We start from the raw sequence: 71432 nt of genomic DNA on the forward strand, positions 1-71432 counted from the left end.
TGATTTTCATACCTGCACCGCTAGCGGTGTGAATCTGATCATGTCCCTTGTACACCTCCCGTATGTTGAGTTTCTCCAGTTGACTAGTGATGTGATCGGTAGCACCCGTATCAACATACCAGTTCGAGTTAGCGCCATGGCTGTATGTAGCTGCGGCGACGAGTTTGTCATCTGGGACGTAGTCTTCGTCAAAGCGATGCCAGCAATCTGCAGCAACGTGGCCACGTTTGTAGCACACCTGGCATAAGGGGCGGCCGTCGTTGCCGCGCTGTTGACTTGAGCCACGCCCACGGCCGGAGCCGCGGCCGCGGTTGCTGTTGGTGTTCCGGCCTCTTCCTGCGCCACCACGTGAGGAGAAGCCCCCACGGTTTCTGCTGGCTGCATTCGCGGAGCCTTGCGTGACGAAGCGCCAATCTGCTCTCGAAGCTCAGGAGCTGCGAGACAGCCTCTGCTACTGTGACCGATTCAGTTTTGGCCACCAGCGCAGAGACGACTGGATCAAAGTCTTCATCCAGTCCATTCAGGATATATGCGATCAGTTCATCGCTATCCATGGACTTGCCTGCTGTTGCTATCTCATCTGCAAACGATTTCATTTTACCAACATAATCAGAAACTGAAAGATTACCCTTCTTCATGGTGATGAGGGCCAGCCGCACGTTCATGGTTTGAGCATGCGTTTTTGCTGTGAACATCTGCTGGATCGTCTTCCAGGCTTCGCCCGTCGTTGCGGCAGTAGCGACTTGCGCCAGCGTTTCCCTCGTCATGGAGGAAAACAGGAACCCGAGGATCTGCTGATCCGCTGCAATCCATTCGTCATGCGCTGGATTGGAGAATTTGACCTCCTTTCCTTCCACCGTCTTGCTGAGTTGTGCGGCATGTACTGCCGTTTCGCCGGTGATGTGACCCTCCAGGCGTGCGCCACGAATCACTATGAGAACCTGTGCTCTCCAGAGCGCATGATTCTGCTTGCTCAATTTCTCGGAGACTTGAACCCCGAACAGCGGATTGGAAACTGCGGTAGAGGAGGAGCTGGCCATCTAGATTGAATTGGTTTTCTCTCGCTCTGATACCATGTAAAACAGCGAAAGTGAGATGGGTTGAACGTCGCCCTTTGTTTCGGTGCGACAGCTGCGTGTTATATTGGCGCACCAATCGGCGCTGAGATTACAGGATTATATAGCCTCTAATCTAGCCGAGATTTGATCTAAAGGATATACATCTTATCTAAACTAACAATCTAAATCTCAGCTAGATCAGTTAGGCAAGATATACATTAATACATGCATGTTGTTTAACATGCCGCTAACCACCTCACCTCATGCCGCGGCAACCTCGACGACGCCCTCGCCCTCTACTTCGCCGCCGCCGACGAGCCCGCCATCCGCCCACCCATCTCGACCCGCACCGAGAGGCTCTACGGCGACGACGACGACGACGACCACGGGTATCTCACGGCCACGCCACCGCCACCGGCGCCGGTGCCCGTTGTCCTCCCGCCAATGCCGGTCCCTGCACGCACGGAGAGCTTCTTTCAAGACACCGGGTATCTCAGGGCCGTTCTCGGCAACAGCAACGTGGTGGAGGAGGAAGACAGCGACGCGGCGTCGGACTACGGCGAGGCGGCGGAGGGGGAGGAGGCGTGCAGCGTGCGCGTCAGGTTCTCGGACAGGCGGGTGGTGCAGAAGGACTTCGGCGCGGCACGACCGGTGGAGGGGCTCTTCCGATACTGCCACCGCCACTCGGTCTCGGCGGCCGGCGGCGAGAGGCGGGCGTTCCGGCTGGTGCGGTTCGCCGGCGCGGCGTCGGAGGAGATTCGCCGGGGCGACGCCACGTTCCAGCAGCTGGGCCTCCACTGCTGGACCCTGCACCTCCTCTTCGGGTTCGGCCCACGGGCCCATGGTGTCGGACACTGACTGAGCAACTCCCGAGTCCGACCGAGACGACGATTTCACCCTATTGTGGATTATCGAAGTAGTTGTTAGGAGTAGTATTATTATTGTCTTTCGTCCACGGCGTTCCTGCTGTATTCGCCAATTCTTTGGACATGGCTAGATCGTGCGCGCTAGCGGCATATCGCTAACCAACGACGTCCTTCTCTTCCAAAAAAACAGTTACTAGTACACTCAACAGTACACGCCTTTTTTTTTCTTCCTAGAGAGTTTTCTCCTAAATTACTTATCCAATCTATAATCCGATTACACCATTATGATCGTTGCAATTAAATCTTTACAACAAGATCTTATACGATTATATTCTGATAAAAAATATCTATGTTGTAAATACTTTTATTATATATGTAAGTTACTTTTGTTCTATACATAAATTACTTTTAGATTTAAGCTTTTTAATAACTTATATCTTTTAAATCACGTATTATTTTCATGATCTATTTACATCATTGTACTCTACATAAAATATGAGACAAAACAAGATCCATGTTAAATATATTCAAATATTTCATTAATTTAAAAGTAATTTATTTAAATTGTAGTAGTAACTTAGCTATGCAATAGATGTAACTTAGCTATGCAATAGAAGTAAGTTAGCACAAAATAAAAGTAAGTTGTTACAACATTAGAAGTAAATTCGAGAGAAAAATATTTTGTATCTAAAAATTAAATTTAAAGTCCATAAATTATACAATTGACTAAAAACTATAATAAACATAATTGACTTAAAGCATTATGAATATATAAAAAGTAATTTAGTCAAATCTAAAAGTAATTTATATATATGATAAAAGTAACTTAAGTATATAATAAAAGTAATTTACAAGTATAAATATTTTTTATCGTAGTATAATCATGTAAGATCTAGTTTTGAAGATTTAATTGTAACGAACACAATAGTGTAATCGGATTATAGATCGGATAAGTAATTTGAGAGAAAACTTTGTAAGAAGGGGAAAAATACATGCATGTGTAATAGAAAAAAAGGCATGCATGTGCGCTGGCTTCTCCACGGCTTTTATGGTTGGCGTCGCGCGATAAGACAATATCGAGAGGCCTCGCCGATTAGTTTTTGCGCAATTCTTTTGTTTCTCTCTCGTTGTGAGAGCAAATTTCGAATTCAATTTGTGTCAGATTCTTACTTCGATTTGAATTTGTGTTAACCGCTTAGAAGGTTCTTAAGAGAACAAGGCATCAAGGGAAGCCTTGATGAACATGCACCAAGTGGACTTGACACCATGTGCCAAATTGATAGGACTAGGGGTTATTTATTTGGTTGCCACACTTTACCACACCACACTTTAGTCATGCCATAGTTTTTTAGGCATCTGTTTGGTTCGCTGTCGCAATTGTGTTATGCCACACTTTCTTAACTTTGGGACCCACATGTCATGCTCTCAAATTTAGAGTTAAGCATGTCACACTTGTGGCAAACTATTTATAAGCCACACTTATGCCACCATATCACAACTAACCTAAACTTAGTTATGGTAAGGTTAGGCATCAATCAAACATCCCCTAATATTTATAATTATTTAGCATATACTTTATAAGTTCAATTTTGTTTGAATCTGTTACATGTTGCAATGCAGCCATTGGCCTATATTTGCATAACATCAAATGCTTAGATTCAGATGTAATACTACCAAACGAGGACAGCAATTAATCCAACAAAAGTTGGATTAAATTTTGGATACTCGTGGCATGCTTTTTAAACTGCTCAACGGTGCGTTTCGTGCGAAAACTTTCTATATAAAAGTTGTTCTAAAATATCATATTAATATATTTTTCAAGTTTGTAATAATTAAAACTCAATTAATCACACGTTATTACAACCTTATTTTACGTGAAACACTTAATTTTTATCTTCATCTCATATTCAGGACATTCAAACACCACCTTAGTTTGGTGCGAGGGGGCAATGGGCATGGTCTATGAGGACAGGCATCAATACTATATACTCCTTTCATAAAAAAAACTAAATTCTAAAGATGAATCTAAACACATATGTGTCTAAATTTATTCTTATAATAAATCTTTTTAGGACAGAGGGAATAGAGATGTAGATTTTCATATGCAGGAGGAGGACGGGGCGGGCATTCCGGTTGGTGCAGTTCACCGCCGCGGCATCGGAGGAGATTTGCCGAGGGGACGCGATGTTCGAGGAGCTGGACCTTGCATCTCCTCTTTGAACTCGGCCCACGGGCCAACAATGTTGGACAGTGAAATCATATTTTCTTAAAATAAGTTCATATGAGGTCCCTGTTCAACAAAAAGTGATTTTCATCCTACAACCGAAAAACCAGATACAACGGATTCCTTAACTGTCAAAACTAGTGCAAAATAAGACCAAAGGCGGTTTGGACGGCGGTTTCAGCTAACGTGATGCCTGCGTGGCTAATTTGGCTTGGTCTTCATCTGACGTGACATTGACGTGGCGCTTACGTCGTTGTTTGATTTGGGAAATAAGAAAAACCGTAGATCTATGTGTCAGTTACGAAAAAATAATTAAGAAATGATGGGCATACGTGGCCCCCAAATGTCATTCTCATCCCATCCTTTCTTCCTCCTCTCTCCCCATCTCCCTTCTCTTCATCTCTCCCCTCTCTCTTCTCCTTTCTCCAGGCGAGCCCCGCCGGCGGCAACGACCCAACGGTGGCCCAGGACGTGGTCACCCTGCACGCACTCGACAAACAGTTCTACAAGAACGTGCTCCACGCCGAGTGCTGTTCACGTCGGACGCCGCGCTACTGTCGTTCTTGGCGACGGCGAGGCTGGTGCACGCCAACGTGCGGCACCCGGTGTCGTGGGCAAAGAAGTTCGCAAGGACGATGGTGAAGAATGGCGAGGATTGGGCTCATGGCCGCATATATCACAATGTTACTACTCCCTCCGTTTCAGGTTATAATACGTTTTGACTTTGGTTAAAGTTAAACTACTCTAAATTTGACTAACTTTATAGAAAACAATAGTAATATTTACAACACCGGCATAGTTTCATTAAATCTATAATTGAATAATTTTTCATAATATATTAATCTTGGGTTAAAAATATTTCTAACTTTTTCTACAAAATTAGTCAAACTTAGAGTAGTTTGACTTTAACTAAAGTTAAAACGTCTTATAACCTGAAACGAAGGAGTATATGTCAAACTCTTGTAACATTTTTGCGAGTAACAACAAATGAATAGCAATACAAATCTGATATAAATCAATTCATGCGCTGATGTATAAATTCAGTTCATAATCAGTTCATTTTTGCGTGCACCGCCACCTTCGTCTCCAGCTTAGCCACGTGGGCAGCGTGTCTGCTGAAACCGCCGTCTAAACTGTTTTCAGACTTATTTTGTACCGATTTTAACAGTTGAGGGACCCATTATTACTGGTTTTTGGGTTGAAGAATGAAAATCGGATTCACTAACCGTTAAGGGACCTCAGATGAACTTATTCCTATTTTCTTCGATAACATGATAGACACATAAATAGCCACTGCACATGTAACACCACCCTCGCATCTATACGGTGAAGTTAGTTAAGCTGTTTGTATATTCGATTTCTTTCGTCTGCAATTTGCAACGGCTTTGCCATGTGCGTTATGGTCACGAGATCGACGTTGTCCACTTGTGGAGGCAATCAGGCAAAGGTAGCTTAAGCTTGGTGGGTTAACTGTGAAATGGAAGAGTACTATAGCTAGTACTAGCAATAATGTTTAGATGATTTTTCTTTTTTGCTGATTAGAATTTGGTACTGTTTTTGTCTACGCAATTTAGGGTTGATCTCCACAAATTTTCGCTCCGATCTCGTGCGCCGCGTGCATCACATTATTCTCCCGTGTATACATTTTATATACCTTTATGACCAAGTAACCATACCCTATATCTTTATGGACGAAATAGCATTCCAAAATGCAGAAATTTCAGTGATCAATTCAATACTTTTACAAACTACGAAGGCTATGTTTGGATCCAAAGTTTAGATCTAAACTTCAGTATTTTTCCATCATATCAACTTATCATACACACGTAACTTTTCAGTCACATCATCTCTAATTTTAACCAAAATCTAAACTTTGGATCCAACTAAACACAGCCAAATTTGTTTTCTGCGTTCCAAATAGGTAAAATGAAGGCAAGCAAATGCAAGCGTCCACATGTCTTCAAGCCCAATTAATGCCACTTCCGCATAGTAAAAAGGTCTGCCCAAACGACCAACGCCTCCTAGCTTTCTTTCCTCCTCAATCCTGGTTTCCTTGCTCAGAGCTTTAGGCCTGGTTTAGTTCCCAATATTTTCTTCAAACTTTTAACTTTTTCATCACATCAAAATTTTTCTACACACATAAACTTCCAACTTTTCCATCGCATCGTTCTAATTTCAACCAAACTTTTAATTTTGACGTGAACTAAACACACCCTCAGTAATGTTCAGACTTAAAAGAGACAAAATGCTTATGTCGGTTTGGACTTCGGAGACATTTTAATTGGAGAATGAACCACTTGTTGACTTTAAAAGTGAAAAAAAATATTTAGAGAATAAACAAAACACAATACACTCATGGATGATTGGATGCTTAACATGTAGTGTTAATAAGAAATTAATCTACCACTTGCGGATCTACGTACAACGTCGTTGCCTGGAGGAACGAAGAGCGGCTGCAATTTACCGTGCTGACAGCACTGTCAAACAAAACGAAATTACGCTACCCAAGTCATGTGAATGTGTTCTAGCTTGCGTGTTAATTTAAACGGGTATAATTAAAAAGCAGCGCACTGATACATACATGTTGCCCATACACAAGCAGATCAGTCGAGTGTGCAGGAAATTCCCAGTAAATTTCCATAGCACTTATTTTAATAATATATAGTCAACCAATCAATGAACACTGTGAATGCACTGCAGTTATTGTGTGCTACTACAAAAACTGTTGCCGACATTGTTCAGCTTGATGGTGACGTTCCTTTTTTTTATTTTGTTTGAAGGTGAAAAGGATCTGTATACGTGGTGGTAGAGACATTTACTGATAGGAAAATGCATATATTAGCAGTTTAGCGCTAAGTCCTCTTAATTAATTTGTGTTACACATCACTGACTTGATGAAGTGTGTGTGTCTGGCTGGAGGTCTCCCGTACTTCACTAGGAGTTCAAACAGTGCAGAAAATTAAAGAGATAATAAAACAAGAATTCTTTGCAGTTGAATTCACTTGAGACGTATATGTATCATTCTTTTCCAAGGGAAAGGCGCTGATTATTGAATATCGATGACAGTTTAAGCAAACAGTTATCCCAAACAGAAAAGTTACAGATATCTGAACAAAAGAAAAATTGGTTGCTGCTAAACATTCGTAAATTCACCTGGATTTTCTGGACTGTACGTGTGCCGGCCAGATAATGTGAAACAGGATCAAACAGCTTGAATTTCTCACTCACAAATAGAATATTTAGACGAAATTCAATGAAGACGTACGTCAGTACATTAGGCTTCTCTCCAAGTAGTTTCCCCCCTCCTTCCCGGGAATTATTAACAGTACAATTAACACTTAATCATTATCAGTACGATGTCATGTCCATGTTCCTGAACATTTCCAACGACACTCTCGTCCTTCCACTCTAAGCTTTCGTCCTTCTCCAAAACCCTACAAATACCACCAGATCGAGCTGCCATGCCATGCATCTCCACATGTTCATTCATTCATCCGCCACATTAATTTCTATCGTCACTTCTTGTTTTGAGTTATTTCTTTCTTCCGATTTCAGTTGTAAGTCGCTTTAACCTTCTCAACTTTTTTCTTCCAATTTTTTGCACTATTCAGATAAATGAATGTTAATTCTCATTAAGTTACACTATTTCATACTCCCTCTATCCCTAAATATAAGGGTTTTAGTTGGATGTGTCCAGATTTCTTGTATTAAGATACGTCACATCCAACCAAAACCCCTTATATCTAGAGACGGAGTGAGTATTATAAGTCGTTTTGATTTTCTTTAGTCAAATTTATTCAAGTTTGATCAAATTTATGAAAAAAATAGTAATATCCGCAACACGAAATTAAACGTTTAATATATTTTGATTATATGTTTGTTTTATATCAAAAATATTTGACTAGGAAAAAGAGTCGAAACGACTTAGAGTATGAGTATTTTTCTTAATCCTCCTGCACAAATCTAAAATAATACATGGTTCATATTTTGAAAAAGAATAAAAAAAACAGAGAGACAGTAGTCCGTCCATGAAGCGACGAGATCAGGAGCAAGCGATCGCGAAGCTGACGAGCAGCGGCGGCGGCGGCGGCGGCGGCGGGAGAGACGACCTCCTGATCATCTTCATGTGGACCAAGAAGGCCATGCTCGCCGCCGTCGTGGTGGTCGTGGCCAAGTGCAGGGAGCTCTGGGAAGGGGTGCTCACGGCGGGCTCCGGCTGCGGCTGCGTGTCGCGTTCCGCCGCCGCCGCCGACGACGACGACGGCTACTACTTCGGCCGGAGCTACGAGTTCTCGTGCTCCGCCACCCCGGTCGCCTTCGCTCCGGCGAAAGGGCGGCGGCGCCGGCGGCGCTGCCTGCTGCTGCCACCCTGCGTGGGAGCCAAGCAGGCGAGGGAGATGCTGCGGGAGGCGGCGATGATGTCCCCGGCGCCGCCTGTCGGTGCCGGCGGCGGTCGACGCTCGCCGCCGGAGCGGTCGCCGCAGTGGTGGAGGGAGCAGGAGATCGACGGCCTCGCGGAGGAGTTCATCAGCCGGTTCTACGAGCAGCTGAGGTCGCAGGTGGCGGATGAGGAGCGGCGGCGGGCGCCGGAGTGCAAGAGCAGGGCGTCGTCGTCGCCGCCGTCCCCGTCTCCGCCATAGGCGATGGCTTAATTACGTGCGTGCAGGTTGTGTGCATTAAATACGTACGCTGGTGTTTGCGATTAATGTCATGTGGATGTGTGTGTGTTTTCGATGATGAGAGGGAGTTCGTTCGTTAGTGCAGTTTTGAACTTTTTGATATCTTTCCTTACGGCTTTCACGCGGTTTGGAATTGCTTGTCTAATTATCTTTGTCCCGTGCAGTTTTGCGCGAAGCTAAATAATTTACGTAAAGTTAGATTAAATATGTAATAACTCTGAAATTTTAATTTTTTTATGAACTATTATATGGCTCTTACCTTTTATATATATATATATATATATATATATATATATATATATATATATATATATATATATATATATATATATATATATATATATATAGCTAAACCGCATCCAGGGTGTGCTATAACTAAAACGCTCCCCTCACGTACGGGGCACCCCCACCCACCCACCCCCCACCCCATGCAGCCCGCACAAACACTCACCCATTAGCCCACACAAAAAATTCTTTCGTTAAGTAAATCAGTTACTATCTGTAGTTTTAGTTCGATAAGTAAACGAGAGTTACTATCAAGTTCTCCACACCATCAATCCCGCAGAACTAGACCGCACCTTTTTTTCTTTCCTCTTTTTTTTCTATTTCCTCCCGCACTTTTTTCGTGATTATCCCATCAGTAACAAGATTACTAAGTTTATCAGTCACTCAGAAAATGAGTTACTAACACTCCAACGCTCCCAAATTGATTCCTTCCCTCAGTAAATGGATTACTCCGAGGTTATTTTTGGCCCTTCTCAATTTGGTTCCGAGGTTATTTTTGGCCCTTCTCAATTTGGTTCCTCCTCTCAGTAAATGAATCACTCTCAGAGTCTAATTTGGTTCCTCCTCTCAGTAAATGAATCACTCTTAGAGTCTCAGGTCGTTCTCAACTCTTCACTTAGTAAATAAATTACTTACGATAGTAGTATTCCTAATTGGTTCATATACCTTCTCTTAGTAAATAAATTACTTAGAATTAACTTATTGGTATCGCCACGAGATTTCTCTTAGTAAATAAATTACTCTTACACCGATGGTTCTCAACATAACATATTGATCTTGCCACAAAGTTTCTCATAGTAACCAAGTTACTATTACACTGATAGTTCAACAACATATTGTCTCTTAGTAACTAAATTACTATTAAATCGATGCTTCTCAACATTCCGTTTGAAACATGCGCAAACTTTGGCTTGCTGTGCCAAGTCTCCCCAGAATCTGTGCTTTGCCTCATTATCGTCGTCACCACCGTGAAGCCATCCTTGCCGTCACTCCTCCCTGGACTTGACATGCACCAACGCAGTTGACAGGAGGACACCACTTTCTGCATCTCCGGATGAGGAAAAAATTCAGAGAGCCTCCTAATCATGTTATGCTTTTGCTCAAGAATAATGTGTAGTTATAAAACTGAAATATCAGGTACGCTCCTAATTCATCATGTTGTTGCTAGGAAATTGAAATCACAGAGCATGAAAACACAAACAGAAAGATTAGTCTGAATGGCACATCAACAGCTAGAGGGAGCACATAAAAGAAAGGAGTATAATTTCTCACAGTAAGTTTGTTTCCCACTTAAATATCTGAACAAAAACAGATCCAGAATTACAGGTAGAATGAAACAAAATTGAAAATTGCATTTGATTTCCTCAATAATTGCAGATGCTATGTATTAAAAATGCACAAGGATATGAACGGAAACAAAATGATTATGGAACTGGAAGCAAAACAGCCAGCAACTATATGTTTTCAACAGGCCTGACTCAACAAATTTGTGAAATTATTATGTTCAGCTCAGTCACACAATAAAAATAGGAAAAGGTGTTTCCAGATGCTAAAACATCACTGCACAGGTGCTAAAACATCACTGGGTTGAACTTTGGGTTAATTGAAGTGTATAGCTTAATTTAACCCAGTGCAAATTAAAGCGCAGCAAGGAAGATGCAACTAGCCAAACAGGAACAAATTGATCCACGATGGATCAATGGGACATGCATGTACATTATACAAACTCACGAAGGAACACAAGCAATCAACACATATCTGGCGCCGGCAAATAAGCTGCAATTAGTTGACCAAACACAGCAGCTGTGCTTCCTCCAAAAAAAGGCAGAAGCTATAGCCTATAGAGATCAATCGAGCAGACAGATCATGTAGCAAAATAAAACACCAACTAATTGCACAATCTAACACTCGATCGAGGGCACGTATGTGTACGTGCAGACGGGTGGATTCAGATCGATTCAACGATAGTATCAAGATTAGATTAGAGTGAGTAAAAAGCCAAGCGATCGAACAAACATGCACCATTCAACTGCTCTACCGAGCGCCATGACCGTCGCCTCTCCTCCTCGCCGCCGCTGCAAACTGGATGTCAGCACTTCAGTCCCGGACCGCAGGCCGCCGTGGAGGATTGGGACAAGGGGCTGCACGGTGGAAGAGACGACGAAGGCGTAGAACTGCTATGGAGGAGGCGGCGGCGTGGATACTGCTCTCCTCCATGCATTGTCGATCTCGAGATCCATAAAAAACGGAAAATTGAAAAGAGAGAGGATAGTGGGGGTAAAAAAAATAGATAGGCAGACGTGCGGGAGGGAGGGAGGGTGGAGGGTGTTGGGGGGGGGTGGGGGAGGGGGTGTGGGTGTGTTTTAGCTATACTACACCTTTATATATATATATATATATATATATATATATATATATATATATATATATATATATATATATATATATATATATATATATATATATATATATATATATATATATATATATATATATATATATATATATATATATATATATATATATATATATATATATATATATATATATATATATATATATATCTATATATAGGACACTCATATGGGGCACCATGGTGCCCGGGCACCATGGTATCTAATGCACAAAATCACTCAAATTTTTCAAAATTTTCAAATTGTGAGTATATACCTAGTTATAATAATTTGATTCATACCTATACTTATCAACAAAACAACTCAAATTTAACTTTATTTCACAATCCATAATTACATACCTAACTAATTATATGTATGGATGCTATATACCTAGAATCAAAATCTAACAAAAACAAGTTCAAATTCAGTTCAAACTTGCTTTAAACTAGTTAGTAAAGTAGTTAATGTTAATACCTAAGTAATTGAAAAAGTTTCATACTCATTTGAATTGGGTATATACTCAATTTCAACAATGGTGCCCGGGCACCATGGAGCACCAAACAAATTTACTATATATATATATATATATATAATTGTATTTTGTAATACAATTATACCAATCAATCTATACAGTATTATAATCCGGACTCACCAATATCTAACTGTAAAAATCTTTTTCTTTTTCTCCGATTAACGTGAGAATTTCTAACCTGATACTCCTTTTAAGACTATATTAATAATATAATATAATAATAGGTGGGATGCGGATTACTCCTTCGCTTGCCCAAATATTTATGGGCTTTGTTTGTTCTAGGACACACATCTTGATGTTGTGTAACCAAAGTAAATCTAGCTACCAAAACTGCTAACTATCGGGATCCTAACTCACTAGTGGAGATGGGCACATCTACGACAACACACAATTGTCATGCAAGATGCAAAATTCGTCATAAAATAACTTCTATGATGAACTTATGATAAAATAGAGTTCGACGTAGAACTCGAGGGATCAGATCCCCTTCCTAGTATACCCAAGACATGAGATTGTGCGAGCTCGTCTTGCGAAGGAGGACGGTGGGCACCAAGAGCAACAGACAGTCTTCGAAGTGAAGGGTGATGGGCATGATAGCAAAAAAAACACCTTGCCATCCGCCTCCCCTTCTGCAGCAACCGCACCCTCGGCCTTAGCTTCTACCATCGTAGCATCCGAGTCGCTCCCAGAAGAGTTGGAGCAAAACCACGCCCTCCTCCCTACCGTCAAGGCTCAGCCGATTCTTAGTGCCCCAAAAATTCTGAGCAGCAGTGACCTTACCTCCTCCACCGTCACCACGACCGGCACGGCGGCGAACAGCGAGGGGAAGACGGCAATGGTGGCCGCCACGGTGTGCAGCATGAAAGGCTCGCTGGAGAAAGGCCCCACTAATCCCCGCGTCACTAGGGAGCATGTTGTCGGGAGTAGAGGCTTGTGTCGCCTTACTGTGTCACAAGAGGGGGTGGGGGAGGGGGTGTTGGAAGGAAGGGGGTCTTGCCAGATAACGGTTCCGTGCCACTGAGGAACACTTTACCGTAGTTAGAGACATGGAACAGATTGGAGATCAAGGGAGAGAGAAAGGGCCTCAACCTAGTACAAATGGGTGTCAACTAGTACTAGATGTGATGCCCATAGGTATCAATTGGTACCAGATCAGCCGGTACCAATGAGGTATCAGAATTCGATACATATTTGCTATCATAGCGTCCAAACGGGATCTCGCGATATAGCAATGGGATGCAAAAAAAAATATTGCCTCCAAAGAAATAACCGGCCCATAGAACCACTACAGCAACCTTTGCCCGTAGAAAATTTAACCCTAAAATTATTAACCCATCTTTTCTTATACCCTATTATAACGAAAATTGAACCCCTAAAATTATTAAACCATCTTTTCTTATACCCTATTATAACGCACTGGTACATCGAATTATCGCTATTACATAAAAAAAAAGCATGTACAAATGATCTGCCATACAATAGACTGAAAATTGGTGGAAACTTACAGGTTATCTGAGCAACCAGATGACCATTGAATTACGAGAACCACGACGCTTTGACGCGCACACACCTGTTACTACTCTCTACTTCCAGTTACTGGTGACGCAGTAGTCAAGAAACTCCAGACCATGACCTTGTTTTCCAGAAACAAGTCAAAAAATGCGACTCTGCAACTGCTGATTACTTGCGCCAAGAGATATCTTGTGCAGTTTAAAGCGTACTTACTAGATACAACACTGAAATTTACTTTTTCACGCCGATGCTCAATTATTTGCATCATTAAATAAGCATTCTTTCATATATTTTCTTTTCTGAAAGAGGATCTAGTAGCTATAGGATTAAATGAGTTAGAGCAAGGATAATAATAGGCTATAAGCAAGCTATATGCTTATGTGGAAGAGAGAGAAAAAAAGTGGGTAGTGTTGGCTCTTATGCAAGAGCCAGCTTCACACAAGCCACAAGAAATATGCATTAAATTCATAGGGTGAGAAAGAAAGAGAATGGAAAAAATAAAGTTAACCTATAGCTAATTTATTATACAAGTTAGCTCTAACATTCACTTATAGTAAGCAGTGAGCTCAAGTATTAAACTTGCTCTTATGGACTAGGAAAAAAAAAGAGAAAAGGTTCACTAATTTTGGCTTATGCTACTGTACCTGTAATAAGTACAGTAAATTATATCGCGTGTGGTCGCAGGATGGCAGCTCAGGTGACAATTTCAACAAAGCCTCAATTGAACGCGATGACAAACGACTTGTATTTAAGCCATCATTGAAAGCGAACGTGGGATAAGTATTTTTTTTAAAAAAAACAACAACATACTGGCGCAAAAATTTACAGCTTACAGAAAACCATACTGGCACAAAACTTACAACCTACAAATACCTAAACATTCTGTAAGAATGCATTTGCATCCTGGGATATGGTGATGCCTTCCTGGCTGCATCAGCATTGACCACACTTTACAAATCCAGAATATATACATTCCCCACAAAATGGAGAGCAACACCTAAGATCCTATATTCCTATGAGCACTGCAAGACGGCTACCGTGGCCGAGATCCAGGGATGGCAGAGAAGCTTCCGCTGTCAGACATGTAATAGTGGTTGTAATTGATTCTCGTAACGAGATCCGCCAGATGGGGGAAGTGACCAACATTGAGCTTGAAAGATAGGATCTGAAAAAGGATATTGAGATTGTCATGAATCTACTGAAAATACCAAGTTCAGACAACATAGGAGATCATTGAGTTTTGCTGGTAGTAGATGGAAGCATACCCGCAGGAGAAATACAACGCACTCGTCAAATTGCTTCTCGATGCGATCCACTTCCATCTCGCATCTTGCCTTGACGGCTGGAGCAGTTCCACCAGTACCAAGAGTCTGTTCTATGTTGTGGAAGTCAAGTGCCAATCCAAGAATGGTCTTAACTCGACTGGCTATGAGGGCCCACTGCACACAGGCAATGTTCATTGCCGCAATGAACACTCTTAGCTAGAATAAAGTTTTTGGAATTAAGCTTTGATGATTGTAATAAGAACGACAAGTTACTCACCAACTTATCAGAGGCCACAAAGCATTGTCGCTGAATAGAAGAGAGGTATGCTTCATGAACTTCCATGACTTCATCCAGTGTAGTGGCGGATGCCATGCCATCACAAAGCTCAGTCCACGCACTATGGTATACCTACTCAAAACTGTGTCATGAGTACAGTAGAGAGATGTACAAAGGAATGGATCGAAAATACCCAACTCACCCGATCCATGACATATTGATGAAATGCATCAACAAAATGAAGGAGCTTCTGCTCAACTATTAAATGTTGCTTAAAATTATGCATAGTGCTGCCTCCGCCCTGCCAATGGGGAAAGGTTTGATACATCAGAATGAAACTATCATATTGAGAAGTCAGAGCAAATCCAAGTACCCAACTATCAAACACTATGAGTTTATACTGTTTCCAGATTTATCAGACGACAACATGCAAAATAAATAAATAAATAGATTCCATAAGATGGTGGCAGGGTTATAGGATGGATAAGTACCTTCCACATCCACTTTCGAGTTTCGTCCAAAATAAACTTTGCACGCTTGACCTTTAGTAAGAATGCCATGACCTGATCGAGCAAAACAGCAAAAGGCCAAAAGCCATCAAATACATGGCACTGTTAAATAATTAGTCTAGAAAGTAAGTACCTGGTTATACTTCTTCAGTGCCTCCGTATTGACAATCAGATCAAGAGGCCAAGACACCTGCCACCCAACAGCATAACATGAACACATGGTAAAGAACGCAGAATATTGGTGCTGTTTTGTGCATACCTTATATGTAAAATTAAGCACATCAAGTGCCTCGATGCCAAAACCTTGTGCGCGACCTTTCCTAGAAATTGATGTAGTTTCTTCATCGTTGCGCGTATCATGCTTTGCTAACGAGACGACCAAAGAATCTGGCGCAGTCAGCAGCATTTTGTCAGCTGAGTTTCTTATGGATTCCTGCAGCCAAGAATTGATAGAGCTATTAAGATCCTTATGTGGCATCAATTTTGTCGCACTAGATTAGCATAGTGAATCACCTGTAGCAAAGTATTCAACTCAAAATCATCATCCCAGGGATTTCCTTTGTCGAGCTTGTCAAAAATTGTTACCAGAAACTGCTGCAGCATGTCACCTGAAGGCTCAAGTTGGTCAATAGAATTGTATTTATTTCTTTATTTGGTTTGAAAATAATGTTTTTCTTTGATGAAACATGTATTTAACCTAGACATAGTAAAAAGATTTTTTTCAGGGAAAATATTACGAGAGGTTAAGAACAGCTCAATGATAGGTTGATAGCATAATACCTGACCCTAGCAAATAAATAGCACGTAAAACAAAGAGTTCGTCCATTAATCTCCAGTCACCCATTAGCTTTGACAAGATTTGCTTGCCAATGTGATCAACCTGTTGAGGGGGAAAATGCAAAAACCTGTTATACGGATGACTAACAAGATATATAACGTAAATAACTAAATGCTAGTATAATGTTTGAGCAGACCTGTCTCTTTATACATTTAGAAAGGCATTCTTGGATGATACCAACTGGTTGAAGAGGATCTCTCAAACTCATGCTCTGAATAAACTTCAAAGCTCTTGAGGCAAGTGTGCTATCTTTCTGCAAAGGTAAGATCTCTGACAGCGGGACATTTTCCTGAAGGGAGAAAGGGTTAACAACTAATAAGAAAACATGAACAAGAAACTATACTTCAGAATCAGTCTCACATTTACACATGGCAGAAGAGTCGGGAATGTATAGAGAGCCTCCAAGGTTCTCCTGTCATCCTCTTGGCGGATATATTCTGAATCATCAAACTGAAAACCAAACTTGTAATCAGTTCCGTCTAGTCTGGGGAAATATGTTGTAGATAGGGTATCACCAGGGATGGTCCCTGAAGAGTCTCTATCACCAAATATAGACTTCCGTATGTTCTCATCATTCAGTGGAGGAAGATGGAAACTTTTAGAGATATTTAAGTCGCTCCAGGAGTTTTTGTTCCTCTCTAGCATTTCTTGACAAGCAGTGATGCCTGGGTTTTCATAGCAAGATAGGTTGAAATAGCTTTCTACTTCAGTGGAAGATACATCTTGATGATCTCCAGGGACAAATGTTGGATCCCTCATAACAGCATTTTTTGCTAAAGTTTTCTCCATGCCATCATAGTCCCTTCCTGATGTAGCATCTCTTAGGAGCTTTAACCAAGTCTTCTCAGAGCTGTTTTCTCCACATACCTCTTCTGTTTCTTGTACATTACTCTTACTGTGCACAATTGTTTTGTTAACTGGAGCATTATCAGCACACAACTTTCTTAAGTAATCATCAACATGGTCACCATTTTCCAACAGACCAGATAGGCATATCAAGAAACTCTCAGACAAAGTTAAGAAATCCATTTTGCAAGCATTATTTCCAAACTGGCCTGTAGATTCTTCAATAATATCTTCACGCTTATCTTGAATTCTTATACTTGAGGTATCAGGCCGAAACTTCTGTTGACTAATGTAATTGCCATGCTGATCAATATTAAACTCATGTATGACTTCACGAGTTTGAATCCGATGTGTCTCTTGAACATGCTGAACAAGCTGAAATGATTTCCCAGCAGATAAAATGGCTCTTGCAATATCTTTCAAGAACACTGGGCATAATATATCCGCGCAACCTTGATTGCTAGATTTCAAGAGAGCTGCTGCAGCAGTTGTTTCCTGGTTGATTAATTCCTTTTTCCTGATAGATTCATTGTCAGCTAATGTTGATGAGCTATCGGTTCGTGGTCCTCGTACTCTCAGCATATAACTCATTTCCCAGAATGCCGGTTGATCTATTGTAACTGCTTTGTTCGCGTAAAAGAACATCTACAGAAAACAGGTTCCCAAACCACAACAGGGAAGTTTTAAAAATGCAAATTTAAGTAACACATTTCATGATAGTTGCTCAATAAAATTAAAATTAAAGGACTTAGGCATCCCTAACAGGATTACATTAGGCATCAAGGTGATGTTTAACTACATGATCACACGCAACTCTTCAGCAGGCATTAATAAAACGGAAGGGTTTATAAGACTCACCAAACTTAAAAAATGAGCCCAACACAAAGAAACATTTCACACTCAAGAGTAATAACCTTATACTAGAAAGGATTATAGTATGCTCATAGAAGATATACAGGTCAGGATCATAATTGCATATACTTATAGGTGACTTTCAGGAGACAAATCGAATAGGATTAAGATCTCTGCCAAATGCCAATCCAACAAATAAAAAAATATTTGTGTTTATAACATAATGATATCATCATGATTTATGTTTGCACCAATGTAGCTCAGGTCGAGCAAAGGATACAGGCCATCCTTACAGTATTTCACAACTAACGTGTAGAGAAATCTTTAAATTTAAGAATATCAGTTAATAATTTCAAATGTAGCTCAAAAAATGTCTTCCTTCAATACCTCTTCATTAGGGTCATCAAGAATACCATCATAGAGCCAGGAATCAAGACACTGAAGATATGGTAACAAGGTTCCAGCGAATATCACAAGCAGCATATGATAAGGTTCACCCTGGAATTTATAGAGATTTCAAATGTAAGAGAGTTGAGCATTCTGTTAATAAACAAATAAGACCAAGTATTTGGACAACTGGTTTTTTTGTGGCAACCTCGCCATCTTCCACAAGACAGACTTCATTTAACTTCTTAAAAAGATGGTTTACAGCATGAACCGCCACTTCACTAGATGCCATCTGTGCGCCAGAATTCCAAAAGGCATCAGGCACAGCTCCTTGCACAACTTGATACAAATGTTCTGCTCCAGAACATAAACTGCATAAGATTTTATATTATGGGGTGAGTGAAAACCACAGTCTGTCAAGTGATAAAGAAGCATGAAACTGAAAACACAGGTTGTCAGTTGTACAGTCCTCTCCGGCTTTTAGAAAACTACCTAAAATGGTAAAAAGGAAAAAAAAAGACTATACTATCATGTCTCTATAATCTCATATCTCTATGCAACTTTTTTTGCCATCACACATTACATAGAGTTGCTGATATCTCTAGAATCACCTATAGTAACATACAACATCACTACTAAAAGCTAACCTAGTTATCCATTTCGTACAACAGTAAGAGGTCCTTGACTAAAGTAATGGTCACTCTGATGAAGAAAAGTAATGTTATAGTAGAATAGACCATGACCTTGACATAGAATCAGTCAATCCCAGCAGAGTTATAGTCCTTTCAACTGAAAGAAACAACTGCTCTTCCTCCTTCAGAGCTGCTTTGCGGAGCCTCTGATATTAACATAACAACAATGTAATTTCGGACAAAACAAACATCATCCCCGAAAAATCTATGCAGTCTGAATTGCAACCTCACCATTAGCCAAGAATCGACCGAACTAGCAAATGCACTCAGCGTCGGAGTTCCATGACCGCACGATCTTACCCTCCCAACAAAGAGCTCCACCTGCTTCAAGCATGTTGCAGCAAACAGAAAAGGCTTGAGCACAGCTCTGAGGCTCGTCTGTGACAGGTGCGAAACATAGATCCCTGCTTTCTCACAGTATCCCGGCGCAGTCTTGTCCCAGTAGAGCAAGACCGTGTCAAAGCCTTGGAGCACTTCGAAGACACTTTTAACCTGTAACATGTGCAACACCAATATAGTGCATATCTACACGATCATACACATAAAAGAAGCATAGCAGCAATTCCCACTAATAATGGAAGGAACAGAAGTGAAGCAGTCAGAATGAATTACCCACCAATTCATGCTCTTGTGTACTCAGTTCTGGAACAGGCGCCGCATGAGGAAGGCCATCAGAAACGCTGAGCTGCAGCTTGCGTATGAAGCTCGCAGAGCCATCGGCCTCCATCAATCCTGCGTTTAGCTGGGGAAGAACCATGGGTGGATCCCCTCTGACATTTGCATGAATGAAAAGGAGTTAATTGCGCATTGAGCCAGGTATTTTTACTATAGCTTCATTCACATTGGACTAGGTATTAGCCATCCATTTCAATTGACACCATAAATTTGCATAACTTTGCAGGTTGAATTAAAAAAAAAAAAGCAGATTGTACCAGGGTGGGCAACATTGCACCCAAGTCCCCAAAATGGCCACCCAAAATCACAAAACATCAGTGGCGGATCCAACTTGGGACATGGGGGTTCAGTTGAACCCCCAAACTTTTGCGGGAACAAACAAACTGTTACTACTTGTATTAAGGTTAAGGCTCGCTTCTTCCAGATCTAGAACTAGAAGAGAAGGCTAGGGTTAACGAGCGCAAGCAAATTCCAGACCAAAAGTACTCCTCCGGGTGGGAGCTGAGAGATGAACCAGAAAGAGGATGTGGATGCTCACCAGGATCCCCTCCCCCTCCCCCTCCCCTGCTCTGCTCGCCAGATGGACGACTCGTCTCGGCGCGAGGGAAGCGGAGGAGACGACGAGACGGGAGATCTCTCTCTCTCTTACGCCAAGGAGAAGGAAGGGGAAGATACTCGAGTACTTCACCTTTTACTAGTATATCTCATTTCCTGCTTTGCTTTGCTCGCGATATGGAGATCGGCGACCCGCGCGGGCAGCGGGCGGCGGGAGGGCGGGAGAAAGAACTCGCGAGGAGCCGACGCCGTCATCACGCCGACGAGAGGGGGGATTGAGGGGGGCCTAGTCCCTGACATGTGGACCCCACATATCGGCGACCACCACGTCACGGGGCATCACGGGCTTCCGCACCAAAGGGGATGGGGGAAAAGTATAAGCCAAAATTTATAATTTTTAAACTTTAAAACTTGATTTTCGAGGCAGTTTTGCGGTTTATCATCGTAGTTTATGTTATAGCATTTACTTTTGGATCGCTAAGGACATAAGTATGAAATTTTACTCATAAATTATACTATTAATTACTAATAAGGCAACAGAAATACATTCAAGGCACACTAATTTTCGTATAATTTTAATTGCTAATATGCCAATGCATACTTATTTTTTCCTTTTTTTTCTTCCTTCGACACGCTATGACTATGTTGGGATGCCTGAAATATAAGGATTTCTATATTGTCCTCTCTCCTAGATATATCATTTTAATTTCTTACTCATATATCAAATTAAACTAACATTTTTTTTTCGGAATCAAATAGATAATCAACCATTTTTTTCCCTCGTTCTCATATACAATGAGCACTGAAAACTTGCATTTTTAAGATTTTAAAATTATATTATAAATATATAAATTCAGAATGTGAAATGGAATTTATAGTATGAGATTTGATTTTTTTTAATTAAAAAAATGTGACACCATAAACATATCTAGTAAAGATAAATATTTGTTACCCATGTAAGAGGACTACCATAACTAAAAATAATATAATTAAATCGTTTATCTATTCTATTCAAACCGAGATGTTTGTTCTCTCTGTTCTAAAATATAAGGATTTTTATGTTGTTTAGCAAGTATTAAGGGTTTAGGCAATTTTTGAATTTTGAATAGCTTAGATTATTTTTTTCAAGCATTTGATTGGTAGTGGAATCATTGAAATGATATAATTCGTGGAAATCAACACAAAATTGCTTATATTGATGTACAGAATTTGAATCCTAGATATTCTTATATTTTGGAATGGATGGAGCATATTTTTTATGAATATATTGGACGCACTGTTTAACTAAAAATTGCATTTCTCTTTCTCATACATGTGTGCACTATGATCAGTGGATTGTCCATTTCTGTTGCGTTACGCAGCTGTTTTATCCATGTTGGTGTGGGTCTGACCACTACACAGCGGTGAATGGGGTCGGTCCTCCGGCGGTAGGATTTCTTTGTCGTGCAGGTGGATTTGGGGTAGCAAAAGTGCAAAACCCCACGGACCAGCTGCCATCTTTACACATGACCGAAACAGTACATGGATAGGTTAACTGGAGGACACCGCCGGTTTTCGCGAGGAGCTTTGTCCACTAGAAAATCCACGTTCCAAGGAACAAAAATAAACGGAACGCCATGGGAGCATGTGGGTATAATATGAGACCCCATGAATGCAGTGCAGTCAGAAGACTCGGAACAAGCATAACGAGGTGAAACCATCGAATCCAGAGAAGACGGCAGTGGCAATCTTGGGATACCTCTTTAAGTTCAATCCTGAATTTTAATTGACTGCGCTCTCGGTATTATGTTGTGTCTACAAAGAACTGCAGTGCACCAAGTACACGACATTATTAAGTTTAGGGGAAAAACAATGTATCTTAACCTCAACATTACGGTGTAAAACGGAATAATAGTTCAGCATCAAGCAACAGTGCTCAAACTAAGGAAGTTTCGCCTCGCTAAGTTCTGTTCTAACTGCATAAATAAGGTAATCCTCATTTTCTTTCTCTATGTTTTTCATCTAAAGCTCCCGGTAGAGTCTGACCCGGTGTCCAAAACTTGATGATAGCTTACCGACGCCATTGCTGTCTTGAGCAGCCTTCTCTCATCTACCGACGCCCTCCAGTTCTCCTAGCCGCTGGAGCTTGCTCTTCCTCGTCAGATTCAACATCACCATACTGCCAGATCTGCAGCCTTTCCTTCTTTGCTTTCTCCTGGAACTGTTCCAGATTCTGGAGAGCAGCCTTTCTCTCCCTAGTATCCCATCTCTTGCTTCTTTCAAGCCGAGCAAGCCCTTCCTGCATAAACAGAATGGGAATATTAGCAACGAAGACAATTTCACATATCTCTGTGACTAGTTTGCAAGCAGCCTTCAATCTCAAACAGAAGCAATGTTGAGTAGCATTCATATGTGACAGCAGACTATGCAGAAGCTAACCGACAACTAATTTAAGATCACCACAATTCATAATGTTAAGTAGCAAGTAGCACGAACCTCAAGCATGGTAGCATTGATGCTGGTTTCTGTCTCTGCGTCAACCAGTGTAACAATCAGAATAGTTCCAGTGCCTTGTCCCTTGGACTTTCCACCAGAAGTATCACGCTCTTCAATCATTGCCCTGTATTGTTTTTGGCTGTTGAGCAAGCAATCATTCAGATAGACTGCTGCTTCATGGCCAAAATCATCTTCTAGGTTGGGCACTTTTATGAAGGCAAGGCTGCACAACTGAGCAAGAGCAGGCGAAGAGGAAATTGATGGGTCAGCAGGCCGTATGCGACTGTAAGGAACGACTTCTTGGTTGCCATAGTCAATGTAGAATACTTCAAACTTGTCGTCTTGAGATGATACAGCTCCTCGAGGTCCATTCACAATCTGCAGATCAGTTAAAATGGATATACTTCCTAATTATTTTTGAAAACCAGAAACTAGAAACGGGAATGTTCAACTTAACAAGTCCAGGACTAAAATGGTTCATAAGAATAAAACATGAGTTTGTGCAATTTCCTAGAGATGATCCCATGGATGATGGATCATGTAATTAAAACAACAGGATGAAATCACTAGCTGTTTAGGCAATCAACAGCAGAACATTAGCGAAGCTATGAGGTAAAAACAACATTGGCATAAAACACTAATGCCCCAAGTCCCTTAAATATTCAACTAAAGAATATATCATCTAAGTCCCTTTTATCCAATCCTTCATTTTAGCAGGAACACAAGTTTGAGCAAGTCAAATGAATTACAATGGATTCTAACAATATCACCCATTTCCTGGGTCCAAATTAACTCAAGTGGCCCAAACATTTATGAAAATAAGCAATTACTCAATTGGTATGACCCACCACTTGTAGAAATTTTTACTTGACTATACAGAACAGCTAACCAAGGGAACAATTGATTTGCAAAGATAGCATATTATCATTCTAAAGTCACAACACAATTAATGCCATTAAACCCCCTTTGCAAGGAAAAATGTAAATACCAAAAGAAATTTTGTGAAGTTCTAGTAAGCTGCTTAGGTTAGCATAAACCTAAACCATGACCCCAACACATAATTAGTTTTGACTTGCAACATAGAAGTGAGACATACAGGCAACTTTCAAGATCAGGATAGAAGTGAAACGTACCATTGCTCTATTCCAGGAGTTGTCAGCACTAAACTGAGCAAGAACTATTTCCCCCTTCACAGGATTAAAAGCACCAATAACAGGTGCATCTTTAAGTTTTAAAGATGCAAGCTGTTGTTGAATGGAAGCCACTCTATGGTCACCAACTGTTTGGACATAGAACTTTCCACCACCAAGGACTTCAGTTACAACAACCTGAATATGGAAACCAGGTTAACAGTTTGTTTACAAAATGGCAAGTCTGTACATTCCAATATATTCTTGATCAACAAACCTTGAGAATTTCCTTTTGTTTGGATTCAGATGCAGATCCATTGGAAACTTCTTCACCCTCTACATAATTCTCCCAGATCTTGAAAAAGAAAAGGATGTCAGCATGTTTTCTCCTTGTGTAGTTCAAGAATAGAAGTGGTTACCTTGAGTTTCTGCTGCTTTGCAGACTGTTCAGCCCTCATTAGAACATTTGCATCCGGAATCCTATCCAAGCCAAATGAACTAAGCTTGGCCAGACCAGCCTCCAGAAGAACAGAAGCCATGTTGGTTTTGGACTCCCATAAGGAACCTAAGAATGTCCCAGTTCTATCAACTGCTTCAACCTCTATCTGTAGAATCACATGGTATTATTTAGACATCGAAGCCATGGAGGTGGATTAACCAAAGATGCACAAGAGTCATACCTCCACATCTCGCTGTAGAATTCTCCTCCTCATCAAAGCAATAGCTTCGTTCGAGTAGGGCTCATCTTTACCAGGGCATCTAACACCAGAGAAAGAGAAGGCAATGCTGCAAGTCTCCTTAGGAATTGTTAGTTTGAAACGGTGGCCACTGAAGACATATTCAACAATTGCGGAATGTCTTCTGTTCCGCTGTAAGAAAGGAAGGAAGTCTCTGGCCTTCTTTGCTGAAACCTGAGCGCATAGGAACTACGAGTTAATAAAGGTGCCAAAGGAAAAGTAAAAGTAAAAGAACAAGCAAGAGTGCCAAACCGTTGTCAAGTCTGTTATGTGCATGACAGGTGATTCTTTTGCAGAATGAACTCCTTTCTTTGCTTTCTCAGCTCGTGATTCAGCCGCCAACAGCAGGTCAAAATAGTGTGACCTTTCTTCGTAGTCCCGATGTTTAGATGTTCTAGCAAAGCCCCTTGAGAGCAGAGTCTCAGCAATATTGATACCAGGTTGGTTGCCTGAGCTTGGAATGGAAGAAACATCATCACCATCAGCCTGCGAAGGTGAACCAAGAAAAACCGACCCATAATCCAAAACCCTGGCATCAGCTGTGTTTGTTGTGGGCTGTCCATCCACAGTGCTGATCCTTCTAGAGTATTCCATCTCAACAGTCACCTGGAAATAGGAAGGAGAAAAAATCAATAAATTTTCAACAAAGGTAACAACTTGTTATGGAACTTCTGATGGAATATCTCAAAACCTATGTACATACTTGCTTGCCAATCAACCTTGTGCGCAAGAATTCCTTGGCTTCACGAGCAAAATTATCAGGCTTCTCATCTCTACGAGGGTTGCCCATTTTAGGAGCTCTAATGCTTGAAAGATTAACCCGGCGTTCTGCAGAAGGACTTCCGTAAGGAGCTGCGTCATCAGCAACAATGATGCAATCCCCACTCACAACCTCTACAACCTATGAAAGGATCAACACAAAGCAAATTAGCTTCAATCGCATGATCATGTTGAATACACTACTTGTGAGAACAGGGAACCCACTTTTCCAGTGAATTTCTGGTCGTGGATTGGCTTCGAGTTTGTCACTGGTGGCTTAAATCCTGTCCAAATTCTCAACTGGTCCTTCTTAGCCTGAAGCTCAGCATTCTTCAGCTTTATTTTTGCATCAACGTCCATCATGTTGGCACTCCACTCAACATACTTGGCAAGACCCTGCATAATTAATCATACAAAAGAATTTCAATGCAAGCAGATCTCATTATTAAAATAAATCTTAAAAAGAATCATGTGAGTCAAATGAAAGGTAGTGGATAAATAATTGATCGTACATTTTCAACAAGCTCAAGGGCCAGATCCTTCAATGTATCCCCATCAGAGTAATACACTGAGCCAATTATATTGCTGAAACTATCTGTGCCTTCCACCACAATTCGCACCTAGAGGAAAGTTCAAAAGAGAACAGAAGGAACTTATGAAATATAGTAATTATTGTTTGCAAAGAGGATTAAAAACTTTGAATCATGATATGTCTTACATCTCTATTGAGAACCCGTGTCTCTGTGAAGTGCTTAGCTTCTATTCCAAACCTGTCCGGTGGAATTTCAGTAGAAACCGCTGCTGCGGCAAGCCTTTGGGCTGTAGTCAGTGGTGCTGGAGCTTCCTCAGAATCTCCACCGTTTGTAGCGCCATCAGCAGTACTCTCTGCTGCAGCCACCACTGTAGGATTCGGTGGGCGCCTCCCCATGGATGGAGACTACATTTTTGTCTAATCAACATTCACCTTTCTAAACATGAAAAAAGAAACAATAGTAGACAAAAGGGTCCATGACAAGCATACCTGAACTCCAGCAACATATATCTGAACAAATTGGAAACTTGGGAGCAAGTAAACACGAACTGTACTGCCATCACGAACTTGTTCAACAATGGCTTCCAGACTCTTGCCTTTATTCGCAACTGCAAAACCCTTTGCATCAAAACCACTAGCTTCACCAATTGCTGATGGTGGAAGATCTCTTATTGATTCTTCAGCAGCACCAGGTTCCTGAAAGTTTAAAAAGAACATGCATAAAAAAGCAAACAATAAAGCATTCATCTCTTGCAGTACAAAGAAAAAGGGGGAGGGGGCAGAAACAAAAAGATTTGCTAACCTTGCTCCAACGACCTAAACCCTGCTGCTTAGCAACTTCCTCCAACCTTAGCAGCTCAGTAAGATATGGACTCGGTTCACCGCCCTTTGGGCCTTGCTCCTTTACCCTTGCCCATCCTGCAGCAATTATCGAGTAGGCAACATTCTTGTCACCGAGGTAAACAGTACCAAATTCTCGTCCAACATTTGGAGCTGTGTAGTCCACTCTGAATGTGACCTCCTGTAACATGTTTGAATTTTTCATTGGTAACAGGGAAACTGGCATGTTTTCTACAAACACAATCGATATCTATGCATTTAAGTAAATTCAAAGAAGATCTAAAATTCACATGGAGTACCTTTCCTATGCAGAGTTTCCTTAGAAACTCCCTGCTTTCCCAAGCAAATGGTTCATCCACTCCACCACGGCGAGCCTTGAGCAGCACAAAGTTTTAGTTTCAATACATAAAGCAAAAAGGGAGGGAAAGACTGGAGAATAAGAATAAATTCATAAGTTTTGAACTACACGAGAAAATATAAAACCATAGCGTAGGAATATTAATGCATGCGGTGGTGGAAAGAGTCCGATTGTCACTATTATACTGCCTCTGGTTTTATTTGTTTGACATTGGTCATATAAAAAAGGAAGGATGGAGTATTTCCATTAGTTTTAGGGGTTACACAAAAGTCGTCCACTTTGGAACAGACCAAACACTTCCACAAATTCATGAGACAAATGAACCTAGAAAATGTGTTATATTGTCTGACTACATCAAGTCCATATAAATCTTACCAGCCTTGGGGCCATGAGGTATGACAGAGTAATCGACTTCTCAGGCGGCGGGACATCCGCCTTGGTGCTCCCCATGATGAGAAGACAGTCCCCAGAAGTCACACCCTTCACCTTACCCCTCAGCCATCCAGACGCTCCAGTGGCTGACGCCATGATAGTAAGCTACACCCTGCGATCAAACGAAAGGATAGAACCAGCTTAGCCAAAGCCAAATTTAGTATGCCTGGGCTAACCTATCGTACCAACCCACAAATTTTCTCCTATCTGAAAATGAATTACGATAGATACCCCCCACCCTAAACAAGAAGCAGCTAACTATCATCAATCAGATATTCATTCAGGAGGAACGTAAGTGGTCAGCACGTATCACGCTCTTATCCTACACTGGTATGGCTAGAAACGAGCATGTTTCTCTAAAAGGAAACTTGGGGAAAATTGCCCCCGAAAGATTTGGCCCACACCCCACCCCAAATAACTGCAAGATTCCAACCACTCCAGGGGTCAAAAGCTCAAACCCCGGCCACCTTTCTGCAGCGATGGCCCCCAGTGCACGGCAGAGTAAACCACCCGCAATGCGCAAGCACGTACAGATGCAAATCTCACGGATACGCCACGAAGAAGAAGAAAAAAAAAGCTGCAACGGTAGCAGCACGCGCAGATCTGACGCCTAGCCCATCCAGAAACCCACGCGATCTCGTGAAATTCCCGGCGTCCGGAACCAGACCCCCCGAGCAAAACGGCGGAGCAGAGTAGAGCCGCCGCCGCCGCCGCCCGCCCGAATCGACACCCGCGACCCACAGATCGGGCGGCGGCGGGACCCCAGACCGCCAGATCTGAGCCCCGGCACACCCAACAACGCACGAGATGGAGACGGAGGCATCGGATCAGGGGGGAGCGGCTCACCTCACCTCAGCTCAGCTCGGCGCGATCGCCTCGAGAGAGAGGGCGGGGAGCGGGGTGTAGACGGCTAGATCCGTCCGGCGGCGACGGCGGCGGCGGTGCCCTCTCCACGAGCCCACGATCCCGTCGCCGACGACGCAGCGGCGCGGCGAGGCGAGGGGAGAGAGCGCGTGAGAGGTTTTTGGGGTGTAGCGATGCGCGGAACGGAGGAGATGGGTAGGGAGGAGGCTTGGTTTTATATTGGGCACTCCTCCCTCCCACACACTGCGTTAATTACCCGTTTCGACCAATTTATTTACCGTGGTTAATTACTTCAGAGGAAAAAAAAAAGGTGGGTTTAGATAGATCAGGGTGACGTGGCTTGGATAAGGGCCCACGTAGCAGTGAGAGGTCGCGCGTGCTGTCCGCTTGCGTCACGCGAACGGGTGTGGTGGATTTGTTAGGGAACAGGACGGGGCTGACGGTTAGGCAGAGTCGGGTAAGAGTGATGGCAAAACCAATCCACTCCTGATACGAGCTGGATGTAATAAACATCATATATTTATTTTTTTCTATTTTACTATCACCGGTTAAATACTTTGGCTTATTTTCTTTCTAAATTGGTTAGCAACATCTAACAATGTTTGGGTGGAGTATTTATATTTATTTATTTATTATTGACTTTTTAAATTAGTTGTCGTGTTGATCATAGAATTAAGAATTTGCATATTAATTGAAACTTTTAATAAATTTGATTACAAAAGAAAAGGAACTAATTATACGTTTCCGTGCTGAGACTTTTGGACTCTATCCTTCTCCATAGAAATATGAAATCCATATGTTTTTATAAGCCGGGGGTGCCTATTGTGCGCCTCTAGTTTTATTAGATTATTTATATCATGGTGCAACGATAATTACGTAACAAGACAAAGCAGAAGACACAACAGAATAGAAAAGCACAATTTGCACACAATATATCGCTTGTTTCTTTATGAGGTATTTCCTTAGAACTAGTGCATATGAATAAACTTGCAATGCAACCCTGCAGAAGCAGCAAAGAAACAATTTATCAAAGTGAATCTCACCGTAGTATAAAATGATGGCATATAAATCTCCTTTAAAAAACTAATTGCAGGTAACGCACTATAAACTGTAAATTGATATAGTACTTCTTTTGATCAAATCCATCCGCGGCCTGATCACTAGTACATCAGTGCATGGCTTTGGATGTTAGCTGTTAAAAAAAACATTGTAGGGAAATAAGCAAGCACACGGTAAATATGGTTTGTGGTCTCAACTGACAATATATATCAGGAGTTCAATAGTGGTTCTATAGTATGGCAAGCAACCAATATGATCAAAGAAACCGATTCATTAATGCCCCAATTTTAGTTCGAAAGCCTGATGAAACCAATCTTTATACGAGTATATGCTAGTCCGAGAACATTAGCCAATCATTAATTACATTCTGACTCAATATTAATTCTACAATACATATTTTAGGATGCCCTATGTCACCAAGAATCAAACCTGGCATTGAATATGATAAACACTACTCCCTCCGTTTCACAATGTAAGTCATTCTAGCATTTCCCACATTAATATTGATGCTAATGAATCTAGACATATATATCTATTTAGGTTCATTAGCATCAATATAAATGCGAAAAATACTAGAATGACTTACATTGTGAAACGGAGGAAGTATGTGATTCCACACACTTTGCTACGGGATTTATTAAGTATTTTTAATATATTTTTTTGACAATCGACCTAGGAGTAAAAGGAAAAAAAATAATGAAACATGAGGGTTTATCAGTACCTATCGTAAAACAAACAAATTATATCCGCGCTTTGATGTAGAATATATTGATAAGTATATGTTAAATATTATAAAAATGATAAATAGATTTGTTAAAATATTGTGGAAATGATGTGAGGGATGATTATTAGATATACTTGCATGTTGATTTGTAGAATTAGATAAATAAATTATAGATGATGTTGCATACTTGCATGAGATTAAATATGTAATTATTGCTAGTGGGTGATTTTCATGGTTACGGATTGGTAATTTAACACGAGATGTCATCAGCCACAAGAAAATTTAACATCTTTTTGCTAAGCAAAAATAATACATTATAGTGATATGGGTATTAAAAACTAACCTAACTTAATATGAAAATCCAGAATAGCTGTGATGAAAGGATAAATTATGTTGATATAAGTATACGAAAGTACCTGACATACAGTGTTCACCTAGATGCTAAACACTAGATGGACAGTGACCCATGGTCTAGAGGCTAGCCAGTTTAAACGATATACCATACAATATACTATCGGCATATTTTTTTTCTTGGCACACATGTATATATGCTTAACATGTTCCATAGAATATTGGAGAACCAACGATGCTATGATAGGTGAAGCCACTCGCGTAAAACCATGGGTCGGAGAGAGGTGGAAGCAAGCTCCAGGGTGGTGACTAATAGAATAGAGGCAACGTGACCTTGTCGTAGTGACTGGCTTAGAGTATAAGAGAAGGGTTTGGAATGCAGTCAAAAACCTAAACCATATGGGCTTTGGGTTGGGCTTAAAGTTTCAACTCCCGTCATATAAAAAATGCATTGGCCCATTGCCTAGACCATAGTCTAAACGACAAGTTTATGATTTACACTCTTCTGAATGTTGTCTAACTGTGTAGTCTAGACGGTCTAGGATCGTCTTTGGCCGACTAGATGGTCAAAAAGTCCAATTCACAGTTTAAGCCCTAAACAAGATGATAACCCATCTTCTAGCATCTATATGCGGTCTATATCATCTAGATTATGGTCTACGTGAACACTGCTAACATATGCTAGGATCAACTAGGTGTGGCAAAATACCTGTTGGGGACGGGGATCCGATATGTACCTGTCCTTATGGGGTTGGGGACGGGGCCAGATTTCGACCCGTGGGTCTACCAGGGCAGGGGCAAGGATTGATTCTCACTTGTAGGTGACCCATGAGGCCTTGAAAAATATAAAGCCCATAAAATTCAATGTCAAAATTCACAAGTCACTCTAATACCCTAGAAGGTCATGATGGTACTAACACTTATAGATTATATAGTCAAAGAGTAACTAACACATCAAAGCTAATTTCAGTCAGGAAATCGCGTAGTCATGACGTACTTCATGGGTATTTATTAAATTGCATGTCTCGCACCTGTTCCACGTAGGATATGGATATTTATTTGTCTTATATAAGCAAAAGCAAGCATATCTTTTTGAAAGGTAATTAAAGGGGCTTTTATTGTTTTCATTGTTCAATTAATTTTCACGTATGAGCAACTTTTGTTTCATTAGGCTTGCTTCTTGCTATTATTGCTTTCCTATGTCAACAGATAAGGGTGGAATTATATTTCATCTGGTCATTCTATTACTTGAGGGGTTCAATATGTTCACGTTGTTATGATGAAAATTTGTGTGCATGCTTAAAATTAAAGTGTTTTTGCCACATGCTCATCCACATGTGCACAAACCACCTAACTTAGCCTAAAAATGATGCATAACAAGCGGCCCATTACACAATAACCCAGTACCATCTAGCTGCCATTTCACACTTTTATTTTGGATCTGCATCCAACAGGACAAACACTGAACAATTGAATGAACTAATTAATGGGGCTGTAAGGGAAATAGCAACCTTTCCTCTATGTGATTGAACTCTCATTCGTTTTTGATAGCCATAGGGATGGTAGACCTTGTTCTTTCAACTGCTTGGGTTCTTGCTAGAAAAATAAAAGTTGTTATATTTTGTTTAGTTGAAGCATATATATGGATGTGTCTTATACCTACATATATGCGGCGGAGCTACTATATATTTACCGGGGTCTAATGACCCCGATAAAAGTTTCTAACACCATGTTAATTATTATTCATCACCCTTAAGCAGAGAAGAGTAACCCTATAGTGTAATGTGAGTGACCCTAGTGATATTTTCCTCTAGCTCCGCCCTACACATGTACATCCTTTGAATCTCTTCTTCCTCCCTTGTTAGATTCACATATAGTTATATGACTGATTCCAATAGGTCAGTTAACTCAATTTATTATGGTTAGGACCTCCATTGAAAATTCTGAAAGGAAAAGGTTTGTGACATATATGGCATACTTTCAATGATTATTATTCAACTTACCATGCAATTTTCTCACTACTCTCTCAACTCTACAGCGTGAACTATGGTAGGGATTAATGGGAATAAGTGTTATTCACTTGAAATGGGTGGGATAAATCTCCTCATGCCTAATTCACTTTGAGTTTTTTTTAATTTAGAAGATTATTGAAGTGAAACAAACGTGAGTGGCATGTTTACGTGTGTGTGTGTGATATTTGAAATCCATAGACCTAAGATTTCAATTTTCTACTTGAAAAAAAAGGAAAATTATGTGGCCCTACATACAAAATTGAAGAAGTCAAAGTATCGGAGACTCAAGTGGTCAATCCAACGTACTCACCATAATAATTATCTTCATCTGATCCATCACAGTTCTATCCTAGAGGAAGTTATTTTTGGTACTACCATATGCATGTGCACGCACATGCCTAACAACATTTTCTTGCTTTGATTCTATGCTTCAATTCCTTTCTACAAAACGCTCTACGAGGAAGGAGATCAGAAAATAAGGCTATAACAACAAAACTTCGTTGGACCAACTTGGTCTCAACAAAATAATGTGTTTTTACATTGCATAACTAGTATGATTCAAACCAATGTAATGATAGAATTTTAGTTAGCCTCATTTATTTGAACTAGTTTTTTTTTATCGGTGAGTGTTGATTCTCTCAGTATTTAGCTAAAAAAAAATTCCGCCCTTGATTTATTGGAAAAGCCATGTATTTTTACAATGTTGAAATAGTCCTTAAAGCACATGCACCACTTGAAAAATATTAGACACAACAGCGATTGCGCTCTCTCTCTCTCTCTCTCATTTGGTCAGGGCACCTTGATGGATGCTGCAAGTTACTACGTAGCCAGTTGTAATATGAACCTAGATAGTGGATGTGTGCTAGGAATCATAGCACTAAATTATATGCCAGGCGATATATTTTGACTAATTACAGTGCTAAATTTTTTTATAACTAATTTTGATGCAAGCTAAGTCAGAGAAAATAGTGAGGTATATAAAATATGAGAGAGCCATGGCTCATGACCCTTACTAGTCCCTTATCCCTACGCCTATGCTGCAAGGGTGGTAGGATAATATCTTCACGCTCAATTTGTGACCATTTTAATTATGCCACACCGATCAGGTTTATTAACATTCACTAAATTTGTTGCATATATTTGTCCTCCATTGATCAGCATGCGCTAATTTATGTTGCATGTTGCATTATTGAACATTTTAATTCCATTCGCATTATACAAACCTGCACATTGTAAGACCATAAACAGTGTAAGGGTTCCAACACGTCATGTAGGATGAGGTTGCTTTGAGGATACTAGCTAATACAATTCTGACCACCTCTAATCTACCGACGTACCCCACCTGTAAGTGCCCTACCTAGTTTTTTTTCACCTTTACCCCTCCCTCTCACCGTGGCCCCAAATCACTCACCACTTCCAATCCCCCTCTGTAGCGGCAGTCGCTCCCTCTCCTCGGAAGCATCGGCGACAAAGTTTCTCCCATCTCACCTAGGCCCGTCGATGAGGGCGTGCAAACGGAGCGCCCGTACAGGGCCCCACAAAAAAAATTGAGGCCCCCCAAATCAGAGAGGCCATAGCACAACCAGCCAGTCGTAGCTATAGCATTGACGTTCTGTGTGTGTTCATGTGCATGCGATATAATGAGAGGCAGCGAGTCGTGTACTCCGGCCTATCACTGGTGGAGAAACCATCTTTCGTCGGTCGGCCGAATTCCACAATAGTCCCGGATGCAATAAAAACCGGGGCTAAAGATGATCTTTAGTCCCGGTTAAAAAGGGTAACGGGCATATTTGATCTTTAGTCCCGGTTGGTAAGATCATCTTTAGTCCCGGTTCAAATGCTGTCAGGGCCTGTCAGGACCCCCACCAACCGGGACTAAAGATCGTAACTTACCAACCGGGACTAAAGTCCCACCCCTATATATATGTCTTCTTCCTCCTCCAGCTGCCCGAGCAAGCTTCAAAATTTCTTCAAAAAAGAGGGGAGGTCATGCCAAAATTTCTAGTGAATTTATTTTGGTGATTACATACAAATCGGAGGTGCCTAAAAGGTTTGCATCTTCATCCTCCAATGTTTTTTTTTGTCATATTACATTTGCAGCTATGTTTGGCATACTTTTTTGTCTCCAAAATTTAGTTGTAAGTTGATGAGGGAGAAAATTTGTGTGGGGAAGAAAGAATATATAGAAATTTAGTTGATTTGCTAAAGAAGGTTTTATAAAATAGTTGAGAAGGAAAACTATAGTGAGAGTTAATCTTGAATACTAGAAAACAAACTAAAATGAAAATTAAAAGAAGTAAAACACATTAAAATTAGTTTAAAACTTTAGAAATAGTAAATAAGAATTATTTGGTGTAATATTTTATGATTTTTGTATGAATAAAGATATGTCATTATTATATGACTGTTGAAACAGTTTGTAATTATCTTATAATTATTGTATGACTGTCATTATTGTAAGAATAATTATTTTTGTACGATTTTTTCTCGACTCATGTAGATGGATCGGCAATGGATGTACGCTGACCGGTGGTCCAAAGAGTTTATTGACGGCGTGCACTATTTTTTGAGAGTGGCCGAAGCTAACAGGCAAAGGGGTTTTATTTGTTGTCCATGCAATAAGTGTAAGAATCAGAAGGAGTATTCTGCATCAAGGACTATTCATTTCCACTTGTTTGAGTCGGGGTTCATGCCAAGCTATAATTTTTGGACATCCCACGGAGAGCAAGGTGTTGAAATGGAAGAAGATGAAGTGGAAGACGACAATATTCCGGACTTTGCTCAGTACGTTGGATTTGAAGGAAATCAAACGGGCGAGGAGGAAAGGGATGCTGATGGTAACGACGTTGCGGATGATCTTGGTCAGATGTTGCAGGACACCAAGGAGGACTGCGAAAGTGAAAAGGGAGCCCATAAATTGGACAAGATGTTAGAGGACCACAGAACTTCGTTGTACCCAGGTTGCGAGCAGGGGCACAAAAAGTTGGATGCCACTCTGGAGTTCTTGCAATGGAAGGCAAAAAATGGGGTTAGTGACAAGGCATTTGGCGATTTATTGAAACTCGTCAAGAACATTCTTCCGGAGGGAAATAAATTGCCCGAGACAACATACGAGGCTAAGAAGATAGTCTGCCCGCTAGGACTGGAAGTTCAGAAGATTCACGCATGTCCAAATGATTGTATCCTATATCGCGGTGAGGAGTATGAGAACCTAGAAGCATGCCCTGTTTGCAAGGCACTACGATACAAGATTAGACGAGACGATCCAGGAGAAGTTGACGGGCAGCTAACAAAGAAGAGAATTCCTGCTAAGGTGATGTGGTATTTCCCTATAATACCACGGATAAGGCGTTTGTTCAGGAACAAGGGGAATGCTAGGATGATGCGATGGCACGCTGAAGAGCGTCAACAGGACGTGATGCTGAGACACCCCGCCGATGGTTCGCAGTGGCGAAACATAGACAGAAAATTTAAAGAATTTGGAAAGGACGCACGAAACATACGGTTTGGTTTGAGTACGGATGGCATGAATCCTTTTGGAGAGATGAGCAGCGGCCATAGCACTTGGCCCGTTACGATGTGTATCTACAACCTCCCCCCTGGCTATGCATGAAGAGGAAGTACATAATGATGCCAATTATTATTCAAGGCCCCAAGCAACCTGATAACGACATCGATGTGTACCTAAGACCACTGGTCGAAGATCTTAAGCTGTTGTGGAAGAAGGAAGGTGTCCCCGTGTGGGACAAGGACAAACAGGAGGAGTTTAACATACGAGCGCTGCTGTTCGTAACCATTAACGATTGGCCTGCACTTAGCAACCTATCTGGACAGTCCAACAAGGGGTACAAGGCTTGCACTCACTGTATGGATGAAACAGAAAGTACGTATCTTAAGCACTGTAGGAAGGTTGTATACATGGGTCATCGTCGATTCCTTGCAGCAAACCACCCGGTACGGAAGAAAGTCAAGCACTTCGAACATAAGGCTGACCACCGTACGAAGCCTAAACATCGCAACGGGAAAACAGTGTTTGCTATGGTTAAAGATCTAAAAGTAGTGTTCGGAAAGGGGCCTGGAAGCCAGCCTATAGAGAGCGAAGATGGTCACGCGGCGATGTGGAAAAAGAACTCTATATTTTGGGAGTTACCCTATTGGGAATTCTTGGACGTACGCCACGCAATCGACGTGATGCACCTCACTAAGAACCTTTGCGTAAACCTTCTTAGCTTCCTAGGTGTATACGGAAAGTCGAAAGATACACTGGAAGCACGTAATGATCTGAAGCATATGGAACAACGCGGCGACTTTCACCCAGAACCAAAGGAGAAAGGAAGCCATTACTTGAGTCCAGCCAGCTACACTCTTAGCAAGGCAGAGAAGGAAAGTATGTTTGAATACTTGGAGAGCATAAAGGTACCGTCTGGATACTCCACGAATATCAAGCGAATAATAAGCACGAAGGAGTAAAGATCTTTTCTTTAGTCCCGGTTGTTCTCACCAACCGAGAGGAAAGATATCTTTACTCCCGGTTGTTCTCATCAACCGGGAATAAAGATCTAGGGGTATATATATTCCCGATGCGCGCCCTCGTCTTCTCCACCAACACTTAGAAGTTTTTGCCCGATCGATCTCTCTCGGCTTCTCCTTCGCCGCCACTTCCTAGGGCATCCCCGCGCCGACGCCGCCACCGTATCTCGCCGTCGTCTCGCGCTCGTCGTCGTCACCGCCGCCTCCGCCTCCTCCTCCGCCGCCGCATCTCTGGGGTGAGAGCCGACGCCGCCTCCCTCTCATCAGCTCTCTCTCCGATCTCGATCTCTCTCTCTCCCTCTCGGTTGCCGCCGGCCGCCTCGACGCCGACGCCGACGTCGTCACGACATGACGCCGCGGCGGCACGACACGACGAGACGCCACAACGCCGCCGCGGCACGGCACCGGCGCCGCGCAGCGCCAAGCCGCCACGCCGCCACCGCGCCTCGCGCTGCACCGCCGCTGCGCAACGCCGGCGCCGTGCCGCGCGCTTCGCCGCCGCCGCGCAACGTCGCCACCGGGCCACGCGCCACGCCGCCACGCGGCCACCGCGCCGTCCCGCCGCCGTCCGCTGCCGCCACACCGCCGTCCAGCTGCCGCCACACCGCCGCTCCGCTGCCGCCACGACATCGAACGAATTAACGTGAACTAACGTGAACGAGCGAACGAACGTGAACGAGAACGAGCGAACGAACGTGAACGAGAACGTGAATGAGCGAACGAACGTGAACGAACGAGCGTGAACGAACGTCAACGAACGTGAACGAACGTTAACGAATGTGAACGTGAACGTGAAATGCAATATAGGCAGGTGAATGAATGTGAACGAACGAACGTACGTGAATGAAACGTGACCTTAACAAGAACGCGAACGTGAACGATCGTGAACGAAACGTGAACATCAAATGCAATATATGTTACTTCGCGTTTATCCTAATACATCTTTTTGTATCTTGCAGAAAAGACGTTGTCGGAGTCGTCCCTCAAGCCGGAGTGGTAGCTATCCCTCGAAGGAATTCGCGCAGGCAAGTGACGTAATTATATATATATGATTGTTATATTTGTAATGCAATTAAGACTATTAGATTTAATATACGACACTTAGACTTAGTTTTAATATAAGATTATTATAGTTTGTAATTAGACTTTAGTATATAATTTATTGACTAGCTAGGGTCCTATAATATACGTCACCTAGACTTAGCATATATCACTATTTGAGTTTTAGTATAAGATTATTAGATTTGTAATTAGACTTAGCATATAAGATTGTGTAGGGTTCTAATATACGACAGTTACACTTAGCATACATGACTATTTGAGTTTTAGTATAAGATTATTTACGTTTTAATATAAGATTATTATAGTTTGTAATTAGACTTTAGTATATAATTTATTGACTAGCTAGGGTCCTATAATATACGTCACCTAGACTTAGCATATATCACTATGTGAGTTTTAGTATAAGATTATTAGATTTGTAATTATACTTAGCATATAAGGTTGTGTAGGGTTCTAATATACGACAGTTACACTTAGCATATATGACTATTTGAGTTTTAGTATAAGATTATTTGAGTTTTAATATAAGATTATTATATTTGTAATTAGACTTAGTATATAACTATTGACTAGCTAGGGTCCTATAATATACGTCACCTAGACTTAGCATTTATCACTATTTGAGTTTTAGTATAAGATTATTTAAGTTTTAATATAAGATTATTAGATTTGTAATTAGACTTACTATATAATTTATTGATTAGCTAGGGTCCTGTAATATACATCACCTAGACTTAGCATTTATCACTATTTGAGTTTTAGTATAAGATTATTTAAGTTTTAATATAAGATTATTAGATTTGTAATTAGACTTACTATATAATTTATTGACTAGCTAGGGTCCTGTAATATACGTCACCTAGACTTAGCACATGATTGTTAGCATATAAGATTGTTAAAACATAAATGTCTCATGACTTAGCAGCTGTTTCATGTATGAACAGATGGCTGATCGCGATGAGGAACAGATATTGTACGATACAATCGCGGAGGGAAGCAGCCAGTACTGGAATGAAAAAGATGGGAAAGAGGATCCAAACCAGTATTTGAACAAGGAAGGGAACATGTAGAGGGATGCGGAGGGGAACCAGGAGGGGCACGTTGAAAGGGATGTGGAGGGGAACCAGAAGGAGGAGGATAGTGCAAGTTAACCCTCCGCTGGACAGAAGAGGGCACGCGGGCAACGAGGTGCCACGAAGAAGCTTGAGGGTCGGCACATCATAACGGAAGTGGACGAAGATGGCCGACCTAGTGCCCCGGCAGAAGCCGCCAAGAACTATGTACGTCATAGCGGTTGGGTTGTGCGGGATAACGTGCCTGTCAGTACGGTGTACTGGCGCAGAACAAGGGCACGCGGAGATCATGAGAGCTTTGTCCCAGATTCGGAGAAAGAGATGCTGTGGACCACAATGCTCGAGACATTCACCCTTCCCGCAGGTACAGAGGACAAAGTGAAAAGGTGGACTCTGAAGAAAATGGCAGAACAGTTTCAGAGCTTCAAGGGAGAGTTGTACAAGAAATATATTCTGAAGGGGCAGACACCGAACTTCGACACATTCCCAAAGCTAAGGGATCACTGGGACGAGTTCATTGCATATAAGACAAGTGAACAAGGGCAGGCGATGATGGAAAGAAACAAAGAAAATGCCGCCAAGAAGAAGTACCATCGCCACTTGGGGCCAGGCGGCTATAGCGTCGCGATGCCGAAGTGGGAGGAGATGGAGGCTAGGTTGCTTGAGAGGGGTATCGAACCGGCCACCGCTAATTGGCCGGAACGATCGAAGTTCTGGTACTATGCTCACGGTGGAACACTCAACCCAGCTGATGGCTCACTGGTCTTCAGCGATCAGATACGAGAGGCTGCGCGTCGACTAACAGACACAGTGGAAGCCTCTTCTCAGGGCACGTTCTGACCGGATAGAGAGAGGGACGAGTTGTCACTCGCCCTACAGACTCCAGAGCATCCAGGACGAACACAAGGGAAAGGGGTGATTCCTTGGAAGATTGGGTTCAAGGAGGATATCCACACGTACAGGAGTCGGATGAGGAGCAAGAGAGATACCGAGGCGAAGATTGTTGATCTTGAGTTCAGGGTATCGAGCTACGAGCTCAGCATGCAAGAGGAGGTGGCAAGGAAGGTTGATGAACGCATGGCCGCACATCGGTCCAATGATCCCCAGCCGACCATTCCTCCTGCAATGGTGAGCCCGTCAGGAAACCGTAGCAGCTGCGCCTCAACGGGGCAGGTAGGATCACAGAGCATGGACGCCATGCAAACCCAAGACGAATCCACCTGCCCCGTTGATGACATCACTCAGCGGACACCATGTGAGCTGCATATTCCTTTCAAGAACTTATCAATAAAGGTAAGCTCGTAGTTTATATATTTTAGATTTGCCCATTCCGCTAGTTGCTGCTTATATATGTTGATTACTAATAAATAACCTCTCACCACATGAAGGTGGCGTCGGGCATGACCATCCCAACGGACCCTTCAGGTACTTACCACTGCAGGCCGATTCCAGCAGGATACTCCAAGGTCGAAGTTGAGTTGGTCGAAGGCGCGTACGAGGACCTCGAACTGGATTACCCTGGAGGAGACGGTGAGACGCATCTACGAGACACAAGCCATGCAATTATTCTATGGCGCAGGCTGTACATCATCCTCCCTGGGCGACAAGCGGCGTCTCGTGCACCATCTTCTCTGGCTCCGCCATCTCCTCCGGCTCCGCCATCTCCTCCTCAGGATCCTGCACCGTCTCCTCCTCAGGATCCTGCACCGTCTCCTCCTCATGCTCCAGCACCGTCTCCACCTCAGGCTCCTGCACCGACTCCTCTTCAGGCTCCTGCACTGACTCCTCCTCGGTCTCCTACACCGACTCCTCCGCAAGCTCCTCTTCCGGCACCTTCAAAGTCAAGGGCCCCCCAGGCTCCACCGCCTGCCCACAGAAGGGCAACGAAGAAGGCAAAAATTGACGCCGCCAAGAACAAGGACCCGGGGTACGATTGCACACAAGAGGAGCTTGACGCTTACATGGCATCAGAAGTCAAGAGACAATTCAAGCCTCAAAGTCCAGAAAAGAAGATTCCTATAGACCCGAGTGTCATGAACTTCTTCAGGGGTATGTCTGCACCTGCCAAGGAGGCCATTAAGCTATCGGACTATGAGCGAACGCTGAAGAAAGCATCTTCTGGAAAGTCCAAACTAGTCCCTCAGCTTGGAGAGCAACCAAACCAGGAGATCGAGCCGTTGGTGACCGGTAAAGAAATGACGATAGAAGAATTTATTACTGACACCGGTCTAACTACGGATCAATTGCTAGGAGTCACACCAATCGAAAAGGCGGAAGTGAAATACATGTACGAACTCGGTAAACCGCTTGTCAAGCCTGAGCTGCTGCAGTCCCTACCCACACAAATGTACAAGTTCCATCCGCTGTACATGGAGATGAGCGCCACCGGTAGAGAGATGATCGGAGCGAGGATCAGGGACACGGACTTCTTGCAAGGAGATGACATTCTCTGGATCAATTTCAAGGGAATCTATGAACTATACCAGCTGGACGCCTTCAACGTCTCTATTATGAGTTGCTGGATTTTGTAAGTATATTGTTCAGTTAGATTTCTTACTACGTCTCCTTTAATTAATTAGGTCCTTGTATATAAGTAGACTATAGAAAATAATATACTCCCTTTTATCGTTGTAGAATGGAGATTCAAAGGGCCCGACGGCGGGGGGTTTTCGATACTGGATTCATCGACCCTCGGAAAGTAAACGTCGCAATGCTCGACCAATATCCACAAGCCACAGAGGACAATCTCGTCCATCTCCTGAAGGCGCAGCATTACAAGACGTTCATACTGTTGCCGTACAACATAGAGTTAGTTTAATTTTACTGTTTTCCTATACCAAATTTCATTCCCGTACGAACTTGCTAAGTGTTTCATATGTAATGCATCCCACGTACATTGCAGATTCCACTGGGTGCTTTTACTCTTCGACCTGTCGGCCTGCACCGTCAACGTATATGACTCAATGGATAAAAAAGAGTCTACGTTTGACAAGGTTTTCGAACTTATAGACAGGTACCGTCATAAGTTCCTCTGTTAATTAAGAAAATCTTGTTATGTTAATTGCTACTATGAATCATAGCTTTAAACTCCATGTAGGGCTTGGTATCGGTTCCGTCATTTGGTCCGCGGTAAATGGAGAGAAAGACTTAGGCGGAAGTTCAAATTTCCTGTGAGTACACATGCTCTACATTTATATTTCTCCGATTCAAATACATACAAGTGTATATTAATTAGATCTCTCATTGTTTGTCATTTATTTGTAGTGCGCAAAGCAAAAGAAGGGAACTAACTTGTGCGGCTATTACGTGTGCGAGTATTGCCACTGCCTTGCAGACCAAATCATCACCATAAGAAAGCTCAATGTACGTACAAATAAATTCAAAATTTCATTACGTATCGATTTCTTGTTTAATTACTAATCAATTTCATACATTCATATAGTTTATTCGCATGAGGGATAACCTGACCACGCACAAGGAATTTATCGCGGCGGTTCAAGAACAACTCATGGGATTCATCAACGAACAAATCCTTGATCCCAAGGGTGAATTCTACTACGACGGAAACACAATTCATAGGTCCTTAGCTTCTGAGCTAGCGACTACTACTACGTCGAAATCGTAGCTAGCTAGAACATATAATGGATTGTAATTAATACATGACTACATATGTTTCTATATGCATGTGTACACATTTTCTATAATGTAAATATATTTTGGTCATATATATATACATATGCATTTGCATAACATATATATGTATAAATACATATATATTATGCACATGTACATATGTATTATATATATATATATATATATATATATATATATATATATATATATATATATATATATATATATATATATATATATATATATATATATATATATATATATATATATATATATATATATATATATATATATATATATATATATATATATATGTATGTACTGAAACATGGTTTATATATATATATATATATATATATATAAACCATGCAGCAACAGGGCCATGCAAAAAAAAAGGTCAGCTCGATCTTTAGTCCCGGTTGGTAACACCAACCGAGACGGATGAGCCATCTTTAGTCTCGGTTGGTAACCCAAACCAGGACTAAAGATCGATCTTTACTCCTGGTTAGGTAGATGCCCGGTTTGGGTTACCAACCGGGACTAAAAATCGATCTTTAGTCCCGATTATTTCACCCGGGACTAAAGATAGCGATCTTTAGTCCCGGATTGGTAATCCCGGTTTGGAAACCGGGATTAAAAGGGGTTATAAACCAGGACTATAAAGGGTTTCTCCACCAGTGTATCGCCCAGTCCTAAGCTAAGTACGTCTCCGTTTTATCTGCCGTGCGTAGTGTATTTTTTTCTTTTAGCGTCGGTGTTCCACCGTGTTAGCTTGAAGCCACGCGAGGCGTGAGTGACACGAGACCCAGAGCAGCTGACCGGCTGCCTCGTCTACCACATTAATCTGGACAACTGGATTATAAGTAAGATATTGAGTCGATACTGAATTACTGGTGGTCAACTGTTTAATTGCACACATACATGATCAATTGAATATAACTATCATCTATCTATTATATTATTAAAAGAATAAAAAAATGAGCCTCCACGTTCGCTCTCATGGCCTAGAAATTCTCACGTTAATCGGAGAAAAAGAAAAAGCAGAGTCTATATAGAAATACAATTTAGAAATAGCTGAAATTCGGAATTAAAAAATAAGGAATATTAGAAGAGGAGACTAGAGTCCATATAGAAATACAATTTAGAAATAGTTTAAATTCGGAATTAAAAAATAAGGAATATTAGAAGAGGAGACTAGAGTCCATATAGAAATACAATTAGGAAATAACTGAAATTCAGAATTAAAAATAAGGAATATTAGAAGTAGAGTATAGAGTCCATGCAGAAATACAATTAGGAAATAACTGAAATTCGGAATTAAAAATAAGGAATATTAGAAGTAGAGTATAGAGTCCATATAGAAATACAATTAGGAAATAACTGAAATTCGGAATTAAAAATAAGGAATAGAAGTAGAGTATAGAGTCCATATAGAAATACAATTAAGAAAAAAAATAGATATTCGGAATTAAAAAATAAGGAATATTAGAGGTTGAGTATATAGTCTATATAGGAATTTAAAACTAACTAAAATTTGGAATGAATATAATAAAATTAAAAGTAGAGTTTAGAGTCCTTATAAAAATACAATTTACAAATAACTAAAATTCGAAATTAAGAAAAACATGGGAAGAAGAGTTTAAAGTCAATATAGGAATACAATTTAGAAGTAACTGGAATTCGAAATTAAAAATTAAAGAATATTGAAAGATGAGTTTAGAGTCCACATAGAAATAAAATTAGAAATAATAAAAATTCAGAAATAAAAATAAATAATATTAGAAGAAGAGCATAGAGTCTATATAGAAATACAATTTACAGAAAATTCGGAATTAAAAAAAAGAAATACGAGTCTAGAGTACATATAAGAATATATATAATTTACAAATAACTAAAATTTGATATTAAAAATAATTAATAATTAACACGTATATAAAATATAATATGAATATTACACATTAGTAGTTTTGTAAAGTTATTGCAAAATTTAAAATTATGTTGTCATTTTAATATATTTGAATAATATAATGATAAAACATATATGCTATTATATGAGAGAAAATATAATGATGCTAGCCGCGCAATCTACGTAGCTCACGATGCTAGTTAATATAATCTACTAATTAAAATAGTCGATTGAATAAAAATAAATTTAGAGCCCTAATTTACGTTTCGTTCTGGGGCCCACTGATCTCACCTCGGTGGAATCGGGCTCGGCGGCGAGAGCGAACTCGGTCGGCGCCCCCTCCCATTCCACCTGCGCACGGGCCAAGCGCGGGGCGTGGCCGGCGAGCTCCCGTCCATTCCCTCGTCTCTCTGGATAGGGGATCTGGAAAATTTGCTGCTCTCTTGATCGAGCGGTGAAACTTTCTCACCATTCATCCATCCGGCGAAACTTCCACTGATGAATCGGACTTCCCAAACCTTTCCACGCTCTCGCTCCAAATGACCAAAAGCCAGAGGAGGAGGGTTTCGCAGCAACAACGTGGGCGCCCACGGCCCGCGCCCGGTCAGCGAGGAAACAGATCGAAAAAAAACAAAAGCCGCTGACGTCACGATCTCGAGGCTCGCGATTCCCAACAATCTCTTTAAAAAGCTTCCTCTCGCCGAATCCCCCTCCACCTCCACCACCCGCCGCCGCCGCCGCCGCCGCCGCCATGGCCTCCGACCTGCGCCCGCCGGAGCACCAGGTGGCGGGGCACCGCGCGTCCGCCGACAAGCTGGGCCCGCTCGTCGACGGCGAGGGGCTCTTCTACAAGCCCCTCCAGGCCGGGGAGCGCGGGGAGCACGAGGCCGCCTTCTACGCCGCGTTCACCGCGCACCCGGCCGTCCCGCCCCGGGTCCGGGGCGCCTTCTTCCCGCGCTTCCACGGCACCCGCTTCCTCCCGGCCCCAGCCAGCCCCGGCGGCGCGCCCTACCCGCACATCGTCCTCGACGACCTCCTCGCGGGCCTCCCGTCCCCCTGCGTCGCCGACGTCAAGATCGGCGCCTGCACGTGGCCGCCGCGATCCCCGGACCCCTACGTCGCCAAGTGCCTCGCCAAGGACCGCGAGACCACCAGCGCGCTCCTCGGCTTCCGCGTCTCCGGCGTCCGGGTGGTCGATGCCCGGGGCGGCGCCGTGTGGCGCCCGGACCGGTCGGAGCTGAAGGGGATCGACGCCGCCGGGGTCCGCCGCGTGCTCCGCCGCTACGTGTCCACGGGCGGCGGCGACGGCCTGGACTGCGCGCTCGCCGCCGCGGTGTACGGAGGGGAGGGCGGCGTCCTGGCTCAGCTGCGGGAGCTCAAGGCGTGGTTCGAGGAGCAAACCCTGTACCACTTCTACTCGGCGTCGATTCTGTTCGGCTACGACGCCAATGCGGCGGCGGCGGCTGCTCCCGGAGGTGGAAGCGGCGGTGTAAGGGTGAAGCTGGTGGACTTCGCGCATGTCGACGATGGGGACGGGGTGATTGACCACAACTTCTTGGGCGGGCTCTGCTCGCTCATCAAGTTCATCGGCGACATTGTCGCCGAGGTTACCGAGAAGGCGTCTTCAGATCATTCTTGAAAATTTTGTCAGCTTGGAGATCAGATGATTAAACGGTAAAGCAATGCCCCTCTATGTTTTGTTCTTTTTGTTTTGTTAGATTTGGATGACAATGTTAGACATTGAGTCAGTAAACAAAAGGAGGATGTAAAGCAAAACGGCAAATCTCTTGTGTCTTGGATTATGTTCTATACTGATGGAAGAAGATTAAAGTATAAACAGAAAAAGTGTCACTGTGGTCTGGGGGATGCATGAACTTGAAAAGGAGTAGAATTAAATATTTATTTAATTTATTGCAAGAAAGAGTAGTAGTAGAATATTGCCACTTTAATGAAAGTTATGATGCTACGAAACAAAGAATTGGTTGCTATGCATCTAGAGAACCTGGAATTAGTGCCGAGGTCCACTTGTTATAGATGGAGAAAGAATGTGAGAAAATTGTGAGCCAACTGCCTCGTCTATGACATGTGGGTCCACCCTGTATTGGATACAATTTGGATGCCAAATTGGTTAAGAACAAAGCCAAACCAGTGAAAGGAGATTTAGATGGTTGAGGGACGAGGTTTACCAGGTTTTGAAGTTGAGGAAAAATTAAACTGAGTAAAGAGTTGAGATACTAGAAATAGACGTTTTCTAGTTTAATTGAAAAAAACCTGGACACTGCATTGATCTATACTATACTGTTCACATCCTCACAGCTGACTGGTTCTGAAATTATTTGTTATGGCTTCGATTGTCTTGTGCTTCCTTAATAAAGATCTGATGTTGGGTGGATGTTGTCCTTTGTGCCATACCCAAAATGAAGTCCTAGTGAGATTGAGACTGTCCATTGAGGCAATTTATAAACTATTTTGCTTAGGTACCGTCTAAACTCTAAAAAGCATACCATTTGGTACTCTGTTTAATCATTTTCTCTTCTTACTCAATAAAAGCGATAAGACTTGTTCTAGTGATCCCCTTTTGAATATTTCTCATGCTTCAATCCCTTCAATGCTGGCTTCAGCGGCTAACTAGCTATGTAGTAATATGTACTTGCTACATTGACTATATGTCAGCTAAAAACGTACTTACAATTTAAATCACAAGCTTATATAGTTAATATTGACTATACCATGCTATTGCTAGTTAACTTTTCACAGAATATGTCATGTACGGTTTAGTGCAATATTGTTACAAGTAACAATATAGCAATAAGTGCAGTAAGCAAGCTATGATACCTTGAGTCCATGATAAAAGGGAGCGATGATAGTTTACTATGTCTTTTGTTCACCAGTCACCATGGGTCCATGGCTTGTATTGTAGACTAATGGCCAACACTAACTCCAAAACCGCTGATGACAAATGTGATACTCCAATCACTAGTTTAAGGAAAAAAAAAACAATGTCCTACTTAAACTTGGGTGGAATAATTGGAACTCACAGATAATAGAGATAACTAGGTTGGTTCATCTACCTAACATATTGAGTCTGGATGATCCCTTTCAGATGCAGTAATGAATTCCACCATAACTATGGGAACATATGCTTGAAATGCAGGATTGCTTGAGATATTCCATGGAAGGTAAAGTGAGGCTGAAGAAAGTCTGTAATTAATGTGACAGAAAACTCAATACAAGCCACAAAGTATTATGCTTTGCAGCCAAACTGAGGTGCCTGAGTATGCACACACTTATTTTATCAGTGCATGCTATTACTAACTTTAGGGAATGCGAGAGAATATGTAGTATGTGCACACTCTTTTATAATGATGCTATAAAATGTGGATGGGCAACTCATGCTTGAGTTCAATTTTTCAGATAAAAACAGCTGACTGTAACCTTGTCATTGTTTTGATATCGATAAAGTGATTGGTGAGAGAGTTTATCCGTGTTTGCTTTGCTGGGCGAACAACGTAGTCAACTGATTTCACACTTCTCACCTCATTAATTATATTGAAGTAATTTAGGCCATGCCTAGTTCCAAACTTTTTCTTCAAACTTCCAACTTTTCCATCACATCAAAACTTTCCTACACACACAAACTTCTAACTATTCCGTCACATCGTTCCAATTTCACCAAACTTCTAATTTTGGCTTGAACTAAACACACCCTTAGTCAACTACCTTGCTACTACTGCAGTAAACTGTTGTTCCCACATGAAGTTTCACTCTTTTGTCTGTTGATTACGGAGTTTATGAGTACTCATGTGTATACTGGGTTTGTTCTTGCAGGTCCAACATTGTGTTCTTGCAAATGTCACACATAATAAAGTGCCATCAAATGGAGAAAGAGTCAATTGTTTGAAAGAGGAAACTTCACCGAGCTGCCGGTAACGTAAATGCGAAGCGACTCACCGGCAGCTCTCCCGGCAAACTTACGGCAACTGATACCTTTTTTTGCATACCCCCCTTTAAAACCATGGGATTCGGGGTGCATTGGATCTTACTCTTTAGTTGTATTAAAGAAATGGTGAACAAAAGATGGGCGTTGTCATTCCACCGAGAAAGAGTTCTTTCGCTATATTTCATACTTGCAGTCTCATAGGGAATTTTGCAAAGAATTGTCCGAGCATCATTGCAGGCCAAACACCTGCCTTTTCTGAAAACATATTTATACGAACAGACATCTAACGAATGTTTTTCTTGTATGAAAGTCGACCATAAGCACCAAACTCTGATATTCGAAACCTAGTGGTGTGGTATTAACCATTTTGTGTAATTTTAGCGACTTTGGCTGTGTTCTTTCCCTCACTTTCCTAATTTTTACTCCCTCGTTTTTCACACACGTACTTTTTAAACGGTTAAACGGTGTATTTTTTTGCAAAAGTTTTCTAAAGAAAAGATATTTTTTTAAAAAAATCATATTAATTTATTTTTCAAGTTTTTTTAAGACTAATACTTAATCAATCATGTGGTAATGGGAATTCCACTTCCCAAAAGCAGCCTCTGTATGGGTTCATTTGAAAGAAAAGGAGGATGAATTATTATAAAGCTATATAGTATTACAAAACTATCATAACCAAACTATTATAAAGCTATATAGACTTAGTATTACAAAATTATAGATGTGGCACCGGATCTATTATGCTACCAATTTAAGGTCAAGTACCTTAAAACCATATGTCTAGTAAAAAAATTAGTAGTGAAACAAAGCTATAGATTTTAGAGTTTAGTTTCCTACTGCTATTGTTCTGCTGAAGTTATAAACACTATAGTTTTACGATATAATTTGGCACTGAATCTTTAGTCTTACGGTATTATGCCTCAAATTTGATGATAAGCCCCAATGCTAAACCGGTAGAAAGCGCGCAAAACCTCTTGCCAAATTCACCTTAACAAAATTGTTTCTCAAAAGCGCTAAATCACGGAACCAACATGGCAACATGGGTGGTTCACTCTTGGAATTCGCACGCAGATGCACGCAGCTAGTAGTAGGCGTGTTGATCCAGCGACTGAAGCAGCAGCGCAGCACTCATGTGAGACGGTGAGAGTCTGGATGATGACTGGCGACTTTGTTAGGACTCGGGACCAGATGAGCATGAGCTGCCTGCCTCCCTCCCACGACCCACGCACATCGCGATCGACCTTGCTTTGGCACGTGATGATGTTACACTGTTCTCTACTTTCTTCGTTTCATAAAATACGAACCTCTAGTTCTATTACTATCATTTTTGTATTTCATAAAACGGAGTAAATAGACAATAGTGTACCATCACATAATAATAGTAATAGTACTAGAGTTTTTTTTTTTCTTTTATGAAACTACTCTACCCGTCCCATAATATAAGATATTTTAGAGGGATATGACATATTCTAGTGCTACGAACTGGGATAGAGATGTGTCACATTCTTTCAAAATTCTATAAAGTCTATCACCGGTCTCTAACTTGTACCGCTGTGTCATCCTGGTCCCTAAACTCGCAAATCGATCGTTTAGGTCCTCAAACTTGTTCGACTGTGTTATCCCGGTCCCTAAACTTACAGAACTCTCGTTCAGGTCCTCCAACTTGTTCAGTTGTGTCACCCCGGTCCCTAAACAGGACGGTCTAAAATCTTTATATCAAAAAGTAATTCATAACTTTTTCATGTGAACTCTAATTAAGACAAACTTTATATCAAAATTGTAGCCCTCGACGCGACCTACAACTTTGTAGTTGAAAAGTTTTTGAATTAAAACTGTTTAGGGTCCCAAAATATTGTTGCATGTTATAGATTTTGAAATTTTAATTTTAAAATTACATTTTGGGACAAAAAATGACTTAAAATAAAAAAATTCAACTACAAAGTTGTAGATCGCATCGAGGGCTACCAGTTTGATATAAAGTTTGTCTTCATTAGAGTTCACATAAAAAAGTTATGAATTATTTTTAAATATAAAGTCTTTAGACTGTCTGTCCTATTTGACCCAGATGATATTCAAATCCAAATTTAGGGACCGGTGTGACACAACTGAATAAGTTGGAGGATCTAAACGAGTGATCTGTAAGTTTAGGGACCGGGATGACACAGTCGAACAAATTTGAGGACCTGAACGGTCGATTTGCGAGTTTAGGGACCAGGATGACACAACGGTATAAGTTTAGAGACCGGTAATGGACTTTAATCTTTTTTATATTTTGGGACGGATGAGTTACTGCACTACTAATAACTCCACTCCACTTGGATCGTGCAGTGCAGGGGCGCATGCTGGAGAGAAGAGAATTGGGGGGGGGGGGGGGGGGGGGGTTTGGTGGATCGCCACCTGGAGTTGGCGTTGCGCTGTGCGAGAGCGGTTGGCTCTTGTCTGGTTGCTGCTGAGCTTTTAATTCCACGCCGAGCGCGCAGGCGGTGATTTTTGAAGCGCATTCCGGCATCGCCATCGGTTTCATCGATCGATCGTCAGATTCGCCAACTCCCACCGCCACCGGCCGAACCAACCTCAGCCACAACACCTCTTTCTGCCTTCATATATATGCATCGGAATTTTGGATGTGATTGCCTGCATCGGATGGATTACGACCACTCGTACATTGCATATTTGGATGCAGATTCATGTTGTACTATTCTGCGGCAGCCGGAATCGGGATGAGCTGCACAGCAGCGAGCGCCGAGCGGGCGTGGATTTGATAATGGAATAAGCTCATATAATGTCCCTTAACTTGTCAACGAATTCGATTTTCATCCTTGAACCCCAAAACCAGATATAACGGGTCCCCCAACTATTAAAACCGGTGCAGATAAGGTCCTTCGGCGGTTTAGATGGCGGTTTTGGCTGACGTGGCGTCTACGTGACGAATTTGACTCGGTCTTCATCTGACGTGTCATTGACATGGTGCTTACGTGGCAATTCGAAAAAAAAAACCCTTGAGACCCACATATCAGTTTCATATACAAATTAATAAAAATGGTGGGACCCACGTGGGCCCCACGAGTCATTCTCACCCCTCATCTTCTTTCTCCTGATCTCTCCCCATCTCTCGTCGTCTTCATCTCTCTCCCCTCTCCTCCCTCCTCTCGCTGGCACAGATAAGAAGCGGCGCACGGGCGCCGGCCGGAGGGAGGAAAGGAGCGCGCGCATGCGCAGGAGGCGGCCGGCGACCGGTGAGAAAGGAGCGGCGTCCTCCGCTAGGAGAAGGACGCACACCTCACCATCGCGGCCCCCGCCACCGTTTCCACCGTCCTCCGCGCCGCTCACCGACCTCGACGGCGTCCTCGCTATGGGCGGTGGCGGGCGAGCTCCCGCTTCTCTCCACCTACTTCCCCGCCGCCGCTATCGAAGACGACGACACTGATGGCGACGGGTTTGAGGAGGGCACCGGGCCACCGATGCGGCGATTGGGCGTCGGCGGCGCGGGAGCAGTGCAGTGGCGGCGCGCGGGGCCACAGGGTGCAAGCGGCGGCGGCGTCAAGGAGGGCCAGGGCGCAAGCGGTAGTGACTAGTGACTGGCGGTAGTGGCGCAGGAGCAGGGCGTCGGGACGCAAGCGGCGCCATGGAGGAGGGCATCATCGGCGTCGGGCGCCATTTATCTGGTCGGCCACCAGCTTCCGGAAGCGAATGGTGAGCACGTCGCCATTTTCTCCTTCTCCCCTCTCCACGATTTCACAGGGATTGGAAACTGCTTGCTGCAGTTGCTGTTCGATTCTATTTCTACAATTCTACTCACGATACAATCCATTATTTCCCTCAGTAAATCCCGTTGAAATTTGAACAAAATTCAGTGCCAAAATGTTTACTCACATCACACTGTTGCAGCATGACAAACAAATGTTCGATCTACACACTTACGAACCACCGGATTTCGGCGGCGGCTACTGCGGCGTCGTAGTGCAGATTCATCACCCTGACGAGGCTGCTACCGTCCTCGCCGTACCTGATGAGGTGGCCGTACATCCGCAGCCAGTGGTCGGAAGCCTCGTCGACGGTGTGGTAGGTCCAGATGTGTGGTCTCAGCCAGAGGCAGTCGATGAGGTCACCCCACGCGCCTCGTTTTCCATGCTGATAGTGGCTCTGGTGCTCCAGTCGCGGGCGAGGCCGACGCAGCCGCAGCCGCAGCCGGCACACGACACCATTGAAGGTCCGTGACGCGCCTGTCGTCGGACCGGATATCGGCGACGCCGAGGCCGGGCAAGCACTCGACGAGGTCAGCCGCCGAAGCAGGTAGAGGGGCTGGAGATCATCGAAGTGGCCACCGGTGAGCGGTTGTCCCGCTGGCTTCGTGCGCCGCCGCTCCGGCCACCGTCGCCCCACTCCGCCCGCCGCCCTAGTCCACATCATAGGAAAGAAGAGAGAGAGAGAGGATAGCAGGAAGAAGGGAGCAGTGAGGATGACACGTGGGGCCCACGTGGGTCCCACCATTTTTTTTTTTGTGAAACTGACATGTAGGCCCCACTAATTTTATTATTTTTCTGGATCGAATTGCCATGTAAGCGCCACGCCAGCCAAAACCGCCCTCTAAACCGCCAGAGGAACTTATCTGCACCGGTTTTGATAGTTGAGGGATCCGTTGTATCTGGTTTTGGGGTTCAAGGACGAAAATCGGATTCGTTGACAAGTTAAGGGACCTCGGATGAACTTATTCCTTTGATAATTAGGCATTTAGGCCGGCCCAATTAGTATACTCGGCCCGGTGACACAACCCAGCCAAGCCTCACGTTTGGCCCACATAGAGTTCAGGCCCATCGGCCGCCGCTTAAACAGTACACCGAACTCCAAAACGTACAACCGCATCGGGCGCATTAAATGTCTGTGCATCACGTACAACCGCATGCAATGCCAGTCTTCCGTAAACAACACCTACTACTACAGTACTAGCTCTTGAATCTTGATTGTTTAGATATACTAGTACAGAGTAAATCTCAGTATTAATATATAATGGATATGCTATACTTGAACTCTAGCTTGAACTAATCTTGATTGAAACAATGTCACGGAGAGTACATGTGACGTGATGTTCACAGAAGAACACAACTTCTAACCGTTGTCGGAGATTCAGATCTAGAGAGAGACTTGCAGCACTCCATCCCGTCCTAAAATTATACATGTAGTACTACGGCCTGGTTTAGTTTTCAACTTTTTCTTTAAATTTTTAACTTTTTCATCAAACTTTTCCACACACAGACTTCCAATTTTTCCGTCACATCATTCCAATTTCAATCAAACTTTTAATTTTAGCGTGAACTAAACACACCCTACATAGGTAAAATTCTATATTTTGTTACTGGCCAAACCTATATACTCCCTCCGTCCGATAATATAAGGGATTTTGAAGGATATCTCTTATATCATAGGATGAAGGGAATAGTAATAAATTGTCCCTGCATCTAAAGTCTAGTATAACAAAAGAGTGAGTAAATTTTAGTTCAGGCCTTCTTAATTTAATATTTATTAGCCAAAGTTTCATAAAAGATGAAAGTATATGACCTATTTTTCTACCGCATATATTTATTCCATCCGGTTCCATAATTTTTAACATTTTGGTTAAGTCTAAGATTAAGCTTTTATAACTTTAACTATTAATAACTTTAAAATATTTAGTTTGAGGGGCACTGGAATAAAATAATTAAATAACTTCAAAAATATTTAGTTTAAAAGACGATTTGTCTTACAAAGTACTATGATAAAAATTAAATGTATTTATTTATTATATATATTATATTAAAAAATAATTAAAAATGCATTCCAGAGACTGTGTTCTTATGTAAAATATGAACAAAAGAAAATACCATTGTCTGTACTTTAGGCAGGATTGGACATTAATGATGATACTACCTAGCAGCTCTATATCACCACATATATTTAATATTGTGTTGTACTTTAGACTGAGTTAGGGAATGACGTGAAACTTTAGCTAATGAACTTGTACATGCTGTTTCCTGTATGCATATTTGTATACTGTACAATCAATAATAACATTATTTTCTTAATAGATGATGCCGTTAACTTTTAAACATATATTTGATCATTCCTTTTATTTATAAAAACTTATAGAATTATCATCTATTTTGCTATGAGTTTTTTAAAATAATGTTTAATCATGATTTAATTATATCTTACTACATCCGTCCCAAAATATAAACATTTTTAGCTATGAATCTAGACAAACAATTATCCAGATTCATAGCTAAAAATGCTTATATTTTGAAATAGAGGGAGTATGTATTTTTGTACATAATTTTTAAATAATATAGATAGTAAAGCGTGTACTGCAAAGTTGAAAGTGTCACTATTAGAAAACGAAATAAGAAGTATACAGCTAGCTAGTAGTATAGGCTATACAGAGATATGTTCAGATTCTTAGTATTAGTAGTATTAGGATATATTACATCGGTACTAGATTGATTTTCTATAGCATGAAGGAGTATCTAACTTAGGGATGGGTGTGATGTTTTTGCTGTGTCGTCGATACCAGCTCGTCGTCGGTGGCAGCCGTGCAAAGAGCGATGGTGGTAGCTGGCCAGACTGTTTTGGTCGCTCGCGAGTTGCTAATCCTACTCCGTACATTCATGTCAGGGAGAGAACATGTGTGCCTGATGGACCATACTCCTACTATACTCCAGCTAAACTGAAACAATAATGTGTATCAGTGTCAGACTGTCAGTGTGATCAGCGTCAGCGTCAGTCTCCTGCTTGATCAGCAGTAGCATGTCATGGTTCGATCGAAGTGCATGCATGCTGCTTTACTGTTAATGCAGTTGCAACTACTCGATCAGGCGTTGTTTACGCAGCAACATATGGAAGTTTATGGCATGTAACGTTGTCCTGATTTCCACTTGCAGATTTCGCCCACAAATCTAAATTAACAGCTGGAGTTGTGGATTATCCTTGCTATATGCTTTTAAAAACACAATTTTCTCATAAACTTGTACTGCATCAGTATAGCTTATTAGATAGCTTTCTCTAAGCTATCTATTACTGTAGCTTTATAATGTATCCATATCAGTAATTTTGTGTTATCCATAATCTATCAATTATGGGAACACCTTTATTATCGTCCGTTCTACATTATAGGTCACCCTCATGATCATATATTTTGTATGATACGATTCAATCCGTACTACTACTATTACTACTCCTACTCCATAAGGTTCTTTGAATTGGAGTACTGAACAAAAATACAAACCAAGTCAAAGAGAGCATCCTGCAGATATGTCTGAACATGTGAGTACTAACACCTTCACAAAAAAAAAAAAGATATGCGGGCTTCTGATTTCAGATTTGTTCTATGCAACTACTACATATATTTATATACCCAGAGACACCTTGGGCCAGGAAAATCAAGTGCAAGTAGCTGGTATATAGTAGTTCGTCCTGACCAACGATCAATGACGACCAAACACTTATGGATCGATCAGAGTGGATGTTAATGTGATTATATAATAATTTTTTATTAAGTGGCTACCTGGCTGCAGGTGCCGGTGTCGTGACGGCAGGGTGTTCGATCGGCCTGAGAACGATATGATCAGGCCAGTAGTCAGCACACGCTGATCGATCTCGAGTTGTCTCGAGGCCACCTTGCTTTGTCGCCATCGATCGTCTCATCATCATTTCTTGCATGAAGCATTACATCTAAACAATATCGTCAGTAACATGTCCATGTTGCAAGCTAGTCCACGCTAATTAAGTTGACCGATCGAATAATTGACAATATCTTTAAGAAAGGGAAAAAGTACGAATTACCCCCTAACTATCGCGATCGTCTGAATTACTCCCCCGAACCACAAAACCGGGTATTCTTCACCCCCAACTATACAAACCGGACAAATTACCTCTCTCGACCCAATCCGCGGTGGTTTTGGTCCACGTGACGTACGTGTGGCAGTCCAGTCAGCACTCTATTTATTAAAAAATATGAGACCCACCTGTCATCTCCTCATCCTCTCTTCCTCTCTCTTCTCTCTCTCACTCTCACACACACTCTCTCTCTCAAACGCGTCGTGCGGGGAAGGACGCCGACGTCGACGCCGATGTCGACGCCGACGTCGACGTCGACGTCGACGTCGACAGAGGAGCCGACGTCGACGCCGGCAGGCGGGCGCAGAGGCAGCGGCGGGTTACGGGCGGGAGAGGAGCGGACGCTGACGGGCGGCCGGTGGCGGGGATGGCTATGGGCGTTGTAGGGGCGGAGGCCGGAGGCGGGCGGGCGCGGAGGCCGAGGCCTCGACGCCGGCCGTCCCGCCGCCCTCGTCCTCCCCGCGCGCACGCCGCCGAGAGGCGCCGCCGCCGTGCACTCCATCCTTGTCGTCGTCCTTCTCATCCCCCCACGAGCTAGCCAGCGGTGGAGGTGGGGGCGCCGTCGGAGCGGCGCGGCGGAGGGGGCCTCGACGCCGGCCGTCCCGCCTCCCTCGTCCTCCCCGCGCGCACGCTGCCGAGAGGCGCAGCCGCCGTGTGCTCCATCCTTGTCGTCGTCCTCCTCATCCCCCCACGAGCTGGCCAGCGGTGGAGGTGGGGGCACCGTCGGAGCGGTGCGGCGGAGGGGGCCTTGACACCGGCTGTCCCGCCGCCCTCGTCCTTCCCGCGCGCACGCCGCCGAGAGGCGCCGCCGCCGTGTGCTCCATCCTCGTCGTCGTCCTCCTCATCCCCCCTCGTCGGCGCCCCCACCGCCGCCGCGTCCTCCCCGGCGCTCCGCCATCACCCGCCCGCCGCCGCCGCGTCCTCTCCGGCGCTCCGCCACCGCCCGCACGCCGCCGCCGCGTCCTCCCCCGCACGGCGGGTGAGAGAGAGGAAGAGAGACAGAAGAGAGAGGAAGAGAGGATGAGGAGATGACAGGTGGGTCTCATATTTTTTTTTTATAAATAGAGTGCTGATTGGACTGCCACGCGTACGCCACGTGGACCAAAACCACCGCGGATTGGGTCCAGGGGGGTAATTTATCCTGTTTACATAGTTGGGGGTGAAGAATACCCGGTTTTGTGGTTCAGGGGGATTCAAACGACCCGACCGTGATAGTTCGGGGGATAATTTGTACTTTTTCCTTAAGAAAGCAATCAAGCAATTCGATCATCAAGCAAAGCATAGATAGGTCGATCGATCGATCGCTGGTACGTAAGGTAAGATGGTCCACAATTAATTAAGCAAATCACTGTCCTTGATCTCGATCTCTCTCTAGCATTAGCCGCCCATCTAATCGTATAGTAAAAAACTGTTTGGCTCAAGTATACGTCTAGTCGTACGTAGTACGGCTGCAAGTCTGCAACTTTGCGAGACAAAGAAGAGAATCTGTCACTAGCTTGATTAGGTTGCCGGACCCGCATGAAGCATTGATCCGATCGAGAGGCAGACAAGGAAAGCACTGAAAATGAGACATGCACTCACGGAGAGTACTCGTAGGCCATTCACAACGCACACACACGACGTATGGTAATATTAATCCACGTAGACAAATCGCTTGTGTGGAGAAGAGAGAAGAGTGGGAACCATTCCCTCGCCAGCTTTGCGTGACCAAAGTTGGATAAGAACGGTGGATGACAAGAAAGCGAAAGAGAGAGAAATGGTAAGAACGGTGGATGACTGAAGAGAGAAGTTCGTCGAAGTAGGGACGCTCGGGGGAGCTCGCCGCCGCTGCGTGGACTCGGGGAAGCTGACGCCGCCGCCATCGCTGCTTGGGCTTGGGGTAGCCGAGATAGGATGCCGAAGAGGGAGGGGATAGGCAACCGATGCTATTGAGCAACTGCCGCCACCGCTTTCTCCTAAGCGGCACCGATGGTGTTCGGGGAGGGGGGCACCAGATCTACGCCGCTAGTGGGAATGGAGGTGGTGGGGGAGTCGCCATCGTGCGTCGCCAGTGGAAGAAAAGGAGGGGGTAGAGGAGTCGTCGCCGTGCGCCGCTGTGGGAGAGGACGGAGAGGAGGAGGGCAGGGGATCGGGGGGGGGAGGGCTAATGGGCGGGTGATCGCCCCCCCACCCTCCTATTCACTATTCTTCCTTCCTCCTCCCCTTCTTCTCTTCCTACTACACCATAAGTTTTTAAAAAATAAAAAAGACAAGGTTGAAAATTTTATGTATAGAAATACTATATATAAAAAATTTGAATAATTTAAATTCAAATTTGAATCGAGTATGTAAACTTTTGACTTATAAACTTTGGGTCCATAAAGTTTAGGTGTATAAACTTTAGATGTATAAAATACTATATATAAAATATATTCGAATTCAAATTCAAATTTGAATCGGGTATGTAAACTTTTGACTTATAAACTTTGGGTCTATAAACTTTAGGTGTATAAACTTTAAATGTATAGAAATACTATATATAAAAAATATTTGAATTCAAATTCAAATTTGAATCGGATATATAAACTTTTGATTTATAAACTTTAAGTCTCTAAATTTTAGACGTGTAAACTTAAGGTGTACAAACTTTAGGTAAATAAATTTACTAAAATAGGAAAGTAATGCGGTGCCAAAAAATGAAACCAAGTGGAGAAAAGGGGGGGCGCCCAGGATCGATCGCCCCTTAGGGCAAGTTTTATAAAAGAGGTGGATGTTGCATCTAATCTTGACCACATCATCAACTAATAAATGTAGAGATAACATGTACAGTATATCACATATATACTAATTCTAATACACTAGCCCCAATGTTTGTTTGCCCAATCTACTCTTCCTCTCTCTCTTTTTATCTTGAATTTTGTGTAGTGGATGCCTCTTGCATGAGAGGTGGCTCTTTATCTCTCTCATCTCTTCTCTCCTTCACCTCACTATTTAAACTTATGTGGCACCTAAGAGATTGTGTTTGGATGTCCATAGTACTTGCCCTTAGCATTTCTAGGGGATCGGTGCCTTGGGAGCCAAGTGAGGGAGAGGAGAGAGAGAGATGGGAAGAAGCGGCGGAAGTTGGGATGTGCGAGCGATTCTTCTCTGCAGGAGGAGATAACGATTTTTTTTTGGTGGGACCTGCTTGAAAAAAAAATTGATGGTAGACCTCATCTAAAGCTACGCGCGCTGGGAGATGGAGCCTCATTTACTTTTTTCCTACATGATGCTTGTGCTTCTTGGTGAGCCGGGACACATTTGCTATTGCCTGTAGAGTGGTACGCCTAGTACGTACGAGGCAGGAGACAGATTAGCAGCTGCGTGCTTTCCTCTCCATCTGATGGTGACGGGGATGGCCACGATTAAGTTGGAGGAATTAATTCAATCGATTGGGGTGAACTGATCAAGTGAAAGCATGAACGAGTCGGTACGAATTAATGAGAGGAGGAGATCTGCGACGTGGGTAAAGATTAGAGGAGGGACATGTGGGCGTGGGGCTCATTGATGGATGTTCGCTTCAAAATATAATAAGCTTTGACTATGAATTTATTTAGATGTATGTATTCAGTTTTGTAACTAAAATTTATTATATTTTGAAATTAGAAATCATGGAGATATAGAGTTGTAGTTGTATTTTTCTACGGTACTACCAGTATTGGTAGGGGCGATGAATGTCCGTGTCTTAGGCCTCGGCTAGCAGAAGTGAACAAATATAGTTCAGAGTTTAGATCTCCTTCGAAATAGATAAATTTACTAGGAATTTTATAAGAATTGAACTAATTTATATGATATTTCTGTGTTCCAACAAAGACGTCCACGACGTAGCGTCAAAATCAATACTTCTAAAGCTGGCATTGGAACTTACAAATCGATTGGTTCAAGGAACTTACAAATCGATTGGTTCAAGTGATAGAGCTAAACTTTTGAGATAAATCTAGAAATTATATAAGAGGAAAAAATCAAGAAAAAGAAAGCATCGTCTCGATCTAGCACATGCTAGATGTTTTCCAACTAGGTAGAATAGTATGTATCTGATACCTTGAAATTATAGAAATTTGTCCTCATTCAATCGATGATAATTGGAATGATTAGGGAGAAAATTAGAGATTAAAAAATGATATTTAAAATTTTAAAATAAATTAGATAATCTCTATTAAAGTCCTCTAAACTTAATGTGTTGTAAATTAACTCTAAATATACATGGGCTATATAATACTCGTACCAACAAAAAAACATAAAAAAGGGTGTGACTATGATCACATACTCTTTATTTAATTAATTATGTTCAAAATGATAAAGGATTTATTAAGGATAAGTCTTGCATTTTCTCCCCCTTTGACTCAAAACCGGTCACGCATTAGGATAATAAATCCATCGATTATTTAGTTGGTTATATAGATGGCCAAAAGGCCCGAGGCCCGACGGCCCGGCCGATGGCACGGCGTTTAGGCCCGGCCCAAGCATGGCACGGCCCGTCAAGGGTCGGGCCCGTGCTGGCCCAACCCGGCCAACGGGCCGTGCCTGGGCCTCTTCGCCAGCACGTTGGGCCGGCACGGCACGATGGGCCGCATGCCAGGCCCGACACATAAACAATAGGGAGTAAAAATAGACATATTATATGCCACGGTCGAAAGAATAGGGATGCAAAATAGACTTATTTTACCTATATATATGTCAGCCCAAAGAGGAGGGACGGAAAATAGACTTATTTTTACTATATATATATATATATATATATATATATATATATATATATGTCACAGCCCAAAGAGGAGGGATGGCAAATAGATTTATTTTCGCTATATTATGTCATAGCCAAAGAGGATGGATGAAAAATAGACTTATTTAAAAAAATGGCACGATGGGCCACCCGCGCCTTTGGGCCGGCCCGGCACGGCCCAACGGCGGGTGGGCCGTGCCTGGGCGGGAGGCGCAGCCCATGGGCACGGCCCGATGGCTGGTGGGCCGTGCTTGGCCGTGCCTGGGCCGGGCCGTGCCGGGCGGGTCTTTTGGCCATCTGTAGTTGGTTAGTCTTATTTATTAAAATGAGCGATTTTATCTGCCTTCGATGACTAATATTGAACACTTGTTATTGTAACATGATTTTCACACATTCATTATCTGCCACCGGAAAATAAGGCTCCCATCCTTTGGCTTATTCACGGAATAAGCCAAACGACATATTTGTAAATGAAAAATAATTTGTGAATAAAACTTTTATATACGTGTTCTTTGCGATCTAAAAACAAAGGCAAAAAAATAAACTTCGATGAAAAAACCCTAAAATCAACTCCAAATTTAAGGTTGAAAATTCAAAATTTGGATGATAAGCATAAGAATAAGCGAAAATATGGGGTTGCAAACTTATTTGTCCATCTACAATGCCAAAAACTGAAAGTTCAACTAAATGATATTGACATACATGGATATAAAATATAGGCATGCCAACTGGCATGCTGATTTTCTATTTATCATAACTACTGTCAATGTGAATTAAGATTTCACCTGTTAAGATGAGGGCTTCTTTGCTTTCATAATTAATACTATTACCGTCACTAAGATTATTTATCCTATACTCCTACAGTATCAGTGACTTGTGGTGGTGAGTACTCCTTCCGTCTAAAAAAAGATAACTTAAGGGGTGTCGAATTACCATCTAGATTACTTTTTTTTAGCCAAATTTAGTTTCAAACTTTTTCTTTAAACTTCCAACTTTTCTATCACATTAAAACTTTCCTACACACAAACTTCTAACTTCTCCGTCACATCGTTTTAATTTTAATTAAATTTCTAATTTTGATGTGAACTAAACACATCCTTAATATAGAGAGAGTAGGCGTCAGTACGTTGGAAGGCATTTGACAACGTAATACCGCTAGTAGCTACGTACTCCACTTGTTTAGTGTTAATTTGACACTACTTTGCTGACATACGGCACTGGTTGAAGTGGATGTGGATTTGCAAACGATGAAGAGCAGGATATAAAAATTGCTGGTCCACTGATTGAAGTGGTAAAGTGAAGTAGTACTGTGCATGATGCAAGATCATCCAAGAACATTTCAAAGTCCAGGCCTGGCTTGTTCAATCTCATATATGGATGCTAAGACTGGTAGAGAAGTGCTTTTTACTTTCGGTTCGTAACTCTCCAGTAGTCCCCGTTTTTCAACCGGAACTACGAATCCGGGACTAAAGATCGCTATCTTTAGTCCCGGTCAAATAACCGGGAGCGATCTTTAGTCCCGGTTCGGTTCAAATAACCGGGACTAAAGAGAGGGATCTTTAGTGGGAGTAAAGAGAGAATAGCGGCAGTCCCAGATGGTCCCTGTCACACCCCAATCCGGCACCGCCGTACAACGGCACTTGATAGGAGCGTGTCGTAGGAAAAACAGCGCGAGCCGCTTCCTACGAAACCGCGATCTCAGTACCAGTCCCAGGATGTAGCGCTGGTACCCACGGTGACAAATATGAATCATTGCAATCCTTAAAATAAATAGAGGACTTATTTACCTTAACTTAGGTTGCAGCTCAGACAGCCCGAGAATGCAACCGACGACACGGACGAGGCAAACACCAACAACAGTGGCAGCAGCGGAACCAACGGTCTAACACCCAACACCACAGGCAGCAGCAGGGAACTAGGACAAAACCCTAATCTTTACTTCACTTCAACTTCATCTTCAGAGCTAGCAGAACTATATTTATATAGAGCAAGGGTGAGTACTTACGTACTCAGCAAGCCAGGGGAACTTAGGTGGTTAATGCAAGCTTCAAGGGAAGGCTGGTTAATTTAGCAATCAATTTTGTTTTCAAGATTTTCAACAATCTAAGTGTGTGCTTTCCACAACCAGAGCGAGACAAGTCTTAGCTCGGTCGGGGTGAGAAGTAACAAATTTATTTATCAAAATCTTTCAAATCTGGTTTTTCCAAACCAAACCAACTTTTCCAAACTTCCCGATAATAGTGGTCCCCAAATGACCAATCACTTCCAGGGACTCCCGGTCCCGCTGTCTCCCGGACAGCTAATTGCTTCCCAAGCATTAGGTTTCCCTAACCTTAACACCTTTTCATAAAACAGGGTAAAACAAAAACTACGCTAAGGAATCACCTCACATCCGCCCATGACCGTGGGCACGACTGTTCGAACAGTTTGTTAACCTCTGCAGAGGGGGTACACTTTACCCACACGACATTACTAACCCGAATCACTCAGCCCGTGCAGAACGGCCACGTCTGGTGACCTAAGGGCTTTCATGACAAGGCATTTCGAGAGCAGACACAGGGTTGCCATATGCCGACGAGAGGGGTCCCAGACCAACAATAGGTTAGGTCCTAGACCATACTATGCCATATGTCTCTCGGCATCAAGGCTCCCCCGATTAGCAATTTACTCAGCCAGGGGTGTCCCATTCCACCTGTGTGGTCGCACTATTGTATGCTCGGATGTAATTCCGAAGGAATCGGTCCTTAAATGCGACCACACATGCATTCCGCCCAGGAATGGCCTTGTGTCGCGAGTTTTATTTTTAAAACTCATTTTCTTTCACAAGGCACCGACTCAGGCGTCGGGTTTTCCAATCCTTTTGTAAACCAAGATTTACCCAAGAAGTTACTCAAATTTTAAGTTTGAAGGCGACCGTCGATACTCGCACAAAGTGCACGAATATCGAGGCGCAACTAGATGGTTACAAGGGAACATGATATAACAATCACAATGGAAGGATCAAATGCAACAAGTTAGGTAGTCCCGCCAATCTGCCTCGCAGACGGGGCAAGCAGATTGAGTGCAATCCTATCATTGCATAATATTTTTCAAGCAATATAATTAAGTTCAAATATAGGCTCAAGATGTTCAAAGGTGGCTTGCCTTGCTCAGGGTCTTCACGGAGCTTCGCGAATCTTCGAGATATCCACGATTGACGGAAAATCCGGTAACCGCAACTACGCAAACAATCAAAAACCTAAACAAAAGACCAAGAAAAGGATCCTATTTAGACTAAATAATAGTGCCATTAAATAGATCTCAATTTTACGGAATTATTGGAAGTGGAACGGGGTCAATCGGAGTTACGGATCGGGAGATATGGATTTTGGAAGTTTAATTGGAATTTATAGAAATAATATTCTCAAGAATATTATTGACAGTCACTGGTGTGCGAGACCAAGGAAAATGATTCATGGGATTTTGGAATAGAGAAATGATTTATGGAATAGGGGAAAAAGGGTTTATTAAATCCCTTGAAAAAGAAAGGAAGGAGGGATGCCATATAGACTTCCTCGGGCGGCTTAGGCGTGGCCCGAGGGGTTTATGCGGCTTGGCCGGACCTAATGGGCCGGCGCGGGCGCGGGAGGGGCGGCCCAAGAGAGGGGGCGCGGGGAGAGAGAGGCCGACGCGGGTGGACGCGGTCCACCGCGCGGGACCCACATGGCGGTGGTTGGGTTCACGGTGGGGAGGGCGCACGCGGGGTGCGGCGCTAGGGTTTCGGGTGCGCGTGGCTTAGGAACGGTGCACCGGGTGGAGAAACGGCGGCGGGCCCACGAGCAGCCGCATGGCGCACCGTGGTCCGCGCGCTCGGATGGGGAAAGCGGGGTTGGCCAGTTTGACTCGGTCTAGCCGACGTGGCGCCTACGTGGCAGCCACGCGGGCCGGTCGGAGGAGGAAGAAAAGGGAGGCCGAGACGGACGGCGGACAGCGGCCGAGTTCTCCGGAGCCTTGCGGGACGGATTTGGTCTTCGGGGAGCACACCGGAGTGACGAGGGATTCGAAACGGAGCGATCCAACGGCTCGGATTCGCCGGAGAGAGGCCAGCGACGATGAATCGTGGCGGCGCATGCCGGCGGCGAGAAAAGGGGGAAAAATCCACCGGAGCAATGGGAGTTCGATTCGGCGGGGTGGGAGCATCTCCGATGTTCAAGGGGTGCATTCCCGGCGTCGGATGGGGTAGAGAAGTACCGAGGAGGGCCGGCGACGGGCGGCGGCCTCCGGGATCGGACGGCAATGGCGGCGGGGCCATGCCGGGCGGCGGCGGGGCTTGGGGCAGCGTCCACGCGCGTTCAGGAGGGCTATAGAGCCGCTACGCAAGCTGGAGTGGAAGAGGAAAAGCGGGGAGGGAGAACGGGGGCTACCGCGTCGGGAGATCACTGGGAAGAGCGTCCGACGGCGCGGCGGGATCGCCTCGGCCTCGGGCCGGGGAAGAGGAAGGAGACGGCGCCCGGAGGTCCCCTTCGGCTCCGCGCGCTTGCCGACTTTCCGGCACGCGCAACGGCGAGGAAGGTGGTGGCGGCAAGGCGGCAAGAACAGAGGAAGAGCGGGGAGCGGCTTGGCTTTTATAGGTGGAGAAGAGGCGGTTTAGTAGGGGGAACCGACTTAGATGGTCAAGGGAGCTCGGCTGTCGCGTGTGGTCAAGGTGGGGGCGGCGAACTTGGCAGTCACGGGCGGCAGAGGGGGGGTCGATGGTGCCTGTCGGGGAAAAAGCAAAAAGGGGAGGGAGGAAAGGGGGCTCTGCCCATGCCATTCTGGGAAAAAGGAGGAGGGAGAGAGAGCTCTGCCTCCGGGAGTTGGACGCACACGACTTGGAGCGGCCGGGCATGCGGCAACAGGGCACGGGCGGCATCTGGACGGACGCGGCGACGACTGAGCGCGGCGACCGACCGAGCGTGGTTGGCCACGCGCGGGCGCGCGCGCGGGGAACCGACGGGCGGCGGCGAAAATTGAATGTCAGTTTGAATCGGCGGGGCGCTGGCGGGGAGCGGTTTGGGCGCGACGAGGGAGAGAGAGAGAGAACGAGAGAGAGAGAGAACGTCCGAGAGAGGGGAGAGAGACGGCGCTCTCTCTCGGTGGTCACGCGCGGCGCACGTGGAGAGAGGAGGAAATGGACTGAGAGAGAGTGATGGGCCGAGGGAGAGGAATTCGGCCCACAAAAGCAGAGGGAGGCAAAATAGACTTTTTTTAGATGGATTGAATGTGGAGACAATTTGAATTGGAGGGAATTTGAGAAGGATTTTGGAATTTAACCTTGATACTTGGACTCTAGGAACAATAAGGAAGAGTCGAAGAAGGATTCAAAGCGGGAATTGAATATTTTTGTAGTCGGAGCGAATATTCGGCAAGGATTCAAAGGAAGGGATCGACTTTCTGGATTGAATTCAAATTGGATATTTGAGCTCAACAAAGTTTGGAGAAGCCAAGGAGAGGATTCAAAGAGCGAATTTGATACTTTCGGAAATGGGAAGGAATTTCGATGAGGCATGATTCTCGATGTCGATGGGAAGTTGGAGTTCAAAGCGAGAATTTCTATTCTAGGGATATATTTGTATTTGGTGGCTCAAGGATTATTGAGAGGGGGGGTTTAAAGAAATCTTGTACCTTGGGACAAATATTTGGGAAGGAGTTCAAGGATAGATAGATAGACAGAGAGATAGGTTGATAGGTAGAGGAACGGATAGACAGATGGATAGATAAACAGATAGATAGGTATAGTAGATAGATAGATGGATCGATAGATAGATAGATCGTTAGGTAGATCGATGTATAGATAGATTGATAGGTAGATAGGTTGATAGGTCGAGACTCAGAGAGAGACGGGATGGAAGAGAAGGAAGAGGTGGACCGGAAGAAAGGAAGAAGGAATCCAACCTATGGGGGAGGTTAAATAGACTTTTACTAAGAGATTTAATTGGGAGGTTTTAGGGTTGGAGTCTGGACTCGAATTTCGAAGTCGATACTCGGTTTTGGGAGAATAGAAAGGAGTCAAGGAAGAGAACAATATTCGGAGACGAGTCAAAGGGAGATGGATAATTTAGAGAAAGAGAGTGTAACTTGGGAGTTTGAGTTTGACTACTTGATGAGATATGCGGGTGAGGATTTTGAAGAGAAGTCTGAATAGAAGGGTTCGGACTTCGAGATTTTTTCAGAACGGATATCATTTTGGGAAGAGCTCAAGGCGAAAGGGATTGAATCTTGGGGTTTAGAGTTCAAGGGTGGAAGTGATCTTGATTTGCATATTCAGACTTGGGTCAGAAGTTCGAGAAAGAGAACTAGGGTAGATTGACGAACCAATACAGAGAGAAAGATAGATGAATCAAAACCTGAGAGGTTGAATTCGAATTTGAGAATCGGTTTGAAGGAACCAAGGAGAGAGTTTATGACGTGAAGGTGAATCCTTGGACGGAGTTAGGGTTCGGGCATTCGACAAAGTTCACAGATGGGGTTCCAGGAGGGGATTCCGAATAGAAGGAATCGAGCTTCGGGACTATATTGGGATGGAAATTTTAAGGAGACGATCTTTGATAACAGGGTATCGAGACAAGGGAGGGATTTAAATTGAGATCTTTGGCACAACTTAGACTTAACACTCAAAGAACGAAATTTTCGCAATTAGGATTTTCAATAAATTAGCTTTTAACGTCCCGCAGAAAGCGGAGCGTTACAGTCCCCTTTTCTTTTTTTTATTTTCTCCTAAATAAAGTGGGATGCATATCCCCAAATCAAAGTAACATCCCAAATCCACATCACATATAAAGTAACATCCTAAATCCACATCACAAATCTTAAAGTTACATATACACACAAATCAAATACATCACAAATCCTAAAAAATTACACACAAATCAAATACATCATAGGTCATCTCAGATCCATCCAATAAATCACAAAATTATACATCTGAATCACAATTTTTTTTTTAAAAAAGAAAACAACGCCGTTGCCGCCGCCCGCCACGGCCGCCGCCTGTGGCCTCGCCGGCCACCAGCCCGCCGCCGCCGGGCGCGGCCCCGCCGCCCACCGGCCGCTCCGGCCCGCCGCCGGGCATGGCCCCGCCGGCCGCCGGCTGCCGGATGGGAAGGGGAGGATAGACAGGAAAGGGGAGAGGAGGAGGTGGAGGAGGTGGAGGGGATGGAGGGGAAGGGGAGGATGGGCAGGAGAGGAGGAGGTGGAGGAGAGGGGAGGGGATGAGGAAGGGGAGGAGGTGGAGGGGATGGATCAGGATGAGAAAGGATCGATCTGATCTGAATTGTAGAAAGGGGAGGAGAAGGGAAAGAGGGGGAAAGATTCGATCTGTGTGAAAGAGAGGATAAGCGATAGGGATTATATACTACGCTTGGAATTTTAGTTTCGGTTGGTGTTCCCAACCGGGACTAAAGACACCAACCGGAACTAAAGTGGTGACACCAACCGGGACTAAAGATCCTCGGCCCCTTGACATTAGTCTGACAGGGGATAAACCGGGACTAAAGATGATTTCTAGTGACCAACTGGGACTAAAGATCATATAATGGCTCTGGGGGTTTTCAACCGGGACTAAAGATCATTTTTAGTCTATTATGGTTTTGGGTCGACCCAACAAAGATCATTTCTCCACCAGTGTAACATCCATGATATTAATTCCTGTCGTTCTATATATGAATATATGATATCAGGTCTATGGACCAAACTAATTCCACACACTTGTTGATTCAACTAAAGAACGGCTACAAGGCCACAACATGACAGTGCATACTTTTACAACTTACAAGCTCGATAGTCGACAGTGATACAGCTCATGTAGTCATGTGTAACAGGTGACAGTTTATTGACCAAAAAATTCCTTGGAAAGAGACCCATATATAGCTGACAGGACATTTTGAAGAAAACAAACTAGACGGAAGACAATCTCTTGTCAAGAATTCACATTGGTCAGTCACTTATCGACAGAAATATATATACTCCTACTTATTATGGGAAATTAAGCAGGCGATGGAACAAGTCAATGATGCACCCCACCTAAAGTTCATATATATGCATGCATAAAGTTCAGCTACTCGCTCTAACTGAATGGTTGACAGATTATGTACTTATAGGGATTAATTAAATATTACAGATTTAAAATTTTCTTAAACAAATATTTAATCAATTCTAATATAGAGAGTTCTTTTTACAAAGAATAGTACTTCAAAGACATGGCACAGATAATCCATACAAGCTGATCTTAGGGTACAATCGTTCCGACAACCAACAATAGCTACTTGCTCACTCTCCATGAGCACTATTCCTGAACCGCTGAATGATGTTTTTTTTTAAGTTTTCTATATAAAAGTTTCTTTAACAAACAAAATAAATATATTTTTTAAGTTTATGCACTAATATTTTCGTGTGCTACCAAACATATCGGCCGAACAGCCGCAATGAACACAAACTTAGGCCATTCTCGGTAAGAGTTTTATTCTCATTAAGGAGGGTGTTATGTAAGTATTTTCAATGATGTTGCAAGGAATTATTGAAGTGAGAGATGAAATGAGTTTGTATCTTGCAAGTATTGCCTTTTAGACAATGTATTGTACGAGTTATTTTTTAACCATCAATTAAATACATTGTGTGTCACCCTTTGAAAACATAAAAATACCACAGTCAACTAGGAATAGCTTTAGGGATTTGAGTTCTCTTACAATACCAGAAAATATGGCCGGTGTCACAACGACAATGCTGGTCCTGTGCAGGGGCGGATTCAGAATTTTAATAGAGGGATGCTTATCTTCTTCTTCTTCCTCATCAAGCACCCCCCCTCCCCCGCTCTTCCCTCTCTCCCTCTTCTTCCCTCTCCCCCCTCTCATTCTTTCAATGCTGATCCAATGGGGTAGGGCGGACTTGAGTCCCCATAGCACCCACGCTGGATCCGTCCTTGGTCCCGTGAAAAAATACTGGCGGCACCAATGGCCGTGACTGAGACAATCAACATTATTGTTGTGCACTGTCCTGAATCTAATCTGAGTCAATAATTCAACACGCCTGGGCATTCAAAGGGCCTCTTTGAGGGAGTTTGTAACAGTTGCAGCTTCTCCCAGAATTAGAAACTTCCTCAAACAGTCTAGCTTTTCGTTCAGATTCTAAGGAGCTATAGTTGTATAATCTAGAAAATGAACTAGAAGCTAGATTCTCAGAAGCTAAATGATAACCATATGCTTCTCAAAATCTTAAACTCCTCCATACAGACCCAAAGTCTTAGAATCCAGCTGATACCACAAGTACTCCTAGTAATGATAGCTGAAAAACCCATCAGTTTTTGTTTGGTCAGAAAATGCAAGAAGCTTAAGCGCACATATCTACTAGTATGTATACATGTATGTAAGGACAGGTATAAAAGCAATCGGTACTCCAAGATAGTCATGCTAGAATTGAAGATCACTCCCGCTATTCAAGCTAGATGAATGGAAAAGAAACGCGAATCGAAGTCACAAGAGAGATAGATCGAGCAAAAAAGTCCTGCAGGCGCATATGCAAAGCTTGATTTTGATGGATCTTGGATCTGTCAATTAACCACTCCGGCGTGTGACCTGTGGTCCTGTCTTTAGATCAAAACACTTGCGTATACGTAAGAAACCAGCTAAAGCAGCTAGAAAAATGAATAATACAGTACTAAGAAACAGAGAGGCACAACTGCTTATACTTGCAATAATCCACTTCCAAATTTATAAATATAAATTTTACCCCCATGCTACGTAACACGTGTAATGTATTCCCTCCATTCTAAAATAAGCTATTTCTAAAACTCAAGGTTTGTTTCATAATTAAACTATTTCTTCATCTACCCTCTCATCTCAACTAATCATCCATTCTCTATTTTATTTCTTCACATATTTCTTTTCTCAACCAATCATAATCTCTTCCTAATTATTTTTATCTAATTTCTTAATACTGTGTATTAGC

The 71432-nt window shown here is 42.9% G+C and overlaps 4 protein-coding genes, 1 long non-coding RNA gene and 1 other non-coding gene across 10 annotated transcripts; 3 read left to right on the top strand and 3 right to left on the bottom strand.

Moving 5' to 3' along the window:
• Positions 1 to 418: 418 nt before the first annotated feature.
• On the bottom strand, positions 419 to 557 carry LOC112938023 (small nucleolar RNA Z247). Its single transcript, XR_003241071.1, has one exon. It is a non-coding gene; the product is annotated as a small nucleolar RNA Z247 (small nucleolar RNA).
• A 7057-nt stretch (positions 558 to 7614) lies between these two features.
• LOC107278022 (uncharacterized) lies at positions 7615 to 9071 on the top strand. Its single transcript, XM_015769362.3, has 2 exons — positions 7615 to 7705; positions 8145 to 9071. Exon 2 carries the CDS (start codon positions 8177 to 8179, stop codon positions 8786 to 8788), a length of 612 nt encoding a protein of 203 aa, XP_015624848.1. The 5' UTR covers positions 7615 to 7705; positions 8145 to 8176; the 3' UTR covers positions 8789 to 9071.
• A 5202-nt stretch (positions 9072 to 14273) lies between these two features.
• LOC4329507 (uncharacterized) lies at positions 14274 to 20695 on the bottom strand. Of its 3 annotated transcripts, XM_015771151.3 has the most exons (18): positions 20432 to 20695; positions 19835 to 19988; positions 19635 to 19710; positions 19450 to 19539; positions 19270 to 19364; positions 18735 to 18897; positions 18527 to 18637; positions 16802 to 17932; positions 16578 to 16730; positions 16384 to 16483; positions 16117 to 16211; positions 15863 to 16036; positions 15737 to 15793; positions 15586 to 15657; positions 15297 to 15395; positions 15095 to 15226; positions 14818 to 14991; positions 14274 to 14717 (listed from the first exon to the last, which is right to left on the bottom strand). In XM_015771151.3, exons 2-18 carry the CDS (start codon positions 19840 to 19842, stop codon positions 14586 to 14588), a joined length of 2862 nt encoding a protein of 953 aa, XP_015626637.1. In that variant the 5' UTR covers positions 19843 to 19988; positions 20432 to 20695; the 3' UTR covers positions 14274 to 14585. The 3 variants fall into 3 exon arrangements, with proteins under 3 accessions (XP_015626637.1, XP_015626634.2, XP_015626635.1); XM_015771148.3 differs by having other exon boundaries at positions 19450 to 19710; positions 20582 to 20695; XM_015771149.3 differs by having other exon boundaries at positions 19450 to 19710.
• A 1488-nt stretch (positions 20696 to 22183) lies between these two features.
• LOC4329508 (ribonuclease TUDOR 1) lies at positions 22184 to 28759 on the bottom strand. Of its 2 annotated transcripts, none has more exons than XM_015770005.2 (16): positions 28563 to 28759; positions 27655 to 27823; positions 27221 to 27295; positions 26884 to 27102; positions 26571 to 26777; positions 26268 to 26486; positions 26062 to 26169; positions 25775 to 25945; positions 25494 to 25691; positions 25043 to 25396; positions 24734 to 24964; positions 24473 to 24658; positions 24331 to 24408; positions 24057 to 24251; positions 22924 to 23301; positions 22184 to 22726 (listed from the first exon to the last, which is right to left on the bottom strand). In XM_015770005.2, the coding sequence occupies exons 2-16, from the start codon at positions 27805 to 27807 to the stop codon at positions 22538 to 22540; spliced, it is 2961 nt and encodes a 986-aa protein (XP_015625491.1). In that variant the 5' UTR covers positions 27808 to 27823; positions 28563 to 28759; the 3' UTR covers positions 22184 to 22537. The 2 variants fall into 2 exon arrangements, with proteins under 2 accessions (XP_015625491.1, XP_015625490.1); XM_015770004.3 differs by having other exon boundaries at positions 28558 to 28759.
• Positions 28760 to 45300: 16541 nt separating this feature from the next.
• Positions 45301 to 49240, top strand: LOC4329509 (inositol polyphosphate multikinase IPK2-like). 2 transcript variants are annotated; one of them, NM_001416630.1, is made up of 2 exons: positions 45301 to 46599; positions 48754 to 49240. In NM_001416630.1, the coding sequence occupies exon 1, from the start codon at positions 45677 to 45679 to the stop codon at positions 46562 to 46564; it is 888 nt and encodes a 295-aa protein (NP_001403559.1). In that variant the 5' UTR covers positions 45301 to 45676; the 3' UTR covers positions 46565 to 46599; positions 48754 to 49240. The 2 variants fall into 2 exon arrangements, with proteins under 2 accessions (NP_001403559.1, XP_066163109.1); XM_066307012.1 differs by lacking the exon at positions 48754 to 49240 and adding an exon at positions 48080 to 48346 and having other exon boundaries at positions 45640 to 46599.
• Positions 49241 to 51982: 2742 nt separating this feature from the next.
• LOC136355016 (uncharacterized) lies at positions 51983 to 53422 on the top strand. The gene is made up of 3 exons (XR_010739019.1): positions 51983 to 52558; positions 52754 to 52927; positions 53021 to 53422. It is a non-coding gene; the product is annotated as an uncharacterized lncRNA (long non-coding RNA).
• The last annotated feature ends 18010 nt before the right edge of the window (positions 53423 to 71432 follow it).

This window comes from Oryza sativa, chromosome 2, assembly GCF_034140825.1.
Source record: "Oryza sativa Japonica Group chromosome 2, ASM3414082v1".
NCBI classification, from domain to species: Eukaryota; Viridiplantae; Streptophyta; class Magnoliopsida; order Poales; family Poaceae; genus Oryza; species Oryza sativa.

Excerpts from the sequence above, each read along its gene's own strand:
- LOC107278022 (XM_015769362.3), top strand. The coding sequence starts at position 8,177 with ATGAAGCGACGAGATCAGGAGCAAGCGATCGCGAAGCTGACGAGCAGC.
- LOC4329507 (XM_015771148.3), bottom strand. The coding sequence starts at position 20,601 with ATGAGATATACTAGTAAAAG. Across the intron at positions 17,933-18,526 it reads TTGATGACCCTAATGAAGAG|ATGTTCTTTTACGCGAACAA; the intron begins GTATTGAAGGAA and ends TGTTTTCTGTAG. Across the intron at positions 14,992-15,094 it reads TTGTGGCCTCTGATAAGTTG|TGGGCCCTCATAGCCAGTCG; the intron begins GTGAGTAACTTG and ends GCCTGTGTGCAG.
- LOC4329508 (XM_015770005.2), bottom strand. The coding sequence starts at position 27,807 with ATGGCGTCAGCCACTGGAGCGTCTGGATGGCTGAGGGGTAAGGTGAAG. Across the intron at positions 26,170-26,267 it reads CACGGGTTCTCAATAGAGAT|GTGCGAATTGTGGTGGAAGG; the intron begins GTAAGACATATC and ends ACTTTCCTCTAG. Across the intron at positions 25,397-25,493 it reads CAAGGTTGATTGGCAAGCAA|GTGACTGTTGAGATGGAATA; the intron begins GTATGTACATAG and ends TCCTATTTCCAG.
- LOC4329509 (NM_001416630.1), top strand. The coding sequence starts at position 45,677 with ATGGCCTCCGACCTGCGCCCGCCGGAGCACCAGGTGGCGGGGCACCGC.